Source organism: Leguminivora glycinivorella, chromosome 1 (genome assembly GCF_023078275.1).
Source record: "Leguminivora glycinivorella isolate SPB_JAAS2020 chromosome 1, LegGlyc_1.1, whole genome shotgun sequence".
In the NCBI taxonomy this organism is placed as follows: domain Eukaryota; kingdom Metazoa; phylum Arthropoda; class Insecta; order Lepidoptera; family Tortricidae; genus Leguminivora; species Leguminivora glycinivorella.
In genome coordinates, this window is record NC_062971.1 from 22439307 (window position 1) to 22511395 (window position 72089).

The 72089-nt window shown below is 36.2% G+C and overlaps 4 protein-coding genes across 4 annotated transcripts in view; 3 read left to right on the top strand and 1 right to left on the bottom strand.

Annotated features, from left to right (window-relative positions):
* The window catches only part of LOC125229662 (phenoloxidase-activating enzyme 1-like), an 8430-nt gene extending 8347 nt beyond the window's left edge, over positions 1 to 83 (top strand). The window contains exon 7 of the mRNA XM_048134553.1: positions 1 to 83. This exon is cut by the window's left edge and continues 842 nt beyond it. The gene's annotated coding sequence lies outside the window, so the exon portion shown is untranslated.
* A 3394-nt stretch (positions 84 to 3477) lies between these two features.
* Positions 3478 to 6987, top strand: LOC125230737. The gene is made up of 5 exons (XM_048136010.1): positions 3478 to 3541; positions 4397 to 4438; positions 5417 to 5584; positions 5846 to 5995; positions 6784 to 6987. Exons 3-5 carry the CDS (start codon positions 5507 to 5509, stop codon positions 6985 to 6987), a joined length of 432 nt encoding a protein of 143 aa, XP_047991967.1. The 5' UTR covers positions 3478 to 3541; positions 4397 to 4438; positions 5417 to 5506.
* A 3809-nt stretch (positions 6988 to 10796) lies between these two features.
* LOC125230839 (protein IQ-DOMAIN 14-like) lies at positions 10797 to 12464 on the bottom strand. The gene is made up of 2 exons (XM_048136114.1): positions 12437 to 12464; positions 10797 to 11509 (listed from the first exon to the last, which is right to left on the bottom strand). Exons 1-2 carry the CDS (start codon positions 12462 to 12464, stop codon positions 10797 to 10799), a joined length of 741 nt encoding a protein of 246 aa, XP_047992071.1.
* A 13990-nt stretch (positions 12465 to 26454) lies between these two features.
* LOC125230908 lies at positions 26455 to 31084 on the top strand. Its single transcript, XM_048136230.1, has 4 exons — positions 26455 to 26472; positions 27231 to 27401; positions 27640 to 27789; positions 30902 to 31084. The coding sequence occupies exons 1-4, from the start codon at positions 26455 to 26457 to the stop codon at positions 31082 to 31084; spliced, it is 522 nt and encodes a 173-aa protein (XP_047992187.1).
* The last annotated feature ends 41005 nt before the right edge of the window (positions 31085 to 72089 follow it).

Here is a 72089-nt window from a genome sequence, read left to right on the forward strand (position 1 = left end):
CAATCGCTAAAACGATTATAAGCTCTTGTTTTTAATCGTATAAGTAAAATAGTGTATGCTATAATAAATTTATACCGATACAGCATATTTGTTTTGTTTTTAATGGATTATAGAATATGCGATTATTTATTTCGGAGTTATGTTTTTGTTTTGTCCATCTAAATTGTAGGTATGATGACTTCGTTAACGCATTATTATACTTATTATTTCTAAAGATGTCTAATAATTAACTTGTCGTAGATTACCTGTGGCTCCTATAGGGACTATTTTTAACCGTCGCCAAAAATCTCTCAAGGAAGGACGGTTCTCAATTCGTCTGTATGTTTTTTTTTTATGTTTGTTCCACGATATCTCCGTCGTTACTAGACCGATTTTAATTTTTTTTTATTGAATGTACCTTTATGCATACAGATTGGTCCCATTTTTCTCAGGACCCAGTTCTGATGATGGGATCCTGGAGAAATCGAGGGAACTCCTCAAATCTGAAAGGCACACATATGGTGATTTTTGTGTTTTTTAAGGAACAGCATGTATTTACATACGGAACAGTGACATTTGGTGCAGTGGAACTGCTGATGATGGTCAGAACGGAACTCCTCAAATCTGAACGGCACGCTTATAGTGACTTTGGTATTTTTATAAGAACAGCATGCACTTACGTCTAGAACAGTGATATTTGGTGCAGTGGAACTCCTGATAATGATCAGAACCGAACTCCTCAAATCTGAACGGCACACTTATAGTGACTTTTTCCTTCACCGAAACGCGACTGTCAAATATCAAATGACAAATGTGTTTCCATCAAATAATTAATGTATTAAAAGCAGCTGTAAAAAATAGCTACACATTTCTACATAATCCAACATTCGCAAGTAGCTTTCATCAGAACCCCAAAGGCGGCGGTTTTTTTTTTCTTAAAAATTATTTGTTGTCAAATCTGTACATGTTCTTTTGACAGCTTCCATTCAGTTAGAATTTACAGCTCACTGCAATACTTAATCGCATTGCTGTTATTTACCTACGACAGGAAATTCTTGTTAACTTGATTGATATAAATTAATCCCCATTTATTCCATACACTCGAAGCATCCCAAAAGTCATCAAGGATTCCCACTTCGACAAAACAAAGAAATTCAATTAATCGTAACATATCATTTGCATATAGGTGTCACTGACAATCAAATTAAGTGGGGCGCTCGCAATGCTATGCGCATAATTTCATCATTTACCCTTTAAATAGATGTGTGGTGAACTGGTGACTACCATACCAACCCTACCTAGCCAACGTCACAATCGCTTAGGTACTGGTCCCACCGCGAGCTAGTAAAGCTATGCTATGAGTTATCGGCTATAAAACCGAACAAAAAATAATTACTCCCGTGTAAATAAAAAAGACACGGCTATGTTTATAGTTACTCGCCCAGCGGTGAGCATCAAAATCGCCGTGTCTCTTTTATTTGGACGGGGGTGCTTATCTTTTGTTCGTTTTTATAGCCGATAGCTCATAGCTTACTAGCTCGCGGTGGAACCAGTGCCTTACGCTTCGTAAGCGTATCGTAGCTAGCCCTCCCTCTGCGGAGTGGCGCGATAGAGTCAGACTGTGTTTCAATGTTTCGATCGCCACGAATCGTCACCGATTGTCACTTCGGCCGGCAAGACAGGCCCTTCCGGAAAAGAGTACAGTCATTGACGCTTCGAGGCGTACAATAGCGCGAGAATATGTCGCCGCGAAATAGACTACCCATCCTTATGTCATTCATAAAGTTAGAAGAAGAAGTCTGATCTGTCTCGCGGCGACATACTATCGTGTCAATCATGTGCTAGGCCTACTCGCTCAGACGCAACAGAGAAATACCAACACTTCGCTACGGATCATAAACGATTGTACTCTTGGCTACAGGCCCCGGGCAATCTTATATTGTAATATTTTTAATCGGTTTCAATGATGTTGAATTTTGGATAGGTATTACAAAAAAAATCGGGTTAATGTCTCCTACATATTACAAAGATCCCCCTAGTTTTAAAGCCAAGCTCGTGCTAGGCGCCGATTTACCTACACATACTTACGTAGATGTCTATTCATAGGAAACACAAATTATTCAATATGAACAAAATATCTCTCTAGTGCTCATCATACAAAAATAAATGCCCTTACCGGGACGGAAGCGTAACTTTGAATAAAAAATATGATACATAAATACTGTATCTAAAGTGCTATTTAAATTGCCACATGTAATTTCCAAATGCCACTTGATTTCTTCTAGATAAAGTTAATCAAAGTCAGATTCAAGTTTACCTTACAAAGCTTTTACTGTAAACACAGCATTCCCCTGTGTTTTCGTCTAGATCCCGCTGAGTTATTGCTAGCGAAGCAGAGATGAAGCATTATTTCCCGCGTGCATGAACGCTTAAGAAATCCAAGTGAAAATTATTTATATCTCCGCCATTGAGAATTAAGTCTAGCAAATAATTTATGAGGAAACATCGATTGTGAGGAAAAATTACTGTAAGAGATTGGATTCAATATCTGCAGCGTCTTTGTGATATTTTGAATTATAGAGGAAAGTGAGTGTATCTCACAATGATTCTTTCTATGTAAATTACAACTTAACTTGGCGGGTGTCTGTAATAAGTACTATCAGTAGTTTCAAATATATATTTTTTCTTTAGAGAAATGCGCATGAATTTTAATAATTTATATGTTTTCCGAGCATAACTCCCAGGTATATGTAGGTATGTTACAAAAACCTAAAGTAACAGTAACGTAAAAACAAGTTATAAATCAGAAGCTTGAGTATATTCACTTTCTCCGGGAGATAACAAATACGCGAAGGGGAAACTTCAATCGGAATCTAAAAATTACGACAGTTTAAAAGTAGGTGTCATTTACATAAAACTACTATATCGGAAATGATAAACAGTCCCGTTCGCCCCATTTGTTTGTTCATATGAAATTGATAGATAAAATTTTCGCGTGAAAGACTGTTTTTATTCAGATGAAGGCTTATTCGAATACATTAAATATTACTTGGATACAAAGTGTTTTAGTATCTATCTTTAGCATCTATCTTCCGTGTTATGTTTATCTGAATTAGTTACAAGAAAAACATTAATAACGACTTTTATTTTTAAATTAAAGTAATTGTTTAATGCAACTAATATTTTCTGTTTATAGCTTTACCTACTTACAATTAAACTAAAACTGTTAAAATTGTGGGGATCTCTAGTTACAATGTTACCTATAACAATGAAGATTGGACGTGCATGCAATTTATTGCCGACTGCAGTTGTACAACATGACATGCAAACTTATTACCTGCTGCGATCTGAAAAACAGTATCACAATCACCGATCGAACAGCGGACACGGCGAGTTTTATAGATGTTTATCGCATATTCTATAAAAGGTAAGGGAGGGTAAAGTCATGACATAATTTCTGAACCTGGCTCATTTAATGGTTGGTCAAAGGATGAAGAGCGAGTACACAGCGGTGAAAACGTTATATTTCTTCATTGTGGTATCTGGAAGTACCAAGGGAAATGTAAGTGATGTTACTCGCAAATGAGTGCCGAAGTTATCAATTATCATAATATACACCGTGTTTTTTTTTGTTGTCCGTTAAATTCGACACGTAGCTAGGTTTATTATCAGGAACCATCCTGTATATGCGTGAGAGTGAGAGACCCTTAAGAATAATATAAATTCAAGTTAGTGTCAAGTGATTGACGGCACATGTCAAAACAAATAACATTAGGAATTGGTAAAGGCTGTCACACACGTGTTCAGTAATTATCTTTATTTTTTTAATAGCTCGATAACCGTAAGAGTTAAGACGCTAGTTTCTTAGAGAAATTAATTGTATGTGATCTAAAGAACTTTCCCTTAAAGTTAACAGAATTCAATAAAAACAGGGTGTATAAGCCTCATGAGTGGTTCATTAACGTTGACAAGTTGGCACCGCGGCGATAATGTGGACGAGCCAGGCAACTGACGACTTCGGGCTTTGTATGCTGATGCGACGAGATTACTTTGTGGACGATTTATAAAGGTTGCCAAAATTGGAGAGAAGACCTTTCTGGGCCCGTCACAATTTATTTAATTCACTTATTGAGACTTCTTAAATCGAAAACAGAACTTAATAGTAGGTATAGTCATTTAAAAACAAATGATACAGAAAATATGACGAATCTATTATGGTTAATAACAATATTTGATTCATATCATTATTGATTAAGTATATTACTTACATTCTTCTTTTTACGACCACCTCGACTCATATTTATATGATCATATTGCTACAATAATGTGATTGGGGTCTAAGTGGACAAACTAGCTTATTGAGTTTTTCATGATTAGGTCTAATGCTCACTTATAAACCACAGATTCTAATTCACAGATTATTGATTCAGTGGAGGAGGATGTAGCGAGAAACGAAAATGTAGGTATTGGTATGTTAACTCTTGTCGTTAAAGTAATATTCATTTTCAGTACAGATGGTGATTTTTTTACGCAATAGTGCGAGAAGAGATGGTTTATTTCTTGTCAGGTCAAAACTTCCGAGGTCCATCTGTACTGAAAAACGTCGTACGATGCACGTGCGAAAAGGAAATTCGTAACTCGTGTCGATTCAAAATTATGTTTATTGCCACTCGTTACGAACATCCCATTTTCCGCACTTGTATCGGAATATACTATTATCTACATCCATATCATAAGTTCTCTATAATATGCTTAGGTGCGACGAACAGAATAATGTGTCTGCTAGTGAGTGAATATCCACTTTACGATAGGTGGCTACTGATACCCTAATTACAATTAAATATAACACATTATTTTACAAAGAAATAATCATATTTGTGATGATCTGATGATGGAATTCATCGATCAGTTATCTATTTTGTTTCATTTTAAACATCGAAAGTTCAAAAAGTGAACTGACTGTGAGTTCATCACAAGTTGCTTATTACCTCTTACTAAATTAGACTATATCTGTACACTGTACCGATTAAGACCTGATTTAGACGGCGTGCCAACTCGCATGAGATTTTAGTTACATTGCGGGCTGTTGAGGTTACATACACTTTTGCACAGCCATGAAATACCGCAATGTAATAAAATTCGTATGCGAGTTCTCGTACCGTCTAAATAGGCCCTAATAGAAAACTTATTATGTACATGGATGTAGATGAAGTTATGTATGCAACTATATATAATCAGGCATTAAAACACTATTTCATTATGCACCAGTCATACAAATAGTTATTTGTCATTCTTTGCTTTAACATTCCATGCCTATTTTGAACATAGGTCGCTTGCGTTCCGCTTTATTATATACCTTTAAGGTGCCTTTGATTGGTATATTTAATCAAATAACTTCTTACTCATTGCAAGTAGATTCGTTGTGGTTTTTTTATAGGAATGTTACCGTGCAGAATTTTCTGATGATGTGTGGTCCTGTCCTGATTTTAACAATGAAGACTTGAAATGCGAACCTCTCGAGCTTGGCATGATCGAGGGAAAGGACGGAGAGTTGGGCCTGCAAGGAAACATCATACTTAGTGCTGAAATCGAGCAAGGAACAATGGTAAATTACCTATACATTCATGAAGCAAATCAATGATTTTTACCACGATAACATTGATTGTTTTCAAAATATCAGATCAATCAACGGGTCAACAGTATTTTTTTGATTTAGCAATTCAAAATGTGTATAGATAAAACATTTTAAATTATCAAGTAGAATTCTCCGCGATATTGGATACTAACTTCTTTATTTGACGTGTGATATTTGATTGTGCACTCTGATTCCATGCACATGGTTAAGTGATTTTTGTCTTATTTGCAGATGAATGTAGAAATATGGAAAATGATGGACATTGGAAAGGAATACCTGTACCACACTCAGGGTGATATATGTGGTAGCTTAAAAGACAAAAACACGCCGTGGTATCCTATGTTTGAAGCCATGAAAATAAGTGAATGCCCCATACCAGTGGTAATCGTCTGCTTATTTTTGTTTTAATTATTTATGTAATGTGTCCTTTGTAACATTAAAGTACCTATACAAACTGAAGTAAATATAAAAAAAAAACATTTTTCACGTCAACAATGTACATAAAAACCAAATATGTATTATCTATTAAAGGCTACACTAACGAGAAGTACTATCAGCTGCAAAAGTGCATGGCGAATTTATCAATGATGAATTCATAATTTCTCCATGTACCTACTTTTGCAGCTGATAGTACCTACTCACGATACCAGTACGATACAGATCTATTATAATCAGAGGGCGGAATTGCTCATGGCCAAAATCAAACGTCAATAGAGTTGGAACGTTAAATTCTATCGACTATCGATTACACTGAAATTATCAGTATATTGTTGAGTTGTTTTCGACGTAAGTACGACAAGGATACTTCTTTATCCATTTGTTGACTGTTTTTCGTTTTGGATTAACCATTTTTTTCAAACGTGAATTAGTTTCAAAAGGACTAGTGACAGAAATGGTAATTGTAATTATATGTCATACAATTTACTTTTAATCTAATCAAAGAGGTCAAAATCAAATGGTCGAATAGCTAATCAAAGAGGTTTAAAGTCAGAAATGTAAAAGGAGACTGAATTTATCGATAGCTGAAAATGTCGATAAAATTTAACATTCCAACTCTATTGACGTTTGATTTTTGCCATGAGCAATTCCGCCCTCTGATTATAATATTGCTAGTCTTTTGGCACCTCGCCGATTACCTTGCTATGAATTATAAAAACTGATTATTTCAGAAAAAATACGAAATAAAAGACATGATCATCAATTTGGAGCACGCCAAAGAAATGCTTACACATGAGATGTGCGGCGACTACGTTGTTCGAATGTCGATGACGAAAGGCAATGACATAGCGAAGAAGATGTCTTGTCAAGAGTTGGAAGTTTCTCTAATGTGTTTACAAACTTGCGGGAATAATAAAAATAAAACTGAAGATTAAATGGTAGATTAAGCATTATTTGTCACTCTTGTATTCTTATATTATTACCAGATGGCTGGGAAATATAAAGACGTGAGTACTTCTTAAAAAGTGATATCTGAAAGCTCATTTGCAATGACCAGCCCTGTTGACTGTAGATTGGAGGCGGGTACCAGGCCGAAGAATAAAACACTATTTTTCAGTTTTCCATTTGCTGCGTTGGTGTGGCGTGATACTCTGCAGCCGGACCACCACGCTTTATTGTGCTCTGATTACCATAGTGGAATGTACCTCTTGTACCTCGTCTGAAATTACATGTACCTCAGTAGTTTGCCAGAAATATGCGTTTAAAAGGGGTCCGAACGTTTCCGGAAAAATACGAAGGAAAACGTTTTCGCACTATTACATCTGTATCATCTTTAAACTTGAAACAAATAAATAAAGATACCTAACGGTGGCCTAGCGGCAAGAGCGTGCGATTTTCAATACGGACCCATACAACCATTTCGGTCGCAAAATCTTCAAATCAGTAACTAACTGTGAAATGTGACATAACGCGTGGTAATGTCGTGCAAACAATGCGACCGTATTGATACAATAACAAAATGTAGTCGCTGTGTGTACTTGTTACAGTAACAAAATGTGTACGAATCTGTGGCTGTCAATGTCACTGTCAGGACGATTTTTAACGACACTGTATTAGTCGACGTATGCATGCACACATAACGGTAACAACATGTGGACGAATTTGTGGCTGTCATTGTCACTGTCAGAACGGTTTCTGACAGTGACATTGACAGAATTTGTACACACATGTGTAGGTCTGATTACCGAACTGCTCCTAAACCACTGTATCCGCAAATGACAATCTGAAATACGAAGGTTTCTCAAACTGTACTGTGAAGTTGTGAACTGGTTGCTTTGAATCATTTAAATATGAGCGAATTTAATAATAATAAACAACGACGAATATATTTAAGCACTCTTCGACATTTTATAGAAATGTGGGAAAGTTAAGAAAAGTACAGAATGATAATACAAATAGATAAGCACTTTATTGTTACTTAATGTATTAGATATATAATTTTTAATTCTTATTGATAAAAAAGATGTGTAGTATTGCTTTACATAATAAAAGTAGGTATCAAATGAAATAGAGTATTTACTGTGATATTAATAGATGTCTTGTGAAGTGCATACTAGAGTAAATTCCTACACATCGTAGTTAGTATTATTCTAACCTTCACTATTTTTAGGCCGAAATGACACAGAAGTTCAGATCGCTGAAATTAATGTTGGTAGTAATATTAATGAAAATCGACGTATATTGTTATGAATGCTGGTAGTTACTACTTAGTATTTGTGACGCAGTTTTCTTTATGTATTGGGTTCTTCTGTTGCACAATAATAGTTTTTTTCATTACAGATGCTGCTTTTTTTAACGCAGTAGTGCGAGCAATGATTCATTTCTTGTCTTAGATTTAGGTACTGAAAATCGTCGTACGATACACGTGCGAAAAGGACATTCGCAACTCGTGTAGATTTTAACCACTCCCTTCGTTCGTGTATTAATTTATCGCTACTAGTATCGATTTTCCTCTTTTCCGCACTTGTATCTACAAGTATTTTGTTTGGATTACAAAAAAAACAAATTATTTACTCTACTACGTTTTATTTATCTCTCTTTAACATTACAAATTTGTGGACACTTATCACTACAAAAATCTTGACAAAAGAAGTTCAGATCGCTGAAATTAATGTTGATAGTAATATTAATGATGACTACTTCAACAAGTGTCAATTGTGAAATGCCGCAAAATACTAGTTGCTCTATAGAAGACCATAATAATATGATCTCCGATCCTTTACAACCCAGCAGCTCGGTACGCACGTTACATTTTTTTTTAATCTTCTTCAGTGAGGACAACTGAGTACGACGGCATATTTAATTGTTTATAAAGTTTGAGAATACCTGGAAAAAATGAATACAAGGAGCCATTTTGTAAATCCAATAAATATTCACTGCTTTCGGTCACGCGTGTACGCTACGACCATTTTGCGACCGTTTGTTGACCGTTTGGTGACCGTTTGTCGACTGTTTTTTACATAGAATATTACCCAGTATTAATGCATATTATAACAACTTGATTGGTTTTCTAGGCATTATTTTTATTATCTCAGTGTAGTACATGCACCGAAGCACTAAAACTTCACCAATCAATGTAGTTATGTACACAAACACCGAGTAGTCAATAATATTATTGCTGGTTAAACTGAGGTAAATTGATGGCGCGTTGATAAATTTAGACTTATTTTATGAAATCACTCGAGCAATTTAATTGGCCAATTTGGCCATGGTAATTAGCCCACATTATATTACAAATGCAAACAATATTTATCTTTAACAAATTCTTACGCCATTACATTTTAATGTCAAATGATTTTATTTCTTTTTTACTTTGACGTCTCTGACAGTCGCCATTTGAAAAGAATGAAATGAACGAATGATTTTGGGAAAGTAGTCGCCAAACGGTAACAATGTGTGCACGCGTAGTGCACACTTCTGTCACTTCTGTGACCATTTGCGCCTGTTACCAATCGTCCCCATTTGGGTCGCCTCGACTAAACGTCGACCGTACTGCGACTAAGCATTGAGACCCGAAGACCTGTGTGTACACAAAATAGGACGATTTGCGTAGGAACGGCGACCGATTATGGTTATATGGGGAGGTCTCGGGTTCGAACCCCGGCTCGTACCAATGAGTTTTTCGGAATTTATGTGCGAAATGTTGATATTTGTCATTTGATATTTGCCAGTTGCTTTTTGGTGAAGGAAAACATCGTGAGGAAACCTGACAAATCTCAATAAGGCCTAGTTACCTTCTCGTTGGAAGGTCAAAATGACTGTGGCTTTCCTAAAACTAGTGCCTACGCCAAATCTTAGGACGAGGATTGTCAAAGTGAACCCCAGGCTCCGATGAGCCGTCAGGAATACTGTAATAACGCAAGTAGAAGTATGAATAAGTAATTAACTCGGCAATAATTAACTCGTAATTAACTTAGTGTACAGTCTTTCGACCGTACCGCATAATATTCCAGAATTGAATGGCGTCATTATATTTGATGACGGGTCTGGTCTAGTTGGTGATTCCTTCTAAGCCGATGCTCCAGGCTCGAGTCACAGTACGGGCATTTGTTTATGTGACAAACAGATATATTTGTTCACGAGTTCTCTTGACTTTTACCGTGGAACTTTATCAATCCGTGTAATAACACTAATAATATCCTAGGTATAATATATATTTATTTATAATGTGAAAGTTATAACACAAAGATTATACTACATATAATAAATATTACATATATTATGTATACTAAATATGCAATTGAATTTAAGTCGATGTAATACCTTATGAGATTTTTCCGCAATTTCATATAAACGCAAAACATTGCTATTGACATATTTCAGGCGCTAACGAAATCGCGTACTAACCGCGATAACCAACAATTTAAATGTGTGAAAAATAATTTATAAGGCCACTTTTTAAAAGAAATAAACAGCTTATTCACGGGTACGTAACAGGTACATTCTTGTGATAGTTAAATTATATCTTGAAGTCAGTGATATGAGCGGGTACAGCCGTGGTCCGGCTGGGGAGCCTCCAACTGAGGGGGGACTGAAATCTTCTCGAGGCTGAGGCGTAGGGTTAGAGCCGGCGTAGTTTTATTTGACGTTCATAAGCGCATTGTAATATGCCTACTTGGAAATAAATATTTCATTTCATTTCATTTCAGTACTCCCCAGCCGGACCCCTTTTAAACGCATATTTCTAGCAAACTACCTCAGGGTACATGTAATTTCCGACGAGGTACAAGAGGTACATTCCACCATGGTAATCTGAGCACAATAAAGCGTGGTTGGGGGGCTCGGGGTGCGCTGGAGCGACGACGGTGTCTTCACTCGCTTGCGGCGGGGGTTGTCGGGCCGTGGGCACGACCGCGGGCCTGGGAGCCGCAGGGGCGGTTGCGGCGGCGGGCGCGCTGTCGGGGCCAGGCGGGGTGGTGGCCGCGGCCTCCAAGGTGGGGGTCGCGGGCTGTTCCGTGGCGTCTTCCTTTTTCCGTATGGGCGCAATATACGGTGGGGGGCCGACGCTCTGGAGGATTTCCAGGAACGACGGCGGCTGCTTGGCTGGGGCTGGTGGTTTACCCAGCAGTGCAATCGCTTTAGCGAGTCTGGACTCTGGGTTGGCCTCCGCGGTGCGAATGGCCTCGTGGTCTTCAGGCCGGAGCTCCACGTCCTCGCCGCGGAAATATCCCTTTAATCTGTTGATCATATCCCTGGCGCGCGTCGCCTGGGTAGGTGGCGCGTGCAGGGACCCAGCTTTTCCCGGGCCGTCGGCCAGGATACGATCACGATCCTGGTGACTGCACGGGGGCGGCCGGAAAGGGACTTCCCGCGGGGCCGTAGAGGTGTTCGGGGTCGATGTGACGTCAGGCCTCGGCTCCGGGGAGCCAGAGGCGGGTTCTTGAAGTGGTGGTTTTTCTGTCGGTACATCGAAAAAACCGCGTTGCGGCCTACCCACCTCAACCGGCTGGTCGGGGGGGTCGCGGATTTCGATGCACCTCGTGCGGGTAGATGGCGGAACACGTTTCTCAAGGTACCCACCCTGCCTGGGGGGGCGGGGGGGCGCCTCGGAGCGTGTCGGGGCATCGTGCGCAGTCGGGTTCAGGGGGCGGATCCGTCGCGACGCATTTTCGCCCCTCAGCGCCTAGCTTTCAGACCTCTCTCCAGGTGGGACCTAGATTGAAGTCCGTCGGCTATATAGGGCGATTGGCGAGGCTTCTATTTGGAGCTGGGCTTCCCCTCCGGCCGAAGGCCAGGCGCGATCCCGCAGCAATTTTCTTAGAAAATTCAGCGAGAGTGGCGGAGAGCAGAGCAGGTGGAGCGTCCGAGCGACTGTTGGTGGACCGAGTGGCTATCCATAACATGTGACGCTCCAAGCGTCGGGGCGGGATATTTATAGCTTTGCCCGGCCGCGAGGCTTGTGTACCTTTTGTCACGAGTGTATTTTGTATTGTGTACGTGCCCGCTGTGTAACAGCAATTACTTTATTGTTTTTTAATTAGTTCTTATTAGATAAACAATGTTTTCTTACATTCTTATAAGAGACTTATATCTACTTAGATTTTTTGCGTAAGTATTAGTGCCAATACATTACGTGTTTATTTATGATAATTGCCATATTATGTACATATACGACTGAACTGTTTGTGTATAAAGGGTAAGTAAATAATCTAGTAAAGATAGTTCAGTCGTCTTCGTGAAGTGCTTGGCTTGAAGGAAAATAAACAAACAAATAAACAAATATCTCTTTATTATTTTATCATCTTATATTTATGTAATCCTACCTATATCTAACCTACGTGATCGTTATACATTATTTATTTACAATTTTTTGGGGCTATTTACGACAAGCCCAGTAAACCAGAGTCAACATTGGGCATTGTTTTTAAGTTACAAGTAATTTACATATGTTTCGTTTTTAAACTTGTTATTTATTTCGGAAAAAAGAAGTAATTAATAAATACCTATTTTCTTTTCAGCAAGAGAAATATTACTTTTTAAATACAAACATTGATAGAATTTAAACGTAATTTCCTGGCGCAGAGGTAATCAATTACTCTTCAACACGAAAAAGCAACATACGTCATACACACCTGTGCATTTAGAATGATTATTCAAGTAACGTTTAAAACAAACCTAAACCTATTTAGGTTTAGCTTTGTTTTATTTTATGTCAATATTATTATCCGATATTATTATTATGACAATTTTTAACGAAGTTTGCAGTAAATTTTAATAAGTGGACTTTAGGCCATAGGTGCCTATCTACCCCCTTGTCGTCCAAGAGAAAAAAGGGTTCAACTAAACGCCAAATGTGCAATAATTATATTAGTCATTATATTTTTATGTGGTAAACGCCCTCAGCTTTCAAACTTTTTTTTAAATTTAATCTTCGAGCAGGATTTTTAAAAATTTTCAGTAAACAAATATATTATGCCAATAAATTTTGCCAAGTCGATACCATGAGGCTGACCTCACAAAAATTTATCAGATCTCATGTAGAGCAGAGCTTCTAACTCTAAATACCCTAACTTCAAACTCTACACGTTGTTTTAAATATGCGCCTAGGCAGTTTTGCTGCCGTATTAAAATATGTCAACTGTTCAGTACATTTAAAACCATAGTTCTAGTAATAACGAAACGGCCAAGCCACTTATTTTAACTAATGTGTAGAGTTTGTGAAGTTAGGCTTTTAGAGTTAGAAGCCTGCTGAGGCCATCAGCCTTATGGTATCGTCTTGGCAATAAGATTTTACATGCAAAAGGTTTTTGGTGGGATTTCAAGATTTTCAAGTGTAGGAGATTTAATTTGAAGTGTAGGAGATGATTTTCCAATAAATATATTACTTAGTTAAAAAAAAAACGTTTTTTTAGCGTGATTTCAAGTACGTAGGGCAGGTATGCAAAGTTTCAGCTCAATTGGAATTTGGGAAGTGGGTTCAATATATTAGCTTCTACGTTTTGACCAAATATATAGACAACAAGTACGTAAAGTTGAACAAAACCTTTTAAATAATTAATAATAATAAAACATCTGAAATTCGTAAGTGTTTTATTTATTATTTATAACATTGTCTCCCTGTATCAATTTTCAGACTTCTAGCATCAAATTTTAAAGAAATTTCATACAAACTTTCATCCCCCGTTTGAGCGGAACGGATCCCCTTAGGATGAAAGTTCCAACTTTTAGGATTTTTAGTTTTTTGTGTACTGTACATACCAAATTTCAGCTTTCTAGGATTTCAGCAAGTATCCTAACTTTTATATGATCATAAGTGAATTAGTCAATCAGTTAGACATTGTCGAAATCGGGGTATTTTTAGATATCAATAAAATCTAAACTATAAGAATCACGGGATTGCAACTTTGTAGGTATGTTTAATTAAGTCGCTATTGACATAATATAATTATGTTTAAAATTTTGTTTATGTGGTAATATCCAGACCCAAATTGTAAGAGTTCAAAAAATCGAAGAATCGCTTCGAGAAAAGGTACCTAGGTAGTGCTCTTGCGCTTCGTTTGGCTCGTCTTGGCGAGGGCACTGCCGTGCCCCCAGATACAAGATACAGCAAGGAATCCTGGAGGCCTGGAGTCTACTCGTCTATAGCTAGTTAGTTACATAGACTGGACTCGTTTAACGATGCTATACATTAATGTTTAGAAAACTTACATGATAATGTTAATCAAAATGTAAGTTGTACATTTCTAAAACTGAATCAGAACAACTTAAAAGAAGTTCATACGTGTGTATAATGACAATATGTTTACGCATTAATTTCATAGGACCGTGTCCCGCTTTGGGCCATGGTGCGTAGATGGGTAGGGGTGAGTAATTACTCAAAGCCTCGACTAAATACTCGTATTTACTCATTTGGGTGAGTAGAAACTGTTACTTAAAAATAATTTAAAAAATGAGATTTAAGTACTTAGTCATGTTTATTTTAACTGTGTGGACATGATTAAAATAATGCTATTTATATTACGAGAAGCTTATGGGACTCTTAGTTTGTCGAAAAAGAGGTAATCATTGTAAGAAAAAAAATAGTGATAATGTTTAGTTAGCAGTTTTGTTTTTAAAAAAACCGGCCAAGAGCGTGTAGGGCCACGCTCAGTGTAGGGTTCCGTAGTTTTCCGTATTTTTCTCAAAAACTACTGAACCTATCAAGTTCAAAACAATTTTCCTAGAAAGTCTTTATAAAGTTCTACTTTTGTGATTTTTTTCATATTTTTTAAACATATTGTTCAAAAGTTAGACGCACTTTTTTTTCCTTTAGGAGCGATTATTTCCGAAAATATTAATATTATCAAAAAACAATCTTAGTAAACCCTTATTCATTTTTAAATACCTATCCAACAATATATCACACGTTGGGGTTGGAATGAAAAAAAATATCAGCCCCCACTTTACATGTAGGGGGGGTACCCTAATAAAACATTTTTTTCCATTTTTTATTTTTGCACTTTGTTGGCGTGATTGATATACATATTGGTACTAAATTTGAGCTTTCTAGTGCTAACGGTTACTGAGATTATCCGCGGACGGACGGACGGACGGACGGACGGACGGACGGACGGACGGACGGACGGACGGACGGACGGACGGACGGACGGACGGACAGACAGACATGGCGAAACTATAAGGGTTCCTAGTTGAATACGGAACCCTAAAAAGCAGGTATTTACATCAGTAAAAGTATGAGACTTAAATTAAATCGATGTTCTAGATAACGGCATGTCGTTTGGAAGTGATTGTTAATGTGGCACATACGACCTTTTATTAAGGGTTTTCTAAAGAAAACTCAACAATGTCTCACCTGATGACGTTCAAAGTACTAGTTTTGGATTTTGTATTATACGGGCAATAATTTGACGTTTTCTGGATATTTTTCCAATAACAAATTCGAATGTTATAAAGGTATAAACATTATTTCGGCCTTAATTATGACACCGGTCAAATCTTACATGAAAATCGGCTAAAAAAACAAAGTGTGATGTAAAGCTGGATTTTTGGTATGTTATTTGGAGTCCTAGGGGGAAAGTAAGACTATATTTTGCAAGCAAAAAAAAAGTGTGCTAACTTCGTAATTTAAAAAAAAAAGTAAAAAAATCGGACTTTTTTTGGTTTTTATTTTTTTATTAAAGAACTATGCGTTTTTGGTCAAAAGTTGCTTTGTAATGTTGCAAGCGCATTAAATTTCAAACAGTTTGACATCTTTTTTATCAATGTCCGTCAAATAGTTTTCGAGATATGAAGCGTCAAAAAAGGTTAATTTTTGACGCATTTATAAAATGTAGCGTTTTGCCAATATTTTTAGACAAATATCTGCGAAATACTTCATGATATATATTGCAATATAACATTGTACAAAATTTATTTTGCTTTAGTTTTAGTGCAAATAAAGGTCAGTAAGACGAATAGTTACTTTGGTAAACAAAAAAAAATCTATAAATAGAGAAGCCAAGAGTCTGGTAGATGGGTTAAGGTAAAATAGTTTACGCTAAAAGTTTTAGGTTGAAAGTGCTATCTATTCGATCTTACTTTCTTTGATATCCGTTTATCTGAAAATATTGTCTAAGCTAACTTTGCATCGATTTGACTATTACTAATGAAGAAATAAAATACAGTAAAATTTTGAAGTTTAGTAAATTAGAAAAATAAAACAGAATTAGTTACATTTTACTTTTTCCTTTTTGAGGGTCCTGGTTCTGCATCTTGATGGCACAACTCCTGTAGTGATAGAAAGTCCACTTGAGTTGTATTTGACCACCAATTGCTGTGGAATAAACTACGGGAAGGGAAAGCGCCCACGCCAATTATTAAGATACTGGAGAAGTGGTATTCCCAGCAGAAGAACGTAGTAAGATGGAAGTCAACTCTGTCCACAGCCAGCGGGCTAAACTGTGGCGTGAGACAAGGAGGCAGTATGTCTCCAGCTCTCTTCAGCGTGTACATGGATGGGCTGTCGCAGGCTTTGACCAGTAGCGAGGTTGGCTGGTCCATCAATGGGCAAATGATAAATCACATCGCATATGCAGACGATATGGTCCTACTAGCACCATCGGTGGGAGCTATGCGTAAGTTACTTGCAGAATGCGAGAGATACGCCAGCCAGTATAACATGAGATACAATCCGGACAAGTCTGAATTTATGCTCATGGAGGCAGCACATATGCCCACACATGTACCACCTCTTTTGCTTGATGGAGTTCAATTGCGGAGAGTACACGAAGTCAAATATCTTGGCCACATCTTGTTGTCCAGTTTAAAAGACCAGGAGGACATAGAAAGGCAGAAGCGAGCCACCGCAGTAAGGCCGCGTAAAAAGACAGCTGTTCCTCAGTTTTTGTACAAGCGTGTATAGTATACTGTCGAGTTATGGTCCGACTACACCTGCGCGGCGGTGAGAGACCTGCGCGTGCAATACAACACATACTATGTACTGATATTTCGTTAAACGGAGAATACTATGATTCGGGCACGTCCACGACAACGCTCGTGAGATTGCATCGATGTTATTGACCCTCAGTTATATGCTTTAAAAACCAGTCGGTACAAGAACAATTTCGGAACAATCTGATTCAATTAATGAGGGTTTTCTACTCGTAAATATTTTTTTCCGCCAAGCGGCGATCCTGAGCTCTTTCTTACCGTAAACTTAACTTACTAAATAAATGTTGATTTGATATACGCAAATATGTGTCTGAGTAATACTTGAACAGCCCCCAAATAATAATAATTCGTTCTCCGCTACGCCTCCTGTAAATATATGTAAACTATCCCATTTAGCCATTACCATCCACCGATTATTTTTGATCCAGTTATACTAGACTTATGATATAATCCTATTTTATTAAATAACTCGCACTCTTTTGGTCTTAAATGAACTCTAGTGAAATTTTCTACATTTTTATTTTACAATTTATGTAATAGCCTGAGTTGTTTTGCTGATATCAGTCTCAAAATATGAGCAAAACGAATATTTTCATAGAAAGGGGAAAAATGCTCTTTTTTTGACGCTTCATATCTCAAAAAATATTTGACGGACATTGATAAAAAACATGTCAAACTGTTTGGAATTTAATGCGCTTTTAACATTACACAGCAATTTTTGACCAAAAATGCATAATTTTTTAATAAAACGGCAAAAACCAAAAAAAGTCTGATTTTTTAACTTTTTTTTTTAAATTACGAAGTTAGCACACCATGTTTTTGCTTGCAAAATATAGTCCTACATTCCCCCAAGGACCCCAAATAACATACCAAAAATGCAGCTTTACATCACACTTTGTTTTTTTATTTCTCTTTTTGACCAGTGTATCGTTTTATTCCAAAACTATTCATATTATCCAAAAACTTTTTTATGATTGGTGATTTTATTTTTGAAAAAATCGTTACATGTATGGAGAGCACGTCTTTAAAATAAAATTCATACCTACAAATTTGAGTACTTAACTTAGTAGTCGATTATAAAATACACCAATATTTCTAATTTGTATTTCCATTTCAGCACTAAATAGTTCATAATTACCCACCAATTTGAGTAAAAACGAGGAAATACGGGTATTTTGAGTAAATACTGAGTATTTAATCGACATTTACTCTTGAGTATTTACTCACTATCTATAATGGCGCATCCATTAATGAATCGCATACTAATAGGATAGGGGTTTATGAGTACTGTCACGGAAAAATAATTTCGTTTTTATTCAAAGTGGGCGTATGTTTATGAGCATCTCAGCATAAGTGATGAGTTAAATAATTGACATTTATTTAAGTGAAGATTCTTCATTAGAACTATCAAATCTCAGAAATATGTTTGTTTATGGAAGTTTCAATGGCTGTGTCAGATGCATTGGATACCCTAAATACCAATAATTAGTAGCTAGCCTTCTTGAGCTTACCGTGGGACTCAGTCAATCTGTGTAAAAATGTCCTATAATATTTATTTATTTATTTATGTGAGTGCAACAGCCTACGGTTCTTAAACCTTCCAGCTATGTGTTCAGCATGGCTACCTAATGATTCTCCGACAATTTTTTAGCCGATTATTGATTCGCCGACAACGATTCGCCGAATGCCATTTCGCAGAATAATCAAACTATCGCTGTCACTTTTGGTCGACTAACGTTACGTAGAATCTTGGTTCGCATACAACCAGTTCGCTTCTGTGCAAATTATCCGAACTATTATTGGAAATTTTTCATTTAGCAAAGTAATTTTTTCGTTTAGGCCACGTTTAGTCGAATAACGTTTCGCATTTTATACATCGTCAAAATATCTTCGAATAAAGTGCACTTTTGTTGACTGTAGAAAAATAAACAAATATTTTAGGAATTTCTTCCATGGCATCACATTTTAAATTCTCGCATTTTGTAAGGTACAGCGGGACAATTGCGACTGGGGGCAATTTTAAACTGATCCAATTTTTTTCATGTTTTTACCTCCATATGTATCCACTGAAAACTTCCATATGGTGATTATAATAGTGGACAGACACTCTATTTAATAGTGCAAATAATGTGATGTGAAACATGGAAATAAATCGAGTAGATGAAAATTGTCCTCCAGTCGTAATTGCCGTGCTGTACCTTACACATATATAAAATCACGTACCTACGGATCGGACAGAACGGTCCTCAAACATGTAGGCAGGAATTAGTTTTCACCTCATCCATTCGAAAAGGGTACTTTTCTTCCTTGCTATGAGGGATCAAAGTGACCCTTTTCTGTTTAAAGGCACATTTCGTAGGTAGGTACATTAATTATTTAATTAAATTATGAAATTTACTAAAATTAATCCTTAGAATCAAAACATGATGATTAATATAAGTAAATAGTTCAAATAAATGTTAGTTACTCTTAATACACGTTTTAACAACTACGAGTAGATTTTTGAATCCGCAGAACAGTTTGTACGCAAGTTCCAACCAACTCACCTAAAAAAAAATATCAAATGACTACTCGACCTATGTAGTGTTTCGTCCAATTTTTTGTCGACCAATTTTTAAATGATTATTCGACGAAAAGTGAATCGGCGAATCAATTTTGTGCTTATAATAAATGGAGCCAATTTACGAACGAATATTATGCGAAATGAGATTCTTCCAATCGTTATTCGGCCACAAAAACATTACTAAGTACTTAAGGTAAAATTATTGCTAAGGTAAATGAATAATTTATTTATACAATCTTAAAAAAATATTGTAAAAATGATTCTAAGGTACTGTACTGTGTGAAATTTGTCACCACCACTCCGAACGCTAGTCATAATAACATTAATAACTACTTACATTTTTAAAATTATAGCTGTCCCAGTAGGTAGGTACCTACAATTAATTATTTTAATGCAACGATGTTTTTCTGTTTGTAGCGATATCTATTTACAGATTAGTTTGTAGGGATCTCTAATTATAAGTTACTAGCTTTTGCCCGCGGCTTCGCTCGCGTTAAATTCGAGAATAGCGGAATGCTCCATATTACAAACTCCACCCCTCATTTTAAGAACCCCCGATCGAAAGACAAAAATTAGCATAAACAATCACGTTAAGTCGTCGCTCCGTTTTGTCGTGAAAGACGGACAAACAAACAGACAGGCACACTTTCCCATTTATAATATTAGTATCGATGTATGTCGATAACAATGAAGGTAGGACGCGCATACCATATTATTGTCCGCTGTTGTTGTACAACATGACACGCAAACTGTATTACACGCTGCCATCTCAAAAACAGTATCACAATCGCTGATCGAAAACAGCGGACAAGTTGTTTATAGATGTTTATCGCATATTCTATAAAAGGCAAGGGAGGGTAAAATAATGGCAAAATTTCTGAACCCGGTTCATTTATTGATCGGCCAAAGAATGAAGTGCGAGTACATTGCCGTGAAAACGTTATATTTTCTCATCGTGGTTTATGGAACTGCAAAGGGAGAAGTAAGTAAAGCTACTCGATAATAAGTGCCGAAGTTATAATATTTATAAGTCAGTTAAGATAATGAGTGGTTCAATAACGTAGACGAGTTAGCCCCACGTTGCGATAATGCGGATGAGCTAGGCCTACTGCAGGCTTACCACGATCTTTTTAAAAACGATTCAAACGCAGAGCAGTTCAGTTTAGGTGCCTAAACTGAGCGTCTCAATTTGCTACCATGACCTCCAATGTTCAGAGTCGAAACTGAACCGCGTACAAGTGAATGAAAGACCGATATTGTCTCTGGTCCGCAACTGAATCGTTTTGACAAGAAAAGGATGACGCTATAGGAATCGTATAAATCTATCTCGTATTCCCCTTGTGACGTTTGATCGTTCGAAAACCAGGAACGATTACTAATTTTTAATTTTATTTTATTCTTAAAACTGGAAAAAGAAACATTTAAAATATTTAAATGTAAAATTCACAATAATTACAATGATTTTGTGTAAAATATCGTGTCTTTTTGAACAAAACTATAAATAAATGATAAATATATATATAATGACAGTTCGTTAAAGCTTATGTTTAGAACATCGCGCCCTTGACTAGTAGGTAATTAATAATAAAGTTTTTATTTATGTATTTGAAGTGCTGTGCTCGGCTATAGAACTCGCAGTGTTTGGATGATATTTTAACAAATACGTAAGTCATTAGTATTTGTAGGTAGCTCACTCGTGTCTAAATTTAATGTATATCGCTAAGTTATGCTAGACCTAGTTGATTCCTTAGCCATCCTAGGCATAGTTTGTCGCAAGTGTTAACATGACTCCTTGCATATCGACTAAAAAAGGATCAGACTTTTTCTCGCTCTTTTTGATTTGCGTTTTTGCGAAAGTTGCGAGATCATAGGGCACTCTAAAAATGTAAAAACGTGTAGTTAGTTGGAATAGTTAGTCCGTAAATATTACTAAACAAAATCATAAAACTTTATATTTTATTATCGAATCGGTAAGGATCGAAAAACCAAAATAATAAATTAATCAGGTGATGAAACTAGCTTTAGTTATATTTTCCATCTCCTACTCCTTATAAAAACACAAAACTATTTAGTATCGCTAGTGTTACAACAAAGCGATTCAGAATAATGCGGTAAGTGAGTAACTTTTTATGAATCGCTAAATTTGACATTCCGGCGATTCAGTTTAGGCTCAAGTGGCATGTCATGGTACGAAATACACTTGAGATGAGTGAATGAAACGGCTGGGACGCTTATCGCTCGCTCGGTCGAAATTTGATCGCTCCAATAACGAGTGGTTAGATCAGTTACCCAAACGCGTTAGTTCCGCGTAGCACCATTTCCAGTCGCATTGTTCCCCAAACGCGTTAGTTCCGCATCGCGCCGTTTCCAGTCGCATTTTTCCCCACTAGAGTTTGTTGTCGTTCATGTATGTTTCTATTGGCATGTATTGACAGGCGATCCTTTATCTAACAGTTTTTTTTCCTAATCGTTTATTTTACCAAGAGCATTTACCACTTGTCGACCTTCGTCCCATAGCATTTTTTTAGAACAAAACGGGACTTAATCGCGTAAACACTTACATTTATATTTGGCCCGACGTTTCGAACATCACATTATGTTCGTGGTCACGGGTAGACTGGCGAGGAATTGCATCAACATCTTCTAGCCGCGCGAGTTTCTCGAACTACCCGCACTTGTTCTTGATTATTCACTTTTGCGCTAGGGTTGTCAGTGTCACTTTGCCTACACACAACACTCACGACATCAGCCGGTGTGTCCCTCGGTGTTTTTTCACGCTTACATTTGCTAATCACTGGATTCCACGAACAATATGTTAAATATGTTAAATATGTGTTTAAATGTTAAATTTAATGTTATTGTTTCCTCGACGATGTCAAAACTAGGTAATCGAATAAATTTGTCTCGATAAATGTTACGAACAAATACACCGTGTTTTTATTGAACTCCGTTAACTTTAAGGGCGGCTCCTGATGAAAACCTAACTGCGTGTCGAATTTGATGGAAAACAAAACAAACACGGTGTATCAAAACATTACAATATGATCTTTTTGTTTTTAGAGATTTTAGGTAGGTAATGCTGATTTTAAAAATAATGACCAATTTGAAACCATGATTGCAGAGCTGCAGAGTTAGCTTTGCCTGAATTTACGCACAAATTGACTACCTGTCAACTTTCAATCGAGAATTAATCGTAAAATCAATCGATTAAGGTACGGATTATGAATTTCAATCGTATATGTTAGGTCGATTAATTTAATCGCGATTAAATCCATCGTTGACTAATTTTGACGATTTTTTTTAATCAATTAATTAGTCGAATAAAAAGTTAATCGATTAATGCCCATCTCTGGCTGTACTATTTCTAATTTCAATTATTCTATGTCATATTTTTTCCTGTCAATATTCTTTCGATATTCATTGTAAATATATTTACTTTTTATTCGATTAATTAATTGATTAAAAAAAATCGTCAAAATTAGTCAACGATGGATTTAATCGCGATTAAATTAATCGACCTAACATACGATTGAAATTCATTTAATCCGTATCTTAATCGATTGATTTTACGATTAATTCTCGATTGAAAGATGACAGGTAGTCAATTTGTGCGTAAATTCAGGCAAAGCTAACTCTGCAGCTCTGCAATCATGGTTTCAAATTGGTCATTATTTTTAAAATCAGCATTACCTACCTAAAACCTCTAAAAACAAAAAGATCATGTAATGTTTTGATACACCGTGTTTGTTTTGTTTTCCATCAAATTCGACACGCAGTTAGGTTTTCATCAGGAGCCGCCCTTAAAGTTAACGGAGTTCAATAAAAACACGGTGTATTTGTTCGTAACATTTATCGAGACAAATTTATTCGATTACTTAGTTTCGACATCGTCGAGGAAACAATAACATTAAATTTAACATATTAAATCTTAAGTTTCCTTAATGGATATCTAATCTCGGATTTGATTTCTGTGTAAACAATGACAAATATAAATTTTCCGTAACTATTTTTTGTTGATCAACCTATTTAAAAGAGCGACTGTTAATATTTGCGTCTGAAACATCAATCGAATAGAAAAAAATGCTATGGCACGAAGGTCGACAAGTGGTAAATGCTCTTGGTAAAATAAACGATTAGGAAAAAAAACTGTTAGATAAAGGATCGCCTGTCAATACATGCCAATAGAAACATACATGAACGACAACAAACTCTAGTGGGGAAAAATGCGACTGGAAACGGCGCGATGCGGAACTAACGCGTTTGGGGAACAATGCGACTGGAAATAGTGCTACGCGAAACTAACGCGTTTGGGTAACTGATCTAACCACTCGCAATAACAACGTCGTGGTAGGAAATAGCGACGCAGTTCAGTTTAGGTCCTAAACTGAATCGCGTTAAGAGATCATGGTAAGGCCCCTGGTCTAGCCGAATGACAATCGTTGACGCTAGACGCCGATCGAAACGCAGTCTAGCTCTATCGCGCCAATACGAAAGAGCGACAGACATAGCTAGCTACGAATGCGACATTATCGTGAGCGGTAATGCATTTGGCTACGTCCCCAGGCAGGTGACGATTTCGGTTTTTTGTGTATTGACGTCACGAAATGACATTGTGGACATTGTGGACATTGTGGATTGGAGATGGAGACATAATGGATTTGTGGTCATCACAATTTATTTAGTTCACTATTTTTTTTTTCAATATTGTTTTACAGCATTGGTACTTGACACGTAAAATTCAAACTAAAATTCAGTACCTATTAGTTGACACTTAAAAAAAACGTAAACAGGAAGAGAAGGTTTATGGTAACCTACGGTGCCCAAACCTGGTCCCCGAGAGTCAGAAGTCACAACTGACGGCTCAGCCACGACATTGGTCTAAGCGCGTTAGCGGTGAGCGGCGGCCATACATTGGAGCGAGACACAGCGATGGGACTTTTCATTCGCACGTAAGGCTGCCGCTCACCGCTGTCGCGCTTAGACCAATGTCGTGGCTGGGCCGTGAAGGTTTGTCAGCGAGAAATAGAGCGCAGCATCCTGGGTGTCACAAGGACGGACCGCATCAGAAACACTACGCTGCGCTCAAAAACTCGCATAAATGGCGTAGGGGAAAAGACCGCCAGGCTGAAGTGGGACTGGGCCGGCCACGTCTGCCGCATGCATCAGGATAGGTGGGCTAATATAACCACCAAGTGGATGCTGACAAAGAAGCGGGGACGCGGCAGGCCTAGGCGAAGATGGCGGGACGACTTGGACACCTTTATGAGTGACTGGCCGAAAAAAGCGCACCAGAGAGAGAATCAAGGGGGGAGGCCTTTGCCCAGCAATGGGACATGGGACACTGTAACGAGCTAATTAAAAAAAAGACTTATTTTTTGGCTTACCGCTGTTAATGATCATATATATGAGTCATTAAACTTCTCAAGGGTATTAGCAGCATTGGTTTGAAAGAAAACGTTATTGTGTGAAACGTTATTGCCCGTGTGGTGGCGGGTTAAGAATTTCACCACCCCCTTTCTTCACGTGAGTAGAGATGGGTAGGGGTGAGTAAATACTGAGTATTTACCCGTAATTTACTCAAAGCACCGAGTAAATACTCGTATTTACTCATTTGGGTGAGTAGAAACTGTTACCTAAAAATAATTTAAAAAATGAGATTTAAGTACTTAGTCGTGTTTATTTTAACTGTGTGGACATGTTTAAATGATAGTTATATTATTAGAAGCTTATGGGAGTCTTAGTTTGTCGAAAAAGAGGTAGTCATTGTGAGAAAAAAATAGTGATAATGTTTAGTTAGCAGTTTTGTTTAAAAAAGCAGGTATTTACAGTAAAAGTATGAGACTTAAATTAAATTGATGTTCTAGATAACGGCATGACGTTCGGAAGTGATTGTTAATGTGGCACTTACGACCTTTTATTAAGAGTTTTCTAAAGAAAACTCAAAAATGGTTCAGCTGATGACATTTAAAGTACTAGTTTTGTGTTTTGTATTATATGGGCAATCATTTGACGGTTTCTGGATATTTTTCCATCAACGAATTCGAAAGTTATAAAGGTATAAACATTATTTCGGCCTTAATTATCGTTTTATTCCAAAACTGTTCATATTATTAAAAAACTTTTTTAGAAACATTCAATTAATTTTTAAAGACCTATCAGATGATGTATAACACACTGGTAATTTCTGAATTTTATTTTTGTGAAAAATAGTTACATGTATGGAGAGCACGTCTTTAAAATAAAATTCATATAAATTTGATTACTTAACTTAGTAGCCGATATTAAAATACACCAATATTTCTAATTTGTATTTCCATTTCAGCACGCTAAATAGTTTATACCCACCAATTTGAGTAAAAACGAGTAAATACGGGTATTTTGAGTAAATACTGAGTATTTACTCGATATTTAGTCTTGAGTATTTACTCACTACCCATCTCTACGTGAGTGTCGTAGAAGGTGACTGTGGGTTAAATTGTGGCGTAGGCGAGAGGCTGGTAACCTGTCACTGCAATGTCACAGTTTCGTTTTCTTTCAACCCCTTATTTGCCAAGAGTGACACTGAAACTTGAGTAGTTTCATGTGCTCTGCCTACCTCTTTATGAGATACAGGCGTGACTGTATGCAATTATGCATGTATGTGCTATTGTGATATTGCTGTGACAAGTTTCCAGCCCATCGCCCACACCCCAATGGAACCCGTTTCCTAATTTCGCCACCCCTTTTCCTCCCATGTGGGTATCGACTGTGGGATATGGGTTCCATTATGATGTGGAAAATGGGCTGGCAACCTGTCACTGTATCACAGTTTCGTTTTCTTTTAACCTCTATTTCCAAGAGAGGCACTGAAAATTAAGTTTCACGTGCTCTGCCTACCTCATTTGGAAAAATAAGGAGTGAATGAATATGGATGGTGTGCACAACTGACGTAAGTTTTGGTAGGATTACAATTTTGCCCTCCTTTTGTTATCGGATATTCTTAGAGGGATTATATACTTACCTAGTTATAATTACATATAAAGTTAAAAAAAAGATAGGCACCAACTCTTGTATAATAAGGTACCTTTACATATTATAATGAACTAATTATTTATCTTATTATGAAAACAAAACTTATTTTTTGAAGCCTCTCATTATGCACCAGTCACAAAAATAACTACAGTTTGTGTTCCGCTTTCTTATACAAGGTGTTTGGTACATAACCCGACAGCATTTTTGCGGAGTTTGTGGTGTCATTTATTTCCTCTTCGTCCTTGAACGCTAGGTCCTAGGGGCCACGGTTCTGGAGATAATAATTACTCAAAGTGGAGATACGATTGTTTTTGTGTTTTTTCCTAAATGAACCAAAATCAGTTTATTTGTAATAAAAAAAGCCCATGTGTTCGTATTATGATGTAATTTGTAAGACTATCAAACAAATTATACATTTAACACCATACAAATAATGTTATGGGGCTTTGAATATCAGATTTAATATAATTAGAAAAAAAAATCTTATCTCCAAAACCATGGCTCTTAGGACCAAAGTTCCAAGGATGAAAATGAAGGAAATGACACCACAAACCCCTCAAAAATTTTGTCGGGTCATGTGCCAAACACCCTGTATATTTATATGGTGGCTAGATGGTATATTTAATCAAATACCGTCATTCATTGCAAGTAGATTCGATTTGGTGTTGTTTATAGGAACGACGTTACAATGTCGACTTTTCTGGAAGTGTGGATTCCTGTGGTGGTTTTGACAACAATGTCATACAATGCGAAACCTTCGAGCTTGCTCCGGTCGACGGAAAGGACGGAGAGTTGGGCTTGCAAGGAGACATCGAACTTAGCGTTGAAATCGAGGATGGAACAATGGTATATTGCCAATACATTCATGAAGCAAATAAACATTCATAAATGTCAATGTGTGTTTTACCACAGTAATATAACAATGGTTGTTTGCAATATCATATGAATTAATAGGAAACATAGAAATATCTATGAACACGCATTTTTTTTTGGTAAAATTATATAGGATAGCAGATACGAATTTGGTTAATTTATTACGTGTACTGTGACTATTCACCTATTTAAATTAATTTTGTGTTTGCAGGTGAAACTCGAAGTGTGGAAAATTAGTGACATGGGAAATGAATACATGTACCGCGCTCAGGGTGACATATGTGGTAGCTTAAAAGACGAAAACGCGCCGTGGTTTCCTGTGGTTGCCGCCATGAACATAAGTGAATGCCCCATACCAGTGGTAATCATTTGCATCTGTTTGTGTTAATTAATTCTTTATATTATGGACAACAGGAAATCATGTACTTAATGTATCCTCTACATCATCATCATTAGAGTAAAGAAAGTGAAGTAAATACACATCAATTTCTATTTTCACGTCAACAATATTAGATATACAGAGTGTAAATCTAGAGGTACTACTGCAGGGTTAGCATGTGATTTCCGCGAGAGTATGTCGCCACGAGATAGACTACCCGTCCTTATGTCATTAATACGGTTAGAAGAAGACGTGTCATCTATCTCGCGACGACCACAGATTTAGAATTATTATACTAGATAGAATCACATTTTTTGCCATACTAAATTGAACCTTATCACAGAGACAGAAAGGTGATCGTATCAGACTAGCGAAAACGGTCCACATGAGAGGGCATTGTTTGGGCTGGTGTCCCTCTCGCACGTGTGACCAGTGTTAATGAGGTTACCATAGTAGTAGTATTTTTATCTGTATATTACCTGACTTTATAACTTCTTATATTATTTTAGTGTTATATTCAAACTAGGGTTTCGATATATTTCAAAGAATTGGAAAATAATTATAATGTAATTATTTTGATGCCAATAAATCAAAGATTTGTATAATTAAAAAATACGTTCAAATGGGTATTAGTAGATTTGGTAGTAACTTTGAAAATTGACTGGTATCCCCAATGTATGACAGTGATGACGTCACTGAATAATGTTGACATTGTCAGTAAGTGCGAGAGGGACACCAGCCCAAACAATGACCTCTCATGTGGACACACTTTTTGACCTAAGTATCTACTCATTCTGGTTTAACTGTAATTCTGTGGCGGCGACATACTCTCGCGGCCATCATGTGCTAGGCCTACAGGCGAATATCTTAACGGTGGTTAGTACAGAACATAAGAAATGTGAATAGATAACTTTTAGTTAGAATTTAAATTATAATGTTATACAGATAAAACACACTCGCGATAACTCTTAAATGTTGCTTAAATGCATGACCTTGACAAGGATTTATTCAAATTTGAATTTTGACATTCTGTCAATATAGTAAAAAATAGACGATGCATATATACATCACTATGCATTTCAGTTAACAGTCATCGCAATCATGTTTACTTACCTCCTCAGCTACCTTCAGCTGTTATTTACATTTCTATCCTGCAAGTACCCATCTAAATATAACACAAGATCTATTTTAAACTTGTCAGCCTTTTGGGCATTTTCGCGAAAAGAATCACCAAAATTTTTTTTTTAATACATACATACATACATACATACAATCACGCCTGTATCCCATAAAGGGGTAGGCAGAGCACATGAAACTACACAAGTTTCAGTGCCACTCTTGGCAAAAAAAGGGGTTGAAAGAAACAGTAATTGTGACATAGCAGTGACAGGTTGCCAGCCTCTCGCCTGCGTCACAATTTAACCCATCCCACAGTCGACTTCTACGACACCCACGGGAAGAAAGGGGGTGGTGAAATTCTAAACCCGTCACTTTTTTAATACAGTTGCTCAAAAAGTGCTCGTTTTTTGGCTGTTTAGCGTGCGAGAAGTTGTATTTTACGCACTAGTGCGTAAAAAGTATGCGTTCCATTTTACTACTACTTACTTACTTACTGTTTTAATTTTAGTATATTTTACTAAGACGGAATAAAACTATAAACATACTATTAAGCGATTAATGTTTAAAACATTGATATGTCATTGTATAATTGTTTATTTTTAGTCATACTAAACATAATTTATAAAATGGTTCATACTTTGAAAAAGTGGCTCATAATGAGTCGTGTAAACAGAACGTGAAATGGAACGAAACGTGTCGTCTGTCACAAAGTAGTGGCGTCTTACCAATGTTACCAACTTAATGCAAGCACGTTCAAAAACCTTAATATGTTACGCGATTTGACATTAGTATTTTATGCAACAGGCGTTTAAAGGAGGTCAAAAAAGACGAGTGGCGTGGGTAACAATTTGAGGCGAAGCCGAAAATTGTTATTAAGACGACACGAGTATTTTTTGACTCAGTTAAACACCGTTGCATACAATACTTTTTCTACGACCATGCACTTAGTTTTGAATAGTTTTCTAGAATAACTTTCGTGAAATTCGCACTGTTTCCTATAAGTATTTTGACTTGTCCTCTGCAATGTTTCTGCACTCACCCTGTCGCTTGCACTCCCCCGCGCCGCCGCCCGCCCCCGGCCGGCGCCCCGCGGCCCGCTATATCCCTTAACGGCTACCTAACTATGCTGTAAGAGCTATATCGTATGCGTGGGTGCGCGGGGCGCCGGCCGGGGGCGGGCATCTTTTATGTAGGGTTTTAACGATCTATGCACGACACGGTAAATGACGAATAACAACACGGGAGTAGAAAAAATAATTTTATGTTATTTGCAATACTTCTATGCATAAATGGTCGATTGAACTAAAATGTAGGTATGTAAGTATTAAGCAATCGTCCCAAATCGTAAATGTTTATATTTTTTATGGCACACAATGAAATAAATAAATTATGTTGGATGGATATAAAATCGAAAATATAAACCCAAGTTTAAAACCTTCAAAACTTGAATTGTCAAAAAATGCGTCACTGTCACTGCGAAAATTGGGAATTCGGATTGTTTATTGTTTTATTTCGTTGTAGTAGTGTTTTTTCGCAACTGTATTAAAAACGTCGTTCGTCACACGTGCGAGAATGTCATTCTTGCAGTAATGACATACTTCTCGCACTTATAACGAAATGTACTATTTAAATGTAGGTGAATTTTAGGTTTTTCCTCCTACTCAAAATCACGAGCCCTTTCGATTAAGGATAAAAAATGAGAGATAAAAAACGGTCCCAAAATTTGCTATTATTTTGCATACTTTCCACGTTGTAACCGCTGTACAAAATGTTTGAAAAATAGTAACGAAATGGAACATTTAAACTTCGGACGCTTTTTTCCGCCTAGTAGGATCGAAAGTGCTCGTGGTTGTGAGTAGAAAAAAAAAAATTTAACTGACCTATTTTGGATCTTGAATCTTTTTTCGCGAAAATGCCCTTTTGGCAACTTCTTGATTACATTTTTATGAATTACAAACACTATTATTATTTTCAGAAAAGTTACGCAGTAAAAGATATGACCCTCGATTTGAAGGAAACCAAGGAAATGTTGACACATGATATGTGCGGTGATTACATGGTGATGATGATGTTCACGACGAAGGACAACGACGATATGTCTTGTCACGAGATAGGAGTTTCTATAAGTGAATACACTTGCGATGGAGATGAAAAATAAATGATAAAATAACCATTATTTGTTTTCGCCGGTTGTAAATAAATAATAAAAAAAAGCATTGTTTGTCAGCCCCTTTGATATAACTTAAGCCCAATTAACCAGAGACGGTTATTAAGTTATAAGTACTTACCTAAGTCTCATGTTAAACTTATGAAATTGAAATATAATTTTCTGTCCTCGGCCAGAATGCGTTAAACAGGTTGTTAACGGTACAGTATAAACCAGTAAAAAAAAACTCTTCTAACAAACGTACACCGCGCGGTGTGCACACAAACGCAGCGTGTAGTGTACGTACGCAATACATGCAAGCAGATTCGCATGAACTCGGATGAGTTATCCTCAATGAATATAAATAAAAAAATAAAATAAATATTATAGGACATTCTTACACTGATTGACTGAGGCCCATGGTAAGCTCAAGAAGGCTTGTGTTGTGGGTACTCAGACAACGATATATATAATATATAAATACTTATATACGTAGAAAACATCCATGACTCAGGAACAAATATCTGTGCTCATCACACAAATAAATGCCCTTACCGGGATTCGAACCCTTACCGGCGCAGCAGGCAGGGTCACTACCGACTGCGCCAGACCGGTCGTCAAATATATTATTTTATATATTTTTTTTAATTCGGTTTGGACTAATATGGTGTAGTATTGTTATACTAATACCTATAGATAATAGTATTACATAACGACATCTTACTTTGTACGATGTCGAGTATATATAACATTTATCCCACCAAAAACATACCTGTTAAAAAGGGGGTCAAGTTCCTATCGGCTAATTGTTCGACTAAAAAAGGGTTGAAATCCAATCCAATGCCAATTTTAGATACATTTTAAGATCGATCATAATCATCTTCGTCAACAGCCTGATCCACTGGTAAACATTTGCCATTCCCAAGACTCGCCAGCGCCACCAAATCCAGCCCTTCATTCCAGAATAATTCTAAATTTGAACTTGGCAGCTTAATTTAATTATAAATAATACCTAAATACCTCTATGTAATGTAGTAATTTAATAAACGTTATTCCTGTCTAGTGCTATTAATGTACTCGATTAAAACGCGTTCAATTTAAAGTTTTATGCTCTGAAATATGTAACTTCAAAATTATGCCTACTCGGCATATGAGATTAAGGCAAGACCGCCGATATGATAAACAAGGAGTTGCCGACCTTTTTTTGGGCTTTATGAAAAATAAGTCGATTACCTACTATCGTAACGAATCTGATAGTACAACCAACACCTATGTGTATTTCAGTGAAATATGTCTTTGCTAAGTGTGTTGCTTTCTCCGTTATAGCTCCGTTTCTTAGTTAAAGAGATCTTTAGCCTCCAGTTAAAAGCTACGTTGAAGCTCCTCCGTTGAAGAAACCTCGTGTAAGCCCGACATTAGTCATTGCACAAAACAGTGCTCGTGACGTCTGCCACGGGCTCTCCGCATAAAGGAAGTACTTTAATTTGCGGCGGATTCGCTCGAGAGAATTATTCCAGACTTGCTTGCTTTGCGGGCTTTTGTTCTGAGTTAGTCACGGTTTATTTTACTAGTAATCAAATAATTATCTAATTCCACTTTCCCATATAAATGTCATTTCTTCATAACACGACGCAAGTGTCTAGGCTCGAGTTACAATTAACTATATTTAGAAAATAAGTTCATCTACAAGTATACTACGGACTCTACGTCCGAGCGTGTCACATTTTGCACTGATGACGTCGAGTGTTTTGTATTGTTGCAATAAATATACATAACGAGGCATTTTTGTTTTCGTTGACTTCCACCGGTCTACATAAGCTAACCACAAAATTAAAATTTTGAAAAAACCGTGGACCGATTTTCATGAAACATGGCTAAGAACACTCCCGACTAACTCAGATTTCCAACAAAAAAAAACTAAATCTAAATCGGCTCATCCGTTCGGGAGCTACGATGCCAGAGATAGACATACACACACACAGACAGACAGATAGACACGTCAAACTCCCCGTCGTTTTGGCGTCGGAGGTTAAAAAATTGACGGGTGATAGCTGTGATCTTGGTATATATATAATTATGAATTTTTGTAGAATTTCACCACCCCCTTTCTTCCCGTGGGTGTCGTAGAAGGCGACTGTGGGATATGGGTTAAACGACCATCGCGCGACCGTCGCCGTCGCGTCTCATACTTCCATATCGATAAGGTTTGATTTCGTATGCGTCGCATCGCCGTCGCGCGACAATCGCGCGACCGTCGCCCACGCAAGCCACGGCGTCACAGTTTCATTTTCTTTCAACCCCTTACTTGCCAAGAGTGGCATTGAAGCTTTAGTAGTTTCATGTGCTCTGCCTACCCCTTTATGGGATACAGGCGTGATTGTATGTATGAATTTTTGTGGCCGGATACGGATACGATTGACAAATGACAAATTCGCGCGTCATAACCTGTACTTAACGCTGGTAAAAGTACGCTATGCTGATTAACTTTTAATAAATAAAGATATAAATAAATATCACAATAAAAATTACCAGCCACATCACTGTTTCCTTCGCACCTATATTATGTCATTTATTTATAAGTACCCAAGTCTATATAGTACTTAATAAATTTGAGAGGAACCAACAAACTATTTGGCAAATTGAGAAAGCGTGTCCGGCTCTCAAGTTAAGTTTGACGAAAAAGGGAAAATCAAAGCGACACTCGAATACTCTCCAGCGCTCTTGGGGCGCACTGCGACAGACGAACTTGTCATCTACAGCGGCCCGTGACACGACAGGTTTCCGATTCGGGTAAACTACAAATTGTTCAAATTATGTCTTAGCCAACCTCTCTGCCTATATTAAGATTTGTGCAATAAACTCATTGAAAGTACATTTAGAGTAAAATTGATATTCGATTGCAGGTAATGTAATACTAATAGTAATAGGAATACTATAGGAATAGGTATATCTACCTAATATTTAGTAATTAATTAACCACTGCATTATTATGATTTTGATTTCTTTCAAGCAGCAGTTCCATGTGCTCTGCCTACCTCGATTGGGAATACATACGTGAATTTGTGTCTGTTGTGAGTGTATGTAAATAAACAGTTAAACACCATGCATAGTTAAATTTGATTATTTTAAAAACAATTACATATAAAACATTGGTGTTATTAAAAAAGTAGGTATTATTATTAGATTTCAACGAACCACCTGACACGTGTCAAACTGTCAACAAAAATCTGATAAAACATCTCAAAAAGGTCGCGTGAAGTGGTCAAAAAAAGCCGCACGCACATCAAAAAACGTGATAACTAGCGTAAGGGAGTCTTCAAGGGCCCTCGAGCAGTTCCAATAATCCCTGAGCAATAAAGTTGTCAGATCTGAATCGTCAGCTAACGACGCACTTTCCAGTTGGAAATCTGAGTAAACACGGAGGTGCGACGACGTTCACGAGTTCAAAGATATTACGCTTTTTATTTCCTTCTTGTCTGTTTTGGTTCAAGTTAGGCACATTTGTCTCTGCAAGGGTCGGTTACACCAAACTGTCTCTCGTCTTTAGCGTTACCGCTTAATTTTCGTAGACTTCTGATGCCTGTTAACAGCGGTTGTATTTTTTTCTCGTTTATGACACATAACACAGAATTTTGTAGTATCCAGGCAACGATATTAGGCCATGTACTCGTATACCTATGTAAAGTTACAGTCAAGTGCAAAAATACGTATCGATTTTATCCGCTCAAAAATATGTACCGAGACCTTATACCGCCGACATAAAGCGCTATGGGACATATTTTTGATAAGTTGTACGCACCCATATTTTTACACTTGACTGTACACAATACAGTACTCACAATTCACACACGTTTATTATTAAAAGATATGATGTGAGGACTCGTCAGATCTGCAGTTGCTTGAATGTGGAAGTGATCCATAATAGAGGTACATTTGTAATTACATGAAAGTACCTATTCCGAGCTAAGTAATTAAACAAAAAGCATTTTCCCCATTTGACCATGCGAAACTAAATTTAAATGTGGACAATAAACCGACTGGTTTTATGTAGCCAACATTGAATACGGAATCCCATAGGAAAAGACATTTAGGAAAAAAGTTAATGGTGCTTAAAGCTCGGACGCTGTCCTGTAATTACGAATTAAAAAGTTCGCCCGCAGGACGCCGGTTTTTTCTCATTTATTTGAATGTGAAGAAGATAATATTGCACCCCAAATCTATATCCCCCTTCAAACTAATCCCATTCAAACTACACAAAAAATAAGGTCTCTAATTGTACTGGTATTGCACGAAACATAATTACTCTGAACGCTATCTCCTCATGCAGGATATGTTTTTACCCTGTTTCTATTCGTAAATGCGACAGAAAATTAACTTTTCCGATATAGGTATGTATTTTTGCAAGGGTTTTGAATGTTAAACGAAATTGGTTTACTTTCATTACTTTGAGTACTTTGCTGAGGGATGATGATCAATCGTAGGTACCTTATTTCATTAGGTACCATAATTTCGTATTTAAAAAAAATAGGTACCTAAATAATTACTCTACAGTAAGTTACTAAATAAAACTTGATAGAAGTATAAAACGTTTACCTACTTACTGTTAAGTATGTAAATCTGAATTTGGTGAATTCATGACGTAGTTTTAGAAGACTTGTGAGACCATATTAGAGATATTTGAGGTCAAAAACTTAAAAAAAAAAAACTTTTTTTTTAAACCTACCTAATAAATTAAACCTTAAAATAAGTTAGTATAAATGTAAGTAGATACTTAACATTAAGAATTTGTTTCAGTTTTATTTTAATATTTATAAAATCGATAGAAGTCACATTGAATGTGAAGTCAAATAGTGTCTGATATTTCATTGTTTGTCGTTATTACCTTCCATAGTATACGATTGCGGCAGTAAGCAAGGTTCGTGGTTATATAAAAATCCGAATAAAAATGCGTAATAAAAGCCTTATTGTGAGAATCCAGATTAGAGAGGGTTCAGATTATTGTTAGGGAATTATTTTGTTTTACGAGAGGAAAATAATAAGCATCATGTTTATGGCGCACAATAAAAACGAGGATGGGGCTCAAAGAGTACACTAGGGTTGTAACTTCCCCGAAAACGAAAAACTTGTGCATTGAATACAATTATTGTACTATCCGCTGCAAAATTACATGGAGAAATTATGAATTCATTGATAAATTCGCCATTAACTTTTGCAGCTGATAGTACTTGGTACCAATCCATGTATATAAATTGTTGACAATTTAGTTAATTATGTGTCATGTTTTGATATTTGTATTTGTACATTTTTTGAGAAAACTTTACAACATATTAATACCTCAGAATAAAGCATCTTAGATAAATAAGTAAGGGGAGAGATTTTAACTCCATACATCAGTAAATGCGAGGTATTTGTATAATGTATAGGCATAGTTAAGTGAGATCTAGCGACAATCACGCGTCAAATAGCGTGAATTATCAGTACCACTACTCGATACTAGGTGGCAACAGTGTCTCGTCTGCCAAAAATTTAATATTAGAACAGTTTACAACTTATATTACATGCAGAAGGAATTGAAAACAGAATACTGACGACCGGTCTGGCCTAGCGCGTAGTGACCCTGCCTGCTACGCCGTGGTCCCGGGTTCGAATCCCGGTAAGGGCATTTATTTGTGTGATGAACGCAGATATTTGTTCCTGAGTCATGGATGTTTTCTATGTATATAATTATTTGTATATTATATATATCATTGTCTGAGTACCTGCAACACAAGCCTTCTTGAGCTTACCGTGGGACTCAGTCAATCTGTGTAAGAATGCCCTATAATATTTATATTTAATTATATTTATACTGATTAATACTATTAATATTAGCTAAAAATTGGTGAGCATTAGACTCTTCGTTCGTCGCGACATCTATTGATAAGTAGCAGTACTGATAATTTACGCTAGTTGACGCGTGATTGACGCGTGATTGTCGCTAGATGCCACTTAACTATGCCTATACAAATAACTCGCATCAGTATGGAGTTACAACTCTTCCCTTTCTTATTCCTCTATGGAATAAAGTAAGAATATAATTAATTATTATTTTATAAGGCTACGTTAGTAATTTCCATATTACGTTAGAGTCTGTTCGGAAAATAGATGAGTCGTGAGATGTATACGAGGTCAAATACATTCCACAACTCTTCTCTTTCCAAACAAACTCATTTTTTTTCATTCGTATGTGTAATTTATTTCAGTTTTCATCTACTTACTTATAAATCCAGCGAGGAAACGCGGCCAGTCTTATGGGCACATTAGGTCTTGGTCTTGGCAGCGACTTGGGAGACATCTGTAGGTACAGTGTAGTCCCCCTAAGTTAAGTTAGGTTTAGTTAAGTTTTAATTTCATTTATGTTAATGTTACCTGGATATTTTTTTTTATAAGTAAGTGGATGAAAACTGAAATAAACTCTATTAGATTTTCTTTTATATTGGGATATACTTACCTGTTACTTTATGGTGATGCATTAGAATTTTCAATATAAACCAAAAATTATCATATTCATTCCGCTTGGTAATTTTGGCAAAACAAAGGGTTATGGTTGGAAGATCAATGGTAGCCGTGGGCACGATGTATTTACGGCCTACTGCACTGTAAATTCGGCGATATCGCGTATCGCCTGCGGCTTTACCGGCAACACACACATGAGACATTTTGATACCAGTAAGACAATTATACACATAATTTTTGATTACTCTAGCATTAAGACATTAAACGGTTCAGATAATATTTTTAAAATAGGATCGGAACAATTGTTATTATTATCAGTTTAGAACTACCGTTTTAGAACTGACGTAGGGAATTCCGCATACCATAGTGAACAAATGGGGATGGTGCGAGTCGGCAGCATGCGAATGTGGCATACCAAAGCAGACAATCCGCCATATGGTGCTGGATTGCCCTAACACCAAATTCAATGGCAGCTTTGAAGAGCTCAAAACCTTAAATGGGAAAGCCGTGGACTATTTTAAGACTTCTAGGTTTAATTTTTAAATGTGTTATGCAGTGACATGTAGATATAAAATGCCATACGATAAATAAATAATAATTAGGTATCAGTTTGCTTAATACGACATTTCGGGCGCACCAATAAGCGCTAGGGATTACAAAACCCGTGCAGATTTTAAACCCGGGTAATACACGAAAAAAATTGGCAAACCAGGGTATTAGTTTCGTATTGGTTTATTTTTTCATACATAGTTTGTTGGGCCTAATGAATACCATAAGCACGTATTAGTAGTATATTCAAGACACTTATAATAGTTATTTATGTAACTGGTGCATAATTTAATTTGACCCGAGTGTTGCCTAATGATACATCATGTCTGTACACAGTTGTATACATTATTTTATCTACATTGTGTTCTACAACTAATATGTACAGGTATGTATAGTCTATACATACCTGTACATAAATATTGTAGAAACTTATGATATTAATACAATATTTAAATTAAACGATAAAAATACGGAACCCTAAAAATTTATCAAAATTAACTCAATCGATTTTTATTTTGATAGGAGGTAGGGCATAGCGAATGACAGTCCGCTTTGTGTGGTAGGGCACAGCACAGCGGAGCGAGACGTCGAATCTAGAGCAGAGCCCAACTGGGGTAGTACCTCCGCCTTACAGAAGACCGCAGCCAAATAGCACTAGACCCTACTCATATAGGGTTGTGTTACTTGTGTTCCTGCCGGTGAGTAAGGCTGCCAGAGCTCAACGAGGGTGCGGTGTGCTGATGACGGGAGGACTTACGGAACTAACTTGTTCCATCTATTGTCCTTTGAATCGTCGGCAACCCGAACCCTCCTTGGAACTTGTACACTCCTTTTGCTGTGTACTTAACACAGCAAAAGGGAATGTACAAGTTTCTAATGGGGTGGCAACGCGCATGTGACGCTCTTTGAGTTGCAGGCGTCCATAGGTTACGGTGACCGCTTTCCATCAGGTGGACCGTATGCTTGTTTGCCACCGACGTAGTATTAAAAAAAAAAACGAAATTAAAACAAGTACCGTTGTAAGCTTACTGTTGTACATTTTGTTGCTGTGGCCAATTTTTGCTCACTGAACAAGGATTGCCATTATTTTCTTCGAATATTTTTATTTAATGAAGTCATAGTCTTTTGATAAACCATTTCAATGTGGTTTTCATTATTTAATGCACTGTGAAACGAATTGTATTAAGCGAATGTTTCTCCGGTCACGACAGTTGTTAATATAAAGTTACCAAATCAACCTTTACAACCACAACCAACCATGATTCACCTAAGAGAATTGTGAAATATTTGAGTTACTCACATAGGATGTTATGTATACAACACGTATTTAAAACTATGATCAAAGATTATTCAATCTAATAATAAGAAGTTTTATCTTATTCAGAAAAAGATCGGTCTACTGTCAGCATATTTCGAAAAATTATAAAAAAATTCCATATGTATATATTAATAATTATTATATAATTCCATATACAAAGGAAAAAACGAAAATGAGTGTCTAACTTATAACAGAAGTTGTTGCAAGCATTTCATTTTCCTCCGAGCAATTTAAGAAACTAAAGGAAATCTGAGTCCTTTAATGAAGACAAGTGAAATATTATTCAGAAAATACCGAGCACAAACAGCACCCGAACTCACAGAACGTAATTAATTTGAAAAATGTGCAGACGAAACAAAAGGTCGAAACGCCGAAGGAATGCTCGACAAAGTACCAATGCTGGTTGTTAAGATTGCAGCAATGTTTCACTAATTGTTAGTAAGACGACTCCCTACCCGTTCCCCTTTGTTAACTAAATTAAATTAATCGCTGGGAAATATTTAAATAGAAACTTGTGGAAGATTCTCTGGCGGGCAATCGGCAGCAGCCTTTAGTGTTCGCTTTGTCTAGACCGAGACTCGTCTTGGGCGCACTTTGTGTGCTTACTTGCATAATTAGAAACGGATTTCTATAACAACGTATCCAATCAAGACGATGTACGGTAAGCTAAATCGAGACGTCAAAATTTTCGTTGTGTTGTTAGAAGTTGTAAGCTTATCATGTTATAACGTATAGTACTGACGATTTATTATATTATCTTAATGAGTTTTTCGCATTCATTTTAACAACCAGAAGAGTTACTTATACGATATTTCTCGTTTGATATTCTAGAAAAATATCCAAAAACTGTAAAACTGGCATCAATACCATCACGATGTTGGAACGTACCGGCTCTAATACCTCAGTCTTAGTGCTGGCACTAAAGCAATATATCTCCACGGAATATGTTGCTAGCTACCGTTTGTGTTTTACGATGGAGAGAAACAATTTGTATTCGGCGCTGGTTCTGGCTGTAAAAGTTCGGATTGCGAATGTCTGATTCCGTCCAGGTGGACAATCTGATAAGCAGACGGCGGCTGTTGCTAAATCTCGGACATATTAATGTTGTATTCGGTTTTATTCTTACAGATTCAGTTTGAAAAATCCCGTAGTATCTGAAAATTAGCCGATATGTTTACTGTATTTTTGACTTTATAAAGTGGTCCACATAATATGTGGACCACTTATATATTATATTATTTGTCTAACAGAAATCATGTTTACTTGAAATACTTGTATCTTGCTAGTAGCTTCAAATCGACTTTTAATATACATTTAGGTACAGTACATGACTTTCCGAAATATTTTGTTACTAGAACAACAAGTCACTAATTTAATTAGTACAGTTTGTATAGTAGTGTATAAGCAGTTGAAACTTACATATTTCGGAGTATATATTTTCGAGTGGTCTCTTTTCTGTCCAGATCATAAAGGTATCATAAAGTACCTGGAATGAAAGACATGTATACATAATTATCGGACATAATTCATAAACATATACATACATAGAATGGTTCCCCAGGTCCGCTTAATCGTTGTAGATGCGTACAAAAACTACCTAAGTACTATATTACATGGATGTCATACAAATTCTTCTTCTAAAATTATTGTTTCTCATTGCTTATTTTAAAACGTGTTCACCTAGATCTAAATTTTAGAAATCTTATAGGTACCTACCTACATAGTTTTTACCTCTAGTTCTTAAAGATAATTTGATACCTAGTGTTAATTACGTATTTTAATAATTTTATTCCTTGACCTTGCATTTAATAGTTTTAAATTGTACCTAATCATGACATTTATTAATACTAGGACAACAATAATTTAAAATCGATTATTTCTAGAAAATAAGAATAGAAACTCATATGAGCACAGAAACCGTTTGTGGGCAGTAAGTAAGTACTGTCAGTTATAAACTGAAAAGTATCCTTCGAAAATACATATGTTATAAATAAGTTATAAAACGAATAGTTGCTGGCAACAAAGTTGGTCGGTCCGCGCCGCTAATCCCGTAATAGTGGTCATAAACCGCTCAGATTCAGTTTGACGGGGAATTAAAAGTTAGCGACGTTGAGGTAATTGGAGTTTACGAGCAATATATTCCGAAGGTTTGTACAGACAGCGGGGTGTCGATTTCAAGGATAATCCTAACTAGAGGGACCTCTCGGTGAGCGAATGGAACAGGACGCAAAGACGACAGACCCTTGGTTTAAACCTGGCGTCCACTAGGGTCGCCGAGTCGAGCCTCGTTAATTTCCACCTTATTCCACCTGATTCCACCTTAGTGAATGGCCAGGCTTTACACTCCGTAGCGTAGCATTATTGGCGATCTCTCTATCATGTTTATGTATTAGTGCGACAAAGAGAGGATGACTACGATATGCCACGGAACGCGTGTTATCCTATTTATGTAGTCTGGATTGTTGTGAACTCGCCTACACTTGGGTGCTTTTGGAATAAAAACTTTGCGGTGACTGTAGTAAATACGCGTGCTCACTACCAGAATTTGAGTAAGTAGGTATACATCAATTAGGACCATAACTTTTTTGTCCGCACGCTTTGTCAAGGAATAACATAACATAATATATATTATGTATGACCGTTGACTGCTTTGTTTTAGCGCTGGTTGTCTCGCGGTAAGAGTTTGCCACGGCTACCGACTCCAATGTTATCTCATATTGGCGCGACAGAGTCAGTATTGTAAATATAAACTTTCCTCTTGAATCTCTATAGCTATTATTAAAACCGTATCAAAATCCATTGAATAGAGATACACAGGGACAGACAGCGGGTAGGAAGATTGTTTTATTTTGAAAAGATTTGATAACGACATCGACACAAGAAGAAGAAGGTAAAAGATGAAGTACTTATTGATCGGAATATGAATTACATTTTGAATTAATTACTACGTTCGTAGGACTTGATTTATTTGTATGTTTTATGTACCTTCGAACAGACATAAATAACTAAATATATATATTCACATATAAAAGAATGTTTTGTGAGCACGCAGGGACAAAGTTTTCCAAAGGTTTCTGATTGGCAAGTGCGTTCGTCGTATGTGAACTTAATCCGGTAGAAGGTTTTGTCGAATCATTTCGACAATTTGGAGTGGGGAAACAAGTGAAGGGTTCCTATGAGATATTGAAAATAAAACTAAGCACTGGCGGTCTAGCGGAGAAAAAGTACGACTTTCAATCTGGAGGACGTGGGTTCAATACAATCAATACCCGACTCGTATCGTGAGTATTTCGGAGGTTATATTGGAAAGCACAATTTTGATTATTGGTCAGTCGCTTTTCGGTGACGAAAATATTGTCAGGAAACCGGACTAATCAAAATAGGATCTAGTTTGCTCTCTGGGTCTGAAGTCACGCCAAGCCAGGGATTGGTTGCCAAAGCGAACTCCAGGCTCTCATGAAGTTATGAGCCGTAGAAAAATGCCGGGATAGCACAAAAAGAAGAATTTTTCGAAAAACTTTTTTCATGGTTTTGTGACAGGGTTCTGGGCAATGGAAAACTCTTATTTTATACAAAAAACGAATCTAATACACTTAATCCTTGAGGTGGAACATCAAAGAAACTAGGAAAATTGGTTCGTTATAAGGCTTCGGCGGAACCCGAAAAATCTCCTATGCTATAAGGTGGCAGTACTCTTTTGAAAGCGTTCTGGTGTATTTTCGTTGAGCTAAAAAGTTTTGCAATAGCAGCCGGCTCAAGTTTAAACTCCGCGGAAAGGGGCTCCGGCGATCATCTGGCGAAAATACAACGTACATTTACAGATTGAACATTTCTATATACAGATATGGATACCAACCAAAACAGGGGTGACATTTCTTCATTCAGAAGTGGTACTTTTGATATTGATAGAGCAAATTCAGGACCCTTTATTATACTCAGCTTAAGCCTTACCTCCTGATCAGTCAGCTCTAAATTTAAAATAATCTTCAAATTAAACATAGGTATTAAGTTCAATGTCAAATTGATCATGGTCACGCGAAGGTAGGTATAGTAAAGCATATTACATATATTAGTTATATTACTAAGAATCACTCTAACTATGCAATTTTTTTAAGAAAACTATATTTTTGTCATTTACACAGTGAATCATTTGTTAACTTACTCTATGGCAAGCGACGTCTAATAAAAGGCACGTTGGTGAAATATGTTGTCACTGCATAAACTTTATGACTTTAGTTTCGCTCAGTCGTCTAGAAATGGGAGAACTTTTACCAACATGATGAAGCAGCTTACGTTTTTGCCATACGTCATCGGCAGTGCAATAAAAATAAACTGTTTATTTTGCAAGCGCTAAGCTGAAATACTGTCATTATTTCTATATAAAATATGATGTGTAAATAAATAACATGTATATAAACTACAGTCGGTTTGGTTAATGTTTAGAACATTTATAACTCTCAGAAGTCTAACTCTTTTTATTTTTTAAATTATTTCATTTTAATTGCGCTGTAACAAATAATATGCTCATGAGCCTGCATAAAATAAAACAAATAATCGAAGGGATGTTATAAATTCAGTAAACAATAGTTTCATTTGTAAGAGCCCCTAGTGAATAGCTTTCAGCTGCGACATTAAATAAAGCAATTACGTGAATTTATTTCCAATTTGGCGAGCAAATATTATCGAAACCAATTTCGATAGTGCGTTATATCGTTTGAACGAGATAAAATTCGAACAGGGCTATAATTTGTCGGGTAGATATAATTTTTCGATCCACTGTCGAATTTGAATATTCGGTTCACATTTGCCGTCTCGTTTGTCATCGTTACCGCTCATGGATATTATACTGCAGGGGTATATTAATAATATCGTTCTTCGCAAATTACTGTTTGTTTCGAAGGCGACATTTTATTTTCGTATATAAAAGATAAGCAACATCTACAAACTGCCTGTTCATTAATGCTGGAGTGGAGTGAATAATGTTGACTTGTGGAGTGAAATTTAAAATTAACGTAAGGCATCGAAAAATTTGTGAGGATAACTTTTCGTATATTTAAAAATAAAATTGATTCCATTTGAAAATTAATTTGTCCTGCAACGACCTTACCTTACTTACCACGTTACCAGCAGTGCACAGTGGCTAAGATTGAAATAAATATTTACAATGTGAATATCTAATTCATAAAATTTCAGTACCTACTCATATTATTATCATAAAAACTGCACACTACTCATGTGAATTAAGTATTATGTGTATCAGAATATAATATATTTCACAGCAAAATCAAATAACAGTGTACCCCACATAATCCATGCAATCATTCGAATCTGCGCGATTCCCAATTTCGCATCGATGGGAGTGATTTAAGTACTTCCCGTATCATTTGTTTCTACCGGCTGCGATACAGCATTTTTTATTTTGTTAAATTGCTTTCCTTTGTATCGTTACCCCTCTTCATATAAACACATGAGCTTTCTTACACAGATACGTTTTTAAGGATTGACGTTTATTTGTTTTTAGCTTACGGCGAAATTGCTCGTCTTAGAGTTTTATTTATTAAGTTTCATGCGCGATTCGGAAAGAGTTTTGCGATTATGTTCTTATTGAGTTTTATTGCGGTTTCTTTGTTTTCAGGCCTGTAAAAGTTTTTAGTAAGCTATTTCACAGTGTTTCGGCGATTGCCTGTTAAATAACAGTATTAGGAATGTCTCTTTCTTTTCAAGTTTCTCAAGACGGAAACAGTTCGTTTATTATAGTCATACTAGTTATGAAAAAAAAGCTGCACTTTTGGATGGAAGCAAGCCGCTTTGCATGGTGATAGTAGACATCATAGTAAACGATTTTTTCCGAGGATATCGAAATTTCATCCCTTAGGAAGCCGAGCGTAGCGAGGTGTTTTATGAAAATTAAAAAAATTATATCTTTTTATTGTGTAGTCCGATTTTGACAAAAAGTATCTCAAATGAAAGGTATTAATTTGTGTAATTAAAAAAAAATACAAAGAAAAAAATTTTGAAAGAAAAGTAAGAAAAAAATTTTAAAAAGTAAATTTACGTCTCGCACTGAATAACTTCAAAGAATGACAGACAAAATGTACAAAGTCGATATACGAGTTATTTTTAATCAAAGACAGATAAATTTGTAGTTGAAAACTGAAGACCGCATTGAAATCGGATTAGCATTTTTTAAGATACAAGTTGCCAAAGTTGGGAAAGATCGCTTTATATGGCCACTTTGAAATTCCTTTGCCAGAAAGTCAGAAATAATATGTTTTTCTGACACAGAAAAATACATAGTAACAGTACACATCAAAATCAAATTAAAAATTCCGAGGATATTATAATTTCATCCCTTAGAACGACGAGCGTAGCGAGGTCGGTTACGAAAACCGAAAAAAAAATCTCATTTTTTTGTACATTGTCCGATTTTGACAAAACATATTTCATTTGAAAGGTATTGCTTTATGTAACTTAAAAAAAATATTGAAAAAAATTGGAAAAAAAATGTAAGATTTTTAAAAAAAAAAACCTTAATTTTCGTATCACTCTGAATAACCGCAAAAAACGGTAGACACGGTGTATAATTTCGATATATGATTTTTTTAAATTAAAGATAAATAAATGCATGATTATAAACTAAAAACCGAATCGAAATCGAATCAGTAGTTTTTAAGATGCAAGTTGTCAAAGTTGGCTTAGTTTGTTTATATGGTCGCTTATAAATTCCTTAGGCAGAAAGTCAGAAACATTATATTTTTCTTACAGTTAAAAGTATGCATAGGTAATAGACATCATAATAAACAATTTTTTACGAGGATATAAAAAATTCATCCCTTGGAAAGCCGAGCGTAGCGATATCTGTTACGAAAAACAAAAAAAAGGCAGTTTTTTTTTATTGGATCGTCTTTCTAAGGGTTTCTAAGGAATGAAATTTTTATATCCTTGTAAAAAAATGTTTATAATGATGTCTATTACCTATGCATACTTTTAACTGTAAGAAAAATATAATGTTTCTGACTTTCTGGCTAAGGAATTTATAAGCGACCATATAAACAAACTAAGCCAACTTTGACAACTTGCATCCTAAAAACTACTGATTCGATTTCGATTCGGTTTTTAGTTTATAATCATGCATTTATTTTTCTTTAATTTTAAAAAATTATATATCGAAATTATACACCGTGTCTACCATTTTTTGCGGTTATTCAGAGTGATACGAAAATTAAGGTTTTTTTTTTAAATCTTACATTTTTTTTCCAATTTTTTTCAATATTTTTTTTTAAGTTACATAAAGCAAAAGCAATTCAAATGAAACATGTTTTGTCAAAATCGGACGACGTACAAAAAAATGAGATTTTTTTTCGGTTTTCGTAACCGACCTCGCTACGCTCGTCGTTCTAAGGGATGAAATTATAATATCCTCGGAATTTTTAATTTTATTTTGATGTGTACTGTTACTATGTATTTTTCTGTGTCAGAAAAACATATTATTTCTGACTTTCTGGCAAAGGAATTTCAAAGTGGCCATATAAAGCGATCTTTCCCAACTTTGGCAACTTGTATCTTAAAAAATGCTAATCTGATTTCGATGCGGTCTTCAGTTTTCAACTAAAAATTTATCTGTCTTCGATTAAAAAAAACTCGTATATCGACATTGTACATTTTGTCTGTCATTCTTTGAAGTTATTCAGTGCGAGACGTAAATTTACTTTTTTTATTTTTTTCTTACTTTTCTTTCAAATTTTTTTTCTTTGTATTTTTTTTTAATTACACAAATCAATACCTTTTATTTGAGATACGTTTTGTTAAAATCGGACGATACAATAAAAAGATAGATTTTTTTTCATTTTCATAAAACACCTCGCTACGCTCGGCTTCCTAAGGGATGAAATTTCGATATCCTCGGAAAAAATCGTTTACTATGATGTCTACTATCACCATGCAAAGCGGCTTGCTTCCATCCAAAAGTGCAGCTTTTGGCCAAAAATTCTCCATAACAAGTATGACTATTATACATAATTGCCATACATAATATTGCCATACATTCAGGCAACAATGACTAATACTTCAGCAAGCAATGCAAACAGTGCAAACTGGTCAATTAATCCATCCATACCCGAGGGCATCAAAAATAATAGGTACGTGCTTACATTTTGTACAAAATTTGCATACCAACCACACAACTTGACAAATAAATACAAGGAACATTGCATGTTTCAATCAGTAAAATGGAAAGTTAAACCCTGGAGTGCTTTCATACAGTTCAACGTTAATTCATTTTTGATTGCGTACTCGCAAAGCCTTCATATCCTGCTCACAATCTCCTGTCACCAACCATGCAAAACATCGTTTATTACATGCTGACAATAAATAAATTAAATGACACAAAAAGTGCGCAGTGTGCGATTTTTCTGCCCTCGTTTCGGCCCTAATGCAATAATCAAAGGAATATGAGGGGAGTCAAATGTCTACATATGCGAGATGCGATTAAAGACGTAGATTGAAGAAATCGTTACGCTAGGGGTGTGCTCCATAGAGCGATGCTATTGTTTTTCTTACAAACTGTTAATGTTTATAATATAACCATTGTATAGTATAGTCTTTAGGACTTTTATTATAATGCATTTTATTAATATCACGTCAAAATACCTTAAATGTATGGAGTTTATTTTTATTTCATTTTAAATTAATAAATGCAATGGACACTAATTTGTACAAGTTAACCTACTTGGACAATTTTGTGATCTTTATTTCATTTACTTATTGATGCATTATAACTTTCCAACTTCTAAATATGACAGAAATAATAGCTAAAAGTCTAATCTTACCAGTCTTAACACATTTGTCAAGGTCTTACTCATAATTATCGCCAATGTTGTTGTGGTTTCCTACACCTTAATGGAATGATAACAAGGCACGAGGGTACCCAGTGTGTCGCCGCCTAAGCTCCGGCTCAAGCCCGGCTCGGAACAGCTGTCACGCATGAGATAATCTTGGAGGGAAATCAAAGATCGCTCGATTGTATTGACGGGTTCCGTTGGACTTATTTTTCGGGATTAATATTTTCTTTGCTTTTCCATATAAATATGATGTGATAGATATGTTATAGGTAATTAATTATAAACAAATCCACAGCGCAGTTAAGGACCGATAACACTTACTGGAACTGAAAGACGAATTAAAATAGCAATACATGATATTTCTTGTACGTAAGTATTCACTGTGACTTGCAACTCTTGCAAGCATCTGTAAGCTTCGGCCAACAGGTAGGCCTTAGGCTTATATTTGCCAATGAAGTAAAAAAAAAGGGTTGGTGTAACAGGCGCTATGATTATTTTCTTTATAACATTGTAATCGTCGATCAAGGACTCGCACCCCACAAGTCCCGACTATAAGCTCACATGATAACGTGAAAAGTAATTCTATATTAAATCTTTGCCAAAACATAAAAGAGAGATTTCCGTGAACGTCTTTCTTCCGCTCGGTGAGAGCACAGCATAAATTAGTTTTCCCGGGAGATTGTTTGTGTTTGTTATCTCATTTTTCTATTTTTTTAAGACTAACATTTATGAGTTTTTTGTGGGACTGACTGTTATGCTGCGCTATTGTTTGGTTACAAAATAACGTAACATTAGTTGTTATTAATTTTAATTTCATTTTTCTGTCAGGAATGAAATTCAGTATAGTGCAATTCAAACGTAACTACAAAATGTAAAGGTAAATTAAATAGCATACGCTTTGTTTGTTACTTTGGATTGGACATACCTAATTTTTAAGTATTAAAACTTCGACAAAACCGGAACCGCGTTTCACCAAGCTTGTATTTGGTACTTTTCTTCGACCAACACATTTCATATGCTTTTAAATAATAAGCGCAGTATGTAATATGCAAATGTGGAAAAAAGAGTTTTCGTATGAGAGTTCCGTAGAAGGTCAGTAATTAATTAAAGGCTTAGGTTGTGCCATTATAGGCTCTATGTTAATAGACGGCTCCAATATCGACGGTTTATCTTTTTAGCAGCATGTTCACTTTGAATACGAGTAATAATTTGAACTATGGATCGCCGAAGTAAAGTCTGCTTTGTAACAACTTTATTAAGTGAGATACGAGCATGAAACGGTAAGCAAAGAGGATGTGAGAGCCCTCAAAGGGGTAGCGTTAAAATTTGAAGGGCCACAAAGTGAAGAGTAATTTGTTTTTGTTGGCCTTGTCTTTACAAAAAAATAAATCTTACTTATAATTTTAATCCATTTTGCTTTTAAAAGATTCTGTGATGATACAATAGAGTCACGTCAAGATAACCCATACATGCCCATAGGGTCGTTTTCGGCCCACAGCTGAAAACACGCTACTACTCATTAAAATAAGTAAAGAAATACGGTTGTCATCTCAAAAAATAGAAAAAAAAAATATGTGTTGGGCACATATGGCATAAGCAACGTTTTGATAGCAACGCCTCTGAAAAGGGTAAGTAAACGTTATAATGTCATCGAAGTCTGACCTTTTTGCATCGCGGCGAGGCTGTCAAAATCGTTGTCATCTTGGACTGAGTATAATTTTATGCCATTCGTAACATCCGTAACAGGGTACGTAGCCGAATGGCACAAACGCTCACAAAACGCTCACGAAACGAAACGCTTGTAGATATCAATCTCTATCGCACGTGCGTATTGGCGCGACAGAGCCAGATTTCGTTTTCGTTTCGCGTCGCAGAAATGCCATTCGGCTACGGCATCAGCTGTATTTATTCTTGAAAACTTGTACATTTGTTTGACATTATTTTCATCAAAACTACATAAGCTCAACATTGTTTTTAGACGATTCTGCTTGATACAAAATAAATATTCTCACACGACGAAGACAAAAACATCGAGGGTTTTTACATATGTAAAGATAGACCATAGACGTACGTATGTATGTCTACAAACTGTCTTAATGAAGTTCCAACTTTGAATGTACCATGCACATGCAGTTTCGATAGTGAAAACCGAACTGTTGTGTAACGAAGTGTCATATCGCCAGTGTGATTGTCAGTGCATTTGAGGTGCATGCGGCGTGGGGCGCCGGTGCAGGCGGCTGGCGCAAGGCAGAAGCGGAGATCGGAGTTAACATTAAACCCTCGTGTGCTTAAAACAGAGGCCCATTTCTCGAAGCTACAAGTTACAATTTACAAGTGGTTGTCAATGTCTAATATGACAAGTTGACAAGAGAATTCCGCTTGTAACTTGTACGTAACTTTCAGTTTCGATAAGTGGGCCCCAAGACGTAGCCGAATGGCATTTCTGCGATGCAAAACGCTGCAGAAATGTAGTCTAGCTCTGTCGCGCAAGAGCGATAGAGATAAATAGCTATGAAAGTGATATATTATAATCGTGAACGTTTCGTGAGCGTTTGTGCATTCGGCTATGCATCCTGGGATCGCATACGTCGGCCAAGCGTTCCATTCCGCATTCCGCCCCGGTGAGACGCTTCACGGCGCGTGAGCACTGCACTGCTCTCGAAATTTTGTATGACACAGGACTATAGTCCTGAGGCGAAGAAACTTGGAGACAAAGATTTAAAAAACTTGTTCAATTATTAAATTAACAGGCGACATTCAAGATTATTAAATTTATGGATCTGTAGGTATATTTATATATTAAGCTTTTTACCTGATATTCAGTGAAAAGTAAGCAAATAAATGAATTGGTATTTTGATCCAAAAGAACTGGCTTAAACGAGTTAGCTATGAGAGATAGTAGTTCATCTGAATGATGATTGGTAATATAAGTGGATTTTCGTTACCGAGACACATTAAAAAATTGCAAACGTTTACGGAGAACCTAGTTTGTAGCCGATATTAGAGAACTTAAGAACTACGAAGCTTGATACTTATAATGTACCTACATGTACTAGCTTATGGATGGTACGCCAACCGCTACCACTTGTGCTGTGAGCGGCTACGAGCGGCGGGCGGCGGAGCGAACGTGCGAGTTAAATTGAGCACTCCTCCACCCAGACTCTCATTTCCTCCATCCACCATTGTGCGCCATTCACAATACAAAACATTTTTTTACGAATTTCGACAAAAAGTGCTTTGAATTTTTCCAATCTTCGCTTCTGCTCAGCCCGTAAAAATTGTCTGTGAATTTTGTTAGGAATTAAAGTCCATTATAATAGTAGTCTACCCATTTACAGAGGTCAAAAGTCTTCTTAATTGTCGCAGAATGACTGTATTTAAATTCGTGAAATTAAAATGCGAAATCCTTTGCATGTACAATATAGTTGGCCATAGCTTAATCGTTAAAATTTAATTTTGGATGCATTTGAATTCACGTCGACAATAGCTATTTCAGTTGGCAAATTTAATTTTGGTAGTTCGTATAATTGTTTCAGAGCTGAACGGCATATCGTTTACGTTACGTGATGTACCTACATTTAGGTACCTATACATACGTACCTACCCATACGTACCTACCCATATTAAGCTTCCTACCGTAATCCAAACTAATAATCTAAACTAAATGTTAAATAATAGAACCAACTACCTACTTGACCACCAACAGCTAACTTTAAACAGTTACAGTTGCATGTGCCCCTTAGGGGAATACAAGCGTGAGTATATTTATTTATATAAATGTATACTTAGGTAATTGGGACCGTGCGCGACGACAACGCCACGTGACAGGTGACCATTATGGACAATATTGTAACCGCTGTCAAGCGAGAAGTAAATAAACATTGTGAAAAAATTAATGAAATCTTGTATTATTTTACTACATTAGACAATTTTGGACGATGGTGGTTACAACATTATAGCCAATAACATTAAAATTGTTGTTTTCAGTGAGAAATTAACAAACTTGTGACTAAAACGGGGTTTCGTGCCATCACTCACGAAATCATTTTCCAACCTGAGACGATGAATAAAGGCAAGAAATTGGTGCTAGCTGGGCATTTTCTACAGATTGAAGACATTATTCCACCATTTGCAATAAAGTATAAATAAATCATTGGCTTTTAAAATTGTTGATCAGTTCACTGCTATGCTATGTCATTTTCATAGGCTAACTATAGGTATTATAAATATCATTTACAGGGTACAGGGTTTATTGTAAAATAAAAACAAACTAGCTATAATAACTTTTAATTATAATATACATTACAAAAACTTGTTTCATTTACTTGAAAATATTGGAGGTTTACCAGATATCACATCAAATATGTAATCATCAATGCGATGAAATAAGTTCTCAGGAATTTTATTTAAAATGTGATAAGCCTTCAGTGGATGGACTGCTTCTGCTTCTATTGTTTCAATACTTTCACACAATTCAATACTTGTATCAAATGAATACGCACTTTAAGTAAAACTTCAGAGGTTGGACGACACTTTTCTTCTTACGGCAACTATTCACTTAAACGGTGGTTTCGTTTCCACCACGGTCTTGGAAATAGCTAGAATTTAGTTGCTATTTTTTTTGGAGTTATTACAATTCGCCATAACAAATTTTACTAGGCGCATATTAAATTTATCTCAAAAACGATATGAAAATCAGCGACTAAGATGTCAATTTTGGCCGTAGTGAGCGCTGTGATCGTTTTAGCTACCCCCCCCACCCACTTTGCACCCTGCCAATAGCACCAATGTAACACTAATTTCTATTGATTATGCAAAAATAATTAAAAACTTTCTCATGGCACAATAAAATGAATCTCTAAAGTATAATTAAGTCACGACATTAAAGAGCAAGTTCTTAATTTTATTGCCTTGATAATTAGTAGAATGATAACTCTTTAGAAACAAGCATAACTCATTTGACTAAGTTCATAGAGATTTGTGTTGGGAATGGCCGCATTATACAAATTTATCGCCTTAAGAAGACCTTAACGGTCGCTACTCCGGGGATTTATAATATCAGTCAGTAAAAACATACTGCAAAATCATTAATTTTCAGCTTAAAGACTTAAGTGCTTATAAATTAGATTAATACACCTGTGTTATACAAAATCTCTAGTTTTTAAAAGTGAAATTGCCGTAAATTTTGGTTTGTTTATATTCTTTTAAAACCTGCTGAATGTAATCTATTCGTAAATTAAAATACCTATAAACTATTAAGTTCTATATGAACGTACACACCATTTCACGAAAAGGAATATTTATATCATAATTTTGATTGTAGTGTAGTACCTACTTTAAGTATTAAATAGATGCGAAGCGAAGTATTTAGACATGTAGTTAAGACGGCAAGCAGTTAAGTGCTTATAAATTAGATTAATACACCTGTGTTATACAAAATCTCTAGTTTTTAAAAGTGAAATTGCCGTAAATTTTGGTTTGTTTATATTCTTTTAAAACCTGCTGAATGTAATCTATTCGTAAATTAAAATACCTATAAACTATTAAGTTCTATATGAACGTACACACCATTTCACGAAAAGGAATATTTATATCATAATTTTGATTGTAGTGTAGTACCTACTTTAAGTATTAAATAGATGCGAAGCGAAGTATTTAGACATGTAGTTGAGACGGCAAGCAGACACAAGCAGTGCGATAAATGTAAGGGATTCACCGAAATATCATGTGAAACAACGAGATAAATAAATATTGGGGACACCTTACACAGACCAACTTAGTCCCAAACTAAGCAAAGCTTGTACAATGGGTGCTAAGCGACGATATAACTATAACTACATACTTAAATAGATAAATACCTCTACATACTTATATACATAGAAAACATCCATGACTCAGGAACAAATATCTGTGCTCATCACACAAATAAATGCCCTTACCGGGATTCGAACCCCAGGACCACGGCTTAGCAGGCAGGGTCACTACCGACTGAGCTAGACCGGCCGTCAATATATAGTGGTATATAGTGGTTTATAGATGTTTGTAGTGGGTAATACTTTACCTGATAACTCTTTGGGGCAGCCGCCAATGTTTCTGATTCTTTCATATTGATATTTTCTCTTATCACTATCACTTTGCACTCATGTTTAATTGTTTATTCTACTCTTATTCAACCACTAATTTTCACATTGCTTTCGCAGAAGAAAATTTCGTATATTTTTTCATTATGACTTTGACAGACTAATGACAACTATTTCAAGTCTGTTCTTCATTTAGGTTTTAAAATAAGTACTTAGGTCGGCAAGAAGCGGATGTATTGAGAGTAAAAGTCAGGTGGATTAGGTACAGAACTCGGAGGGTACAGAACCATTAGTCCATAGAGTAAGTTTAGTACAAAATAAGTGTGAACGAGGTGAATAAATTTAACTATAGAGACGCAAAAATGTAGATTTTTTAAAGATATGTATCGTTGTTTGGTAATATGGACGACTTAGATAAATTAAACGTGAGTTTTGATTCCAATTTAAATTTGTATTGTGATTACCGTCAATCCGCCTCTATTTAACCCCTATAAAGCTACAAAACTTCACTTGGCTAAGAGGATAGTTTCTTTTTTGTGTAATTTACATCAAGCATTATCTTTATTGATTCGTCTTATGCTGAGTGACCGTTTAACTAGTCAATAATACAGACACACCTGTATTTTACTTAAGTATATCGCAAAATAAAATAAAATGTAGGTTTCATGTATTATATTTAATGTCTGTCTGCACTACGTTGATACGTTAACCTTGTTACAAGATTTGGGATGAGTTGGCAATTGAATGATTTAAAAGCGTTCCCACCAAGCTTGAATAAGTTCAATGACTTCTTGATACCCGTAGAAGTGTAATAAGAAATAAATTGAAATAAGTTCAAGTCAACATCAAAGTTAAGGAGACATAATCTGTTATCCAAGATTGTGGACGCGGGGTGAATGATACAAGGTCATAAGGTGTTACGAGGTAGAAGGATATGTTTCGTTTCGGTATCGGTGTTTAAATCGCGACTGAAGAAGCGTAGACGCGCGGTGAATGGCAAGTGCAGGTGGCGCGGAATCTAATAAATCAACTCTTCGATCAGGGTTATCGACTTCTGTTAGGGCGACCACCTGTTTGTGATCTAAATTAAATAAAATTATAAGCTTCTAACCATTTAGCTTTGTAAATGATTAGTGATTAGCATAGCAATGAGGAGGCACACTCAAAGGTTATGATGACAGATGGCGCCACCCTATTAGTCCATTGATTGCATTGCACAGATAAAGAATTTCATACTTGAGAGCGAGAAGATGATATGTTTTTGCTCTCTCTCACATATAAATGACAGTGATATGCCTAGACACTTGCACAGGCGCCGATAAAATGTCAATGTGCCTCCTCACTGGTGACGATCGAACCCCGTATCGGTATCGGTCCGGTCGGACATAGCGTGGCGTGACATTAATAGCCCGTATGTTACTAGCGCCAACGGTTGTTACATGAACTAAAATGACAGAATAGCTTTTTACATAGTGAAAATCATGGGTGAGAATGAAAATATTGAAAATGAATAATAAAAAAACTACCAAAAGAAAACGAATTACTTCTTAATTACATCTTAATATGGATTCAGTAAGAAATACTGTTGATTTAATTCCTAGGGTGAAGGAACATAAACACTACGGTGAGTAAAAATCAATCAATGTCGTTATTTGAATTTTTTGCTACGTACAAAAATAATCTATAGGTAACAAATAAATATAAGTAGGTATTTTTGTACCTTTTGCCGTAGAAACTCTAGGTCCATGGAGTCCCAGCGCGAACAGGTTGTCACAGAAATCGCGAAGCATCTGGTTGAGGTAACTGGTGACCGAAGAGCAGGCGACTTCCTCGCACAACGTATCAGCATTGCGATACAGCGAGGAAATGTCGCCAGTATCCTTGGTACAATGCCTCAATGGCCTATTTTAGACTGTATATAGCTAGCTAAGCTTTTAAGTTTATAACTGTGTAAATATTATGTTCATGTAAATAGATATTGTAACTAACAAGGAAAAAAAAGTAGGCAACGTACTGTTATTAGAATCTTACTAATTCATACAGTTAATATTTTACTAAACTTAACAAAATTCGAGTATCCCGGCGAAAAATTATAGCGGTACACCCTACAATACGAGTATGTGCGCGGCTCCCAGGTTTGTAATTATATACTTTAGAAAATAAATAGAATTTTAATTTTGCTTTCTGTTGAGAATCCCTAAGGTACTTAATGAATTACTGCTAGTTAATGAAAATTGGTTAGACGCGTTTATTGAATACCTATTCATAAGGAATGGAGAAACCCTAATTTATAAATGTACATTTTTGATTTATTTTATTGGTATAAAAAATATTTTGTGTACCTTCACAAAAGAAGACAACTTTAAGAATGAACCATTAGGTAAGTACATTAAACTGCAACTGTTGATACTTATTTTTTTGAAATATTGAACACCTTTATGTACACAGCTTACAATAAATAAATTACTTACTAACTTACTTACTTACTTAAATATAAATAAATAAATCGAACAAAAATTACGCATTTTAACAGGTTTTTCACTGAACTGGTTAAAGGTTCACCTGAAAATATAATAAATATATGGATGAAAATATAATAAATAATGGGCTTTATATAAAAATAAATAAATGTCAGTTTGTGATATATAGATACATAACAATACATAACAATTTAAAAGAACAAACGGTCTTATCCCTTAAAAGCCATAATGGGGCTCAGATATTTAAAATGTAATACGAATGTGTAACTTAAAAAATCTGGACATAATTAATCAGAACTTGCACTTTTAACAACCGTCGTAACTTGCGCATGAAACCAAATAGTTCATTCCAAGCCCTAATGCGCTACCCCCGCGTTACCTACTCGTTGACGCTATAAAATTTGCATATTCTCGTTGAATCTCATGATTAACATTTTTATTAAACAAGGATTAGGTGTAATCCTTTTTTATTCGACAATTAGAACGTTATCGCGGACGGCCGTAAAGAGTTGAGGCTATCGACTCGGTAATTAAGCAAATTGCGACTATCTACGAAATTAACGGTGAGAACATTTTACTTTCTAAATCACACCCTTGTTTTGGTAGTGGATAGTAGAACAAGCTGCTACTTGAAGCGCTTCTGCTAAGTTTTAGGTAATTACAATTACTCGTATGAGGAATGAAGAATTATCAGATCATTAAAAAAATATACATGTTTTAAGTATCTACGTGGAACATAATTAAGTACATTTTACAGAAATAATAAATAGCAAAAAAAAACATTCATCAAAATGCAATTACATACATAGATAAAACCCTAAAAAGTTAGAAACTCAGACTAAGTGAACTTACAACAGAACTTAAATAAGTGCCTAACGTAAATATAAAATAAGCCGGTGTGGTATTTAGCCAAAGGTGCTGGCGGTATGAGATTTGTATTCGAAGTTCCAAATATATTTCTTGCATTATCGAAAATTTCATAATTTGATTCGTTATGTTTACTAGACTGCATACCTATAAACTAATATGTTCATTTTTAACCGTCGCCTCATATCTCTCAAGAAAGACGGTTATCAAGTCGTCTGTATGTTTTTTTTTTTTTTAATGTTTGTTCCTCGATATCTCCGTCGTTACTGGACCGATTTTGATAAATTTTTTTTTGATTGAATGTATATGCATACAGATTGGTCCCATTTTTCTCAGAACCCAGTTCTGATGATGGGATCCTGGAGAAATCGAGGGAACTCCTCGAATCTGAAAGGCATACATATGGTGATTTTTGTGTTTTTAAAGGAACAGCATGCATTTAGGTACGGAACAGTGACATTTGGTGCAGTAGAACTGCTGATGATGGCCAGAACGGAACTCTTCAAATCTGAACGGCACGCTTATAGTGACTTTGGTATTTTTATAAGAACAGCATGCACTTTCGTCCAGAACAGTGACATTTGGTGCAGTGGAATTGCTGATGATGGTCAGAACCGAACTCCTCAAATCTGAACGGCACGCTTATAGTGACTTTGGTATTTTTATAAGAACAGCATGCACTTTCGTCCAGAACAGTGACATTTGGTGCAGTGGAAAGCTGATGATGGTCAGAACCGAACTCCTCAAATCTGAACGGCACGCTTATAGTGACTTTGGTATTTTTATAAGAGCAGCATGCACTTACGTCCAGAACAGTGCCATTTGGTGCAGTGGAACTGCTGATGATAGTCAGAACCGAACTCCTCAAATCTGAACGGCATACTCATAGTGACTTTGGTATTTTTGTAAGAAAAGCATGCATTTAAGTTCAGAACAGTGACATTTATTTACATAGTTATGTTTGTTAAGCATATTGAGTTTTCAAGTCAAAGTTTGTCAAGCTTCGATTTCTTATAATATAATCGGATTCATGAGGAATTGAGGAAACTCCTCAAACCTTAACGTTATGCGTATATTCATTTGTGTTGCCATCTAATAATTAAAGCATTAAAAGCAGTTTTAAAAAATACTTACACATTTCTACATAATCCAACATTCGCAAGTAGCTTTCACCAGAACCCGAAAGGCGACGGTTTTTTTTTCTTAAAAATTATCATGTAAGAACACAAATTAGTGATTTTGCCAATCTTAAAAAAAATGTTTTAGTTGTAAAGCGTCTTGTTAGCACGCACCGATACATTTGTGCGGGCAAGTACCAGTAGAAATCATAGTAACTGAATGACATCAGTTAGATTCCGAATATTCGTTTGAATAAAATTGCTTTGGCATTGCTTAGCCGCGCTTGTCGCGCTACGAGTTCGTCCGCGCGTCGTAGCATGTAGAACGGCGTTCTCACTGGGCATTTCTCAGAGCGTTTCAACTTTTTTGATTTCGGTGGCAGCGTTATTACCCGAACCCCGTAATTGTAGCATGAGTTTTGTTTGTTTCTGGTAGAAATTCCCGACTTCTATTTTATTTTATTTTTTATTTTATTTATTTGGGTCATCAACAGCAATACAAAAAATAAATTTAAGACACAAGGAACCATTAACATAGCCAATAACAGATGTCCACAAGTACTATACAAAAAACATGCAAAAGCTAAGTGGTAACAAAAGAAAAATACAAATTTAGTAGGTATAAGGAATGAAGACAAAAAAAAAAAACAAAAACAAAAAGCGGTGCTGCTTATGAAGTAGGCACTTAGGCAATACTAAAGTACATTAATGTAGGTATGGCTTGCATAATGTAATGTGTGTGAGTGTGTGCGCGTGTGCGTGTGCGTGTGTAAAGTGTATGTAGTGTATGTGCATGTGCGGTTGTGTCTATCTGTTATGTTCATATGTGTGTTTTATTTGTCAATTGTCGCAGTTTTTAGCATTCAGTAAAAATGACCGGATACGTGTTTTTAAGGTTGATTTAGTGCAGTCAAACAGGTCTATACTATTAAACTGTTTATTATAAAGTTTTAAAATACGATTGATGGGAGAATTTTGAGCGTAGTTGGTGTGAACTCTGGGTAGACTAAACAGGGAACGCACAGAATTACGAGTTCTAATTGACGGCACTGAAAACTTGATCTCCGAGAGCAAATGGGAACTGTCAATGCGCCCTGAGATTATGTCATACAGTAAAGAGATGTCTAATAAGATTCTTCTATTCTGTAGGCTCAATAAGCGGTGACGAATACACCTAGACTCATAATCGGTATCCCATTGTTTGGTACGAAAGCCCAGGTATCGCAAAAAGGAGCGTTGAATTTTCTCTATTTTATCTCTGTGTATTACGTATTGGGAGACCAAACGCTACTAGCATATTCAAGGACGCTTCGAACATATGCATAGTATACAACTTTGATGCTGCCAACATCTTCAAATTCACCACAAACACGAAATACAAAACCCAAATTCTTATAAGCGCGGTTCACAATATCGTCTATATGTTGAACATACGTTAGTTTTGAATCAAGGGTCACACCAAGGTCCTTTACCGAGCTTACTCGTTCTATAGCTTCACCTCCAATACTATATTGATATTTGATTGGACTAGGGCTGCGAGTAAAGGAGATCTGGACACATTTTGATATGTTAACAGTTATTCGGTTGTTGTTGTAATACAGAAATAAACGGTCCAGATCCCTCTGTAGCTGTTGACAATGGCTTAAACTGCTAACTTCAGTAAAAATTTTTTTGTCATCAGCATACATTAGGAACCCCGATGATTGAAATACTGAGTAAATATCAAATAGATAAGCGTTGTAGAGCAAAGGACCGAGATGCGAACCCTGAGGAACACCAGAGGGGACATTCACAAAGTTTGACCGGCATCCACCGAGGACAACCGCTTGCCTCCTGTTCGAAACGTATGACGTGACCCATCTAAAGACATCACCGCGGAGACCCAGCCAGTGGAGCTTGCGTAGCAGGATGACGTGATCCACTCTATCAAAAGCTTTTTCAAAATCTGTATAGATCACGTCAACCTGCTTTCTCTTGTCCATATTTTTTACTACGAAATTTGTAAAATCTACCAAATTAGATATTGTTGACCGATTTTTGAGGAACCCATGTTGCTGTGGAGGAATACCTTTGTTAATTACATCGTAAACATTATTTAATATTATTTTCTCGAAAGATTTAGCGAACTGGTTTAAAATAGATATAGGGCGATAATTTGTTATTTTGGATTTAGGTCCTTTTTTGTGAATAGGGACAATTAAAGCCTCTTTCCATTTTTCAGGAAATAAACCCTCTGACAAAGACTTTTTAAATAAAATAGTTAAAGGATAACTAAGGCTTGATGCACACTGTTTTATAAAGAACGGGGGATCCCATCGCTTCCAGCTCCACCGTTAGGATTTAATTTAGATAATAAATTTTCTATTTGTACAGGTGAAATATTTATAGTCGAGACAGTCTGATGACTATTACAAAAAGGTGGCGCAAAATGCGTTTCAGGGTAAACTGAAAGAGGCAAGCTAAAAACGGAGTAAAAGAAATTATTAAAGCCATCACAAATCTGAGTATTATCACTTAAAGTCTGGCCTTGGTATTCAAAGGATTTAGGGTATGCAGAACCGCCTCGGCGAGCTTTTACAAAAGACCAGAGCTGCTTCGGATTGCTTTTTATCCCTTCTTGGACTGTGTGCAGATAGTGTTTCCAACACAATTCTTGTAACCGTTTTTGCCGTTTACGTAATAGTGAAAAAATATCGTAATCCGAAGGATTGTTATATTTTTTCCATTTCAAATGCATGTTATTCTTTTCCTTAATAACCTTAATTAGGCAAGTGCTGTACCAAATAGGATACTTACGTTTATTAAAGCGGGTATCTAATGGAATATACTTAGCAATTATCTCATTAAGCACATTATAAAACTTCGTCAGTCCTTGCTCCACTGAAACCGAGGAAAGATACGAGTGCCAATCAATGTTATTGAGGCTGTTATTAATAAGTGTGTAATTACCCTTACGAAATTTAAATTTTGGTACAGGAGTATCTTTCAAAGGGCCGCAAAAAATGTCACTTATAGTTATTTCAAGAGGGGGATGGTATTTATCAGCAGTAACTAAAGGACGATCGGAAATTAAAACTTCAGCCGAGAAATTAGCGAAAACTAAATCTAAAGTATTACTACTACAATTTTGTGTGAAATTTTGTTGTTCTAAGTTTGCAAACAGAAGGTTCTCGATCAATAAGGACGCCGCATTTTGAACTTCTACAGCTCCTCGTCTTTCAAATACTGGCAGAGCATCGCTACTCCATTTAATGTGTGGCAAGTTAAAGTCACCTACTACAAGTAGATACGCGTTGGGGGATTCAGAGATAACCTTTTCATACAAATCGTTTAAGTTAGTAATATTGCTTGCCAGTGAATGGCCCGGAGGCGCGTAAGTTGAACACAGGTGAAGATCGCGGCAAGAATGTAAAGTGGAGTCGTTAGTATGCGATCGCAACGAATTAGCTGGAATAGTGACCCATAAACATTCCATGCCAGCGCGCAACCACTCGGGGCGAGCGCGAGCACCCAAAGATCGAAGCACTAAGATCATAACCCCTCCACCATCGGCTTTACCGCTCAACACTCTGTCCCTGTCCAATCTAAAAACATCATAGCGCTGGTCACATAGTTCCGCGTCCAAAACACCGTCACTCAACCAACTCTCGGTAATAATAATAATATCGTAATTATGAGATAACACATTTCGGTGGAATTGAAGCGTTTTGGTACGTAGCCCACGTGTATTCTGATAGAATACTTTTAAGTTATTTAGAGGTGACGACGACGTCTCGGCATGCATGGCAAATACCGATAAAACGTGTACGATTTATATTTAATTTTTTTGCTAAATAGCGATATTAGTGATAAAGTGAAGAGGAGTGCTCTCGTGACGTTATAAAAATGCGACTGCACATTGACATATGTATATGTAGTGTACAAAATTATGTAGAAGTGTGTAATATACGTGTGTAGTAGTGTGAGTGTTATGTTTGCCGTTGCCTCAGATAAGCCGCAACTATTACTTGAAAAAAGCCAAATTAATTTCAGAAGTGAGAGTAAAATATTAACAAGCGTCGTTAACAATAGGTAAGCTAAACAATTTTGCGCAAATCCGTGGCTGAGCGGATGTGAAAAAATGGAGCCTGGTCAGCCTTCCGTACGTATATATTACAATTTTTTACCCAGACGTATTTATAACCCTTAGAAAAACAGAGGTCTTTACAGTCTTTAAATAATTTCTTATTGGCAGGAGTCAAATGATCGTGAACGAAGATCTTCTGCGATTCTCCATTAAAGCCTATGTCAGCCGTATTGACACCGCGCGATCTTCGTAAACCAGATAAAATATTATCTTTGAGCGCGCGCTGCCTCAACTTGACAATAATTTTTGTTTATAAAATAATTGTTAAAATAATTCTATTTAAATTGACAAAATTTCATGTGACTCTTACAGGATTCACGTAAAAATGTTGCCACCGAAATGAAAAAAAATTAAACGCTCTGAGAAATGCCCCACTGAAAACTGTTTTGTAGAAGCCCCACGATAATGTCGGCCCCATTCATACAATGCTTATAATTATGTCACGCCGATGTTAAGCCTGGCGTCCACTAGGCTCGCCGAGTCGAGCCCCGTTAATTTGCTTTTTGCGTTTCTTATGAGACTGCGTCCATTAGCGACGCGTCCAATCGCACTCAAATGTATGAGAACTCGATACGACGCTGCTCAGTTCCACCTTAGTGGACGCCAGACTTTATACTTATATGCCAGTGTCAAAAGCAATATTCATATTTGTTTAATCATTACTTTTTTACATTGACAGACAGTACCCGTTGTGCACTAGTGCCTGCTTAGAAGGCTATAATAAAGTTATAAACCACAACGTACCTACAGTGTTTTGCTAATCCTAATTTACATTGTATTAAACAGAAAATCCAACTTATTTAACTCTATTCTCCCTAGAAAAACATAAAAAGGGACGATAAAAAATGTCAATTATTAGAAAAGTTGCGTACCTAAGGTAGATAAAATAAATGAAGGTATCATTAGGGAGGTCTTGGATTATAAAAGGGCTGCACGAGCGCCTCGTTGTCGTAATTTTTAAACCGCGGGTTTACGAGCTGCATACGTTACTTTTACTCGCTAGTGTTGCTACATTAAATCGTTTAAATGTCGATGTTTGTGTTCGATAAAAATTTAATAAGTTTGACAAGAGTAATAGTTATCATAAAATTATCTAAACATAAGGCATTGTGATACCTGGGTATTATACGTATATTGATTTTTTTAATAAGTCAGCAACTAGGATACTTATGGTCTTAAATAAAATATAGTAAATGAATAGTAAATAATAAATATTGGGAAACATTTTAAATTGTTGGATGTAGCCCAACAAACAAAGCTTGTACTTTGAATACACACTTAAATAGACTACGATATACACACTTAAATAGATAAATTCACATATCTTATCTTATACTTTTAAACGAGCAATTCTTGTATATTTATTTATTTATATATTTATTTATATATACCGACGATCTCGGAAACCGCTCTAACGATTTCGCTGAAATTTGTTATGTGGGGGTTTTCGGGGGTGAAAAATCGATCTAACTTATCCTTAGGTCCCGGAAAACGCGAATTTTCGAGTTTTCGTGCGTTTTTCTTCGCGCGCCATCTCGTGTGCAGTAGTTGTACTGTTAAGACAGAATTCTTTCGGTCGATGTAAGTACTATTTATTGCAAAGACTAGATGGCGACACAGGTCAAGGCTAACACGAATAGAAAAATACACTATTTGAGCTTTTGTGGCGAAACGCGCGCCATCTCGTGTAGAGTAGTTGTGTTGTTAAGACTGAGAATTCTTTCGCTCGATGTAGGTACTATTTATTTTTGAACTAGATGGCGACACAGGTCAAGGATACGAAACAGAACCGAGCGAAGCTCGGTCGCCCAGATATTGTATACTTATTTGTACAAGGAAAACTGTACACGGAAAGGACTGTGCATTGCGATTATTAAAACCAGTGATTCGAACCTTGACTTCCACAAAAACGGCAATTAAATTTATACACTTCCACAAAAAAGGCACCCTTACAGTTTGTACTATCGACATTTTTCCCTGCCCTACCTGTGTCTGAAACCGAAATTTATTTAACAAAGCTCCCGCAAGTCGGATTATTGTAAATAAGTATTATTCCCGACACCCAAATTAATCCCCACTTTTTAACGAAATGCGAAAAAGTTTCGAACTTTCTGTTCACCTCATGAAAACCGCCAAAATATCGCTTTCGTTGCCTTATTATTTGTATCAATAGAATGTTAGAAATTTGCCTACACAAATAAAAAGATGGCTGCGGAATTTGAGAGTCCCAGTGGTCTCACTTTAAAAAGGTGTGTTTGACTTTACTAATGAGATTGCTGTACTGAACAAAGAGTGTCCATAAATTTTGAGACTTTAACATATCGAGAAAGTTTCGAGAGAAAAGTTTTGTATATCGTTAACAACAAAATCAGATGAAGGTTCTGCTTACATATTTATGTTAAAATATTACTTCTTTGCTATATTATCACTAACGTTAAATATCTTAAATATAAACAAGGACGATTATACGTCGTCCCTTGGCTTATAACACTTAAAAAAATATGCATCGTTCATTATTATACCTAAAATGTAACATACGGATAGAGAATACTTTTGAATTAAATAATTCATTTACTATAATTTTCCCACAGGGATTTTCGAAACTCATCTTCGGTAAACGTGATACATGGTATTTTGTACATAATACGTATGTACATAAATAAAGTTATGCAAAGTTGTAATTATTTAGGATTTTAAATTGTGAACAAGAAAAGATTAAAGTAGTCTAATATCGGTATTATAATATCAAACTCCCTACGGAACGCTAAAAACGTGCGATACGAATGCGATGTCTAGTTAGGCTACTTTATTAAATCAACTCCACTTGAATGAAGTTGTTCGGTGTGTAAGTTTATTTTACGTATTTGAAAACTTTGCTTTTATTTCACGAGCAATTTATACAAAGTTTTCTTGCCTTTTATTTCTTGAAATTTATTTACATCTGTTTTGATACACATGCTTGATATGTTTTACACGTATAAAAAATACTTTGCCGTTTATCTTTAACTATTCTTAGACAAGACTGGATAGGATTCGGAATGAGTATATAAGAGGAAGCCTGAAAGTAGCGCCAGTGAGAGAAATTGAGAGGAAGTAGATTAGCATGGTATGGGCATGTAATGCGGAGGGATGAAAGCAATGTTATAAAACGAGTGGTAAATATGAAAGTGGATGGATACAATGGTAGTGGAAGGCCTAAGAAAAGATGGATGGAATGTGTGAACAACGATATGAGAGTGAAAGGTATTAGTATGGAAATGACGGCTGATAGAGAGAAATGGAGGAAGATGATCTGCTGCGCCGACCCCAAATAATGGGAAAAGGGCAAGGGAATGATGATGATGATTCTTAGAATTTGATGAGTTTTATTAATGATGTAGCAAAGGTAATGTGAGTTTATAAAGCACTGTAATTTATACACTCTTACACAGTTTTTCCTTGCTCACGGACTTTTATGTATTGTACTTAACTATTGGTTTTTTTTTTACCTATTCATTTTCATTTATATCCCTGTCTGACAACTCACAACACAAGCCGTTTAGAGTTTTCCGTGGGACTAGGCCAATTTGGATAAGAATGTCCCTATGATATTTATTTATAACTGTAGTTTGTTATAGTTGTGTTTTTTATAATCATATTTTCATACCGACCATGGAATTTTTAACTCATGAAGTCACAAATCAACCGGCACAACTGAGCCTCTCGCTATCCTCGTAATATATCGGTAAAAGCTATCCCGTTAATTGAGTGCTGGAATAATTTGAATACATTGCGACCGATGGCGTTATTGCAACCGGTTCGCGATAAATCAGCGGATTAGAAACGGAATGGGTAAATAGATATGGCCATGAAGATACATGTTTCATTGCATACGGCGGGGGCGATAACAGCAGTCCGATAAGGGTGAGGTAAAAAATATTTTGTGTGAAATGTGTCTCTAAATAAAATGCTTTTGGTCGTATTTTTAACACATTGCTTAATATGTTGAGTAGTACGATAGGCATCTGAATTTAGTAATCATAAGTAATTATTCGTTTTAAATATCATTAGCAATATTAGCACTGTGGCGCGCTCTCGCTGGGCTGATTTCAATTTGCAATACCTTTTCTGGATAACTGAGTTTAGAATTGATAGGCAATGTATGTGTAAGTGAGTAAAATATTTATAATTACCTATAAGGTTTTAGGAATATAATATTATCTTATCATGGTCCATTAGCACGTGGTATGTGTGTATAAAACTGACCCTTTATGGACAATCGACTAGGCTGCCCCTCGCGACGGGGGCTCGCGCCAAAAAGTACTAAGTGCGAGTTAAATACCCTTTGTGACATCTCTCCGGACCAGCCCTCTCATTATTCAGTTGAAATTCGATTATTTTCCCATTTCACAAAATATCCATATCGTCCCGGCTTTCATTTTAATTGAGAATGGAGCTTTTTGGACGTCACAACGATCCCTGTTTAATTTATTTAGAATCGCATTGCAGCTACTTTGTCACGAGGCACTTGACATACGAACAATAAATGCTTTATGCGAAGGGGACTGTATTATGGATAAAAACAATGTCCTTTTTATATTGTTTAACAGTATTTTGATCATAATACTGAAAGTAATCTAATTATACAGAAATTGTAATTTTATCATACATATAATTAAGATAAATAATATTTACCAAGTTACACATAAATAGTAAAGGCAGCTTATACCCACACGTGACTTTAGTATTTTGGTTTAAAACTGTTATAATTGTATTTTTAAAAACAAATTACTCAAGTAATTTTCCTCAAAATAACAAAAAAAAATCTCGAATTTGGAGACTTTCTAGAACATATTTCACTGAATGTTATTATTAGCGTCGACCGCGATTCTTCCGCGAATCCTTTTAATAAGGCCAGACGTACGTCAGAACAGACGTCAGTAATATCCTGTCCAAAAATGATTACTCGGCACGGCCAGTTAACCGTCGTTATGACCGGCTTATTCCCCATTCCGGGGGTATTAGTCCACCAATTTCTGTAATTTATTAACAGTTTCGGTACCACTGGCCTTTGCTGGCTTCTTCCCGCTCGAGGCAGGAAAGAAATATAAGCAGTTAGCCCTCCGTGATCAAAGACCTTTCCGGCGGAGTGATCCCTAATATTTCACTCATAATTGGTTTATTCTAAGCTGCCCGCGTTTCCGTGTGTGGCCCTTTGATCCGCACTGTATTAAGTTGCGGACGGAGATGTATGACGCGTATTATTTGTGAAGCCAAAGATTTACTTAATGCCGTCATTCGTCCTATTGAAATGAAAGGATTTTCTGTCCTTGATATTTTTAACACAAATTACATCCAAGGAAGGCGGAAGGTCTGTTTACGTGTATGGATACATAAATATAGTCAAATACATAGTTGAGCAGGTTCTTTGTGGTCTCATGATTAGTATCAAAGACATACTTATATAGACAGATAAAGTCTAAGAAAAAAACGTACCTCAGTACCATACAGGAAAAGGTACGGTGGCCTAGATGGCATTACACCTTCGTGGTACGCTCAGCTAGATGGCGGTAATATTAATATTTGACATTTTAACACATATCAAGCTAAGAATATGGGCCAAATAGTCAAAACTGAGGTTCAAAAGTTATAAGCCTGTGTCAAGAGATGGCAGTCTATGCACTGTGATTACACATTTTACTTCGACAGTAACTATCTACAATACTCGATCCTCTTTGTTAGTAGGTTTAATGTACTCACTGTACAGCTTCACCAGCTGTCGGTTCTGGGTTCAAATACCAGTGAGGGTTTTTGTGTGATGAGCCTGACAACACAAGCTTTCTTGAGCTTACCATGATGCGATTTCATCATTTTGTGTAAATAATGCCCCTATAATATGTATTTATACGTGACATAATTCATATTTGTCACCAAGACAAATGTAAGTTAATTGTTTCGGCATGTTATTCCACTAGGATGATTTACACATCAATTTCCTTCGAATGGAGCTAGTTGAGAGATTGTTTTTGCTTACTGGCGGCGTCCCTTCGGACCGGAAGCTGTCTGCCCTTTGTCCGCCATTACCGGTCGCGAAAGTTACCGTCAAAACAGTATAAAACTTTACGTCCACATAAAATACATTCTCATTTATTTTATGCTAAAATATTCTCTCTCGAAATTCAGCTATAAAATTTTCATCTAAAACTGTTATTTTAGAGTGAAACATAAATCTTGGCTTTGTTAATAAATCATGAAACTTACAGTTTTAACGGCTTCCAAACAATGCGTGGGTACTAATCATACGAAAATTTTAATTTGAATAGAACAGAGTAATTGAAATTATGGCTTTACTCTCTAATTTAGTACATAGATGTTTTAAATAAAATTAGCTAGGAATCACATTACTTATTCTAGGAAAATTTTAGATTAAAGTTCAATTGGTCCCTAACTTTAACAAAATTGTTGAGGTTAAATACATTTCAGCACACCAATCAAATACCACAGTGCAATGAAACTCTTATACTAGTTCTTGCGTCGTGTAAATGGGCCCTTAGTTTTAATTCGTATTTCTTGTCCTGTTTTTTGATTATTTTGTAGTTAAGGTTATTTTTTCTACTTACACACTGACAAAATTAGTCTAGTGTCTAGGTACTCTCAATATTCTTTAGTAAGTAGAACTATAACATAAAGTATTTATAGCTACCAAGTTCCTATCGAGTTTTATAAACAGTTTAAACTTTTATTTAAGTAAGTAATAGAATGATTGTACTTATTAGGTATAATAATAACCTATTAGGTACCCTCAAGTGTCATTGGGTTGTTAAAAAACACTAAAATATACAGACTATATTCTAAACTCCACAAACTTTAATTGAACAATATTCCATCGCAATCAATTTATGATCCAGTGTTAATAGCGTCTGCGGCAGACTTGCGATAATAGATTAATCCCGGGGCAGTTAGGATAGTTTCCACTCCTACTTCGCATTTTATCCCGGCATTGTGCAGCGGCCGATTGGAAGCATTTGTGGAAAGCACGAGGATCCCCGCTCTTTGTAGTGCCTTATTGCGCTGATTAATGCCATAGCGAGCGGGCAAATTATTTTGTAAAACAGATTTTTTTTATTTTAAGGTATAAAAATTGCGAAGAAATATTAAATATGTAAAATCGGGTAACTGACGTAAAATTGTCGAAGGTCGCTCGACATTCGCTCCGTAACGAGGAGCATTTTCATTGAGCACGCGCGATGCCGACAATTCACGACAATTTTACGTGAGTTACCCGATTTTACATGTTTAATATGTCAGTGTCTCACGATAGTTTTATTATTAAAATTGTGAAGACTAAATCCCTACTAGGCATAATGTATTTAATAAAAAATCCTAATCAGTTATTAATTTAGACTAGTTATATTTATAAGTAGTTTTGAGATATTTTTTAATGTGACAGATAGACAGATGGACAGAGTCGCACCACAAGGGTTCTTTTTGTACCTTTTTGGCGCGGCACCCAAGTTCAAAGGAATTTTCCTTTGTGTGTGACTGTGAAGTGACTTAACTAAGTTTACGTACTTTCATAGAAATATCTACATTACTTACTTTTTTAATTGTAGTGTTCTACCTAGAATTTTGGCAGAGGGCGCTACGAGCCCGAAGTAAATTTCATAAACCTATGGACTTGAAAAATACAATACATCACGCCGCGGTGACCGCGAGGATTGTAGCATCAGCCACGAAAGTAGTGAGACGTGAATACTTCAATTAGACTTGAAGCCTTGGTCATTTTCTTCGTATTTATTTCAGAATATTATAAATGGGAAAGTGTGGGAGTCTGTTTGTTTGTCAGTCTTTCACTGCAAAACGGAGCGACAAATTGCTGCGAACTAAAGCTAGTAGTATATAAATACATGTGTTCAATTTTGATAATTAGACTACAATAAACAAAATCCTTAATGTTTTATATCTTATGTTTATTTTAAAAGAAAAGAAAAATAAAATGTCTAGTTGCACAATAATCAGCCTTCCGCTTTCAATTTGTGCCATTTATTCCTCCTCACCATGTAGTTGTGTATTAGCGGAAATAATTACGCATCCGAGCCGTAATTGGGGTAAAAACCCTTGTTTAAAACGACGAGATCTGCAGGGGACACCATTGTACTGGACTCTAACTGACCGGCAAATCTGAAATTGCCCTGGAGATCGTGGAGGGTCCTGATTCGATCCATTGTTGTGCTGTACGATGACTTGCAGAAGATTTCTAGTTGGGAAAATATATTAGTTGGGTGTTTTGATTTCGAGAGGCTTAATTAATGCTTTGTGTTGTCTTATTTTCAAGAACTATATTAAATATAGTACCTAATATTAAACGCCGCAGGGCTTACGTACATACGTGATAACAGACATGGTTTTACTAGAAAGTACATGCAGTGTTACCCATTTGTTTCTTTCTTCTTCTTCTTCTTTCTTTAAAATAAATACCTAACAAATGAACGCAAATTGCAATGAAATCTTCTACGATGATGAGCCAGTTGGTCTGAACTCACGCATTTAAATATGATTGTATGTGTTACAATTTACCCCACCTGCCCCTCTAGCACAACTTGCCTTGTTGCGCGCGAGTCCATACTTTAAGTCGCGTTTGATGTATGGACTCACGCGCGACAAGGCAAGTTGCGCTAAAGGATCTGTTTGTGCAACAAATATATTTGACTATATCATGTAGGTGTAGTCATTTTTTATGCCACGTCGGTACCAACAGGCATACGGTCCGCCTGATGGAAAGCGGTCACCGTAACTACAACTGAAGTGAGTCCTAAATAAAATTACAATTATAAGTAAATAAATCAATGTCATCAAATTGAACTCCACGAGTTTGACAGTATGACCGGTTCCTCTAATGAAATCATCCCTCCAACTGTAAGCTTATAAATACCGGCCAAGCCAAATTCACGTAACCGGAGAAGCAAAACATGAAGTGTCTGCCCCCATGCTTTCAAGTTAATTTGGCCTCAAAATCTCGCATAGATAAATGGAGCTGGCCAATAATTGTATTTGGTAAACAGGAGGACGTAGAGGTTCCATTAGGGTTCTCTAACAGGCTTGTTGCCATAATTGCATTGTCTTTACGGGCACAAAGGTGACTTTGCCTATAATTAATTTTGTCGG

Bases quoted from the DNA above. Each gene is read 5' to 3' on its own strand.
- LOC125230737 (XM_048136010.1), top strand. From the start codon at position 5,507: ATGATCGAGGGAAAGGACGGAGAGTTGGGCCTGCAAGGAAACATCATA. The intron at 5,585-5,845 runs GTAAATTACCTA...TCTTATTTGCAG, and splicing joins AAATCGAGCAAGGAACAATG to ATGAATGTAGAAATATGGAA. The intron at 5,996-6,783 runs GTAATCGTCTGC...TGATTATTTCAG, and splicing joins GTGAATGCCCCATACCAGTG to AAAAAATACGAAATAAAAGA.
- LOC125230839 (XM_048136114.1), bottom strand. From the start codon at position 12,464: ATGTTGACTCTGGTTTACTGGGCTTGTC. The intron at 11,510-12,436 runs GTAAATAGCCCC...ATGTACCGACAG, and splicing joins TCTGGTTTACTGGGCTTGTC to AAAAACCACCACTTCAAGAA.
- LOC125230908 (XM_048136230.1), top strand. The intron at 27,402-27,639 runs GTATATTGCCAA...TTGTGTTTGCAG, and splicing joins AAATCGAGGATGGAACAATG to GTGAAACTCGAAGTGTGGAA. The intron at 27,790-30,901 runs GTAATCATTTGC...TATTATTTTCAG, and splicing joins GTGAATGCCCCATACCAGTG to AAAAGTTACGCAGTAAAAGA.